The sequence below is a fragment of the Heterodontus francisci genome, chromosome 39 (genome assembly GCF_036365525.1).
Source record: "Heterodontus francisci isolate sHetFra1 chromosome 39, sHetFra1.hap1, whole genome shotgun sequence".
Lineage (NCBI taxonomy): Eukaryota > Metazoa > Chordata > Chondrichthyes > Heterodontiformes > Heterodontidae > Heterodontus > Heterodontus francisci.
Genome location: NC_090409.1, coordinates 37,427,965 through 37,498,918, shown reverse-complemented (window position 1 = coordinate 37,498,918; position 70,954 = coordinate 37,427,965). Strand labels below are relative to the sequence as shown.

Here is a 70,954-nt window from a genome sequence, read left to right as displayed (position 1 = left end):
ACCCTTGTTCAAAAAAGTATGTAAAGATAAGCCCAGCAACTACAGGCCTGTCAGTCAGTGGTAGGGAAACTTCTAGATAATTTGGAACTAAATTAATAGGCATATGGACAAATGCAGGTTAATTAAGGTATGGATTTGTTAAGGGAAATTTGTGTTTAACTAACTTGCTGGAGTTTTTGGAGGAGGTAACAGAGAAGGTTGATGAGGTCAATGCTGTTGATGTGGTGTACATGGACTTTCAAAAGACATTTGATGCAGTGCCACACAACAGACTTGTGAGCAAACAGATAGCTCATGGAATAAAAGGGACAGCAGCAACATGGATATGAAATTGGCTGAGTGACAGGAAACAGAGAGTAGTGGTTATTGGATGTTTTTCAGGCTGGAGGAAGGTTTGTAGTGGAGTTCCCCAGGGGTCATTGTTGGGACCCTTGTTTTTCCTGATATATATTAATAACCTAGACCTTGGTGTACAGGGCACAATTTCAGAGTTTGCAGATGATTCGAAACTTAGAAGCATTGTGAACTGTGAGGAGGATAGTGTAGAACTTCAAAAGGATGTAGACAAGTTGGTGGAATGGGCAGACAGGTGGCAGATGAAGTTTAATGCAGAGAAATGGGAAGTGATTCATTTTGGTAGGAAGAACATGGAGACACAATATAACAAAGGATACAATTCTAAAAGGGGTGCAGGAGCAGAGGGACCTGGGTGTATATGTGCATAAGTCATTGAAGGTGGCAGGACAGGTTGAGAGAACGGTGAATAAAGCATACAGTATCCTGGGCTTTATTAATAGGGGTATAGAGTACAAGAGCAAGAAAGTTATGTTGAACTTGTATAAGACACTAGTTCAGCCTCAGCTGGAGTATTACGTCCAGGTCTGGGCGCCTCACTTTAGGAAAGACGTGAGGGCATTGGAGAGAGTACAGAAAAGATTCACGAGAATTAATCCAGGGATGAGGAATTTCAGTTACGAGGATAGATTGGAGAAGTTAGGACTGTTTTCCTTGGAGAAGAGAAGGCTGAGAGGTGATTTGATCGAGGTGTTCAAAATCATGAGGGGTCTGGACAGAGTAAATGGAGAGAAACTGTTCCCACTGGTGAAAGGATCGAGAACGAGAGGGCACAGATTTAAAGTATTTGGTAAGAGAAGCAGAAGTGACATGAGGAAAAACTTTTTCACGCAGCGAGTGGTTAAGGTCTGGAATGCGCTGCCTGGGAACGTGGTGGAGGCAGGTTCAACTGAAGCATTCAGAAGGGAATTAGACACTTATATGAAAAGGAAGAATGTGCAGGATTACGGGGAGAAGGCAGGGGAATGGGACTGAGGGAATTGCTCTTGCCGAGAGCCGGTGCAGACACGATGGGCCGAATGGCCTCCTTCTGCGCTCTAACGATTCTGTGATTCTGTGAATTGGAGAGTGATAGATTTTCATTGGCGAAGGTTTATTAATGGATATGTAGCAAAGGCAGATCAGCCATGATCTTATCGAATGGCAGAACAGGCTTGAGGGGCCGAACGGCCTCCTCCTGTTGATGTGCTCCTGGTGGTTCATTACACTGCTAATCTCAGTTCAAGGTTTCTCTGTGTATTCTGACCCCAATCAATGCAAACGAACATTCAGCCAGAATCGAAGTGGAAAAATGTGAAGGGACATCTGTGTATGAAAGGGCCTTGTAAACATGCAGAGTAAGGCAGTGGCTTAATGATCAACTAGACTGGCTTCGATCTATAATCTGTAACCTTGTGCAAAAACTCCATCACCACTTCCAAAAGCATGGTCATAAAAATACACGGGGCACAAAGAGATGAAAAATTGAGTCAATGGGCAGTGTTGCGCAGAACTAGTGGTGACTAGCTTGACTTTCTCCTGGGTAGAGAGGCTCAGATGTTCTAAACATTCCCCCCCCCGAGGGTCACACTCCAGTAACTGGGCTTCCTGGTCGACGTGTTCTGCTTTCCTGCCTTAATGACAATTATTTAAAAGCTATTTCCCCCCTTTCAAAGAGTTAGAGGGGTTTCTGACCTCCGCTTTCCCCCCCTCACCGCTCCTCCCGTGCAGCCTCAGACCTTCAGGTAGTTATATCCCTTTAAATTTTCCTTAAAGGGCCAGATGTCCCACCTCACTCCATTGGTCCCACATGTCTTCATCAGCTCGCAAACCCGCGACTTCCACCACTGAGAAAGACAGCATGGGAGATGCATGGGAACACCACCACCTGCAAGGTCCCCCCCAAGTCACACACCATCCTGACTTGGAACTATATCGCCGTTCCTTCACTGTCGCTGGGTCAAAATCCTGGAACTCCCTTCCTAACAGCACTGTGGGTGTACCTACCCCACATGGACTGCAGCGGTTCAAGAAGGCAGCTCACCACCAGAGGGTCAGTACTGAGGGAGTGTTGCACTGTCAGAGGATCAGTACTGAGGGAGAGCCGCACTGTCAGAGGGTCAGTACTGAGGGAGTGCTGCATTGTCAGAGGGTCAGTACTGAGGGAGTGCCGCACCGTCGGAGGGTCAGTACTGAGGGAGTGCTGCACTGTCGGAGGTTCAGTACTGAAGGAGTGTTGCACTGTCAGAGGATCAGTACTGAGGGAGTGCTACACTGTCAGAGGGTCAGTACTGAGGGAGTGTTGCACTGTCGGAGGGTCAGTACTGAGGGAGTGCTGCACTGTCGGAGGTTCAGTACTGAAGGAGTGTTGCACTGTCAGAGGTTCAGTACTGAGGGAGTGTTGCACTGTCAGAGGATCAGTACTGAGGGAGTACTGCATTGTCGGAGGGTCAGTACATTTTTCCACATTCTGTTCCATCTGCCACGTTCTTTCCCACTCACTAAGTCTGTCCAAATCCCCTTGAAAGCACTTTGCATCAACCTCACAACACACATTCCCACTTTTTACTCCTTTTGCCAGGTCTTTGCGCACTCACTTAACCTATCTATATCCCTTTGCAGCCTCCTTATGTCCTCTTCACAAGTTACTTTCCTACCTATCTTTGTATCATCAGCCCCTTCATCTGAGTCATTGATATAAATTGTAAAAAGTTGAGGCCCCAGCACAGATCCCTGTATCACACTACTCGTTACATCTTGCCAACCAGAAAATGACCCATTTATGCCCACTCTCTGTTTCCTGTTAGCTAGCCAATCTTCTATCCATGCCAATATATTACCCCCTACACCATGAGCTTTTATTTTCTGCAGAAACCTTTGATGTGGCATCTTATCAAATGCCTTCTGGAAATCTAAGTACAATACACCCACCGGTTCCCCTTTATCCACAGCATATGTAACCCCCTCAAAGAACTCCAATAAATTGGTTAAACATGATTTCCTTTTCACAAAACCATGTTGAATCTGCCTGATTACCTTGAATTTTTCTATATGCTCTTGTATAAAGTCTTTAATAACAGCTTCAAACATTTTCCCTAAGACAGATGTTAAGCTAACTAACCTGTAGTTTCCTGTTTCTGTCTCCCTCCCTCCCTTTTTGAATAAAGGAGTTACATTCGCTATTTTCCAATCTAACAACACCTTACCCGAATCTGGGGAATTTTGGAAAATTAAAACTAACGCATCAACTGTCTCACTAGCCACTTCTTTTAAGACCCTAGGATGAAGTCCATCAGGACCCGGGGACTTGTCAGCCCGCAGCTCCAACAGTTTGTTCAGTACCACTTCCCTGGTGATTGTAATTTTCTTGAGTTCCTCCCTCCCTTCCATTTCCTGACTAACAGCTAATACTGGGATGTTACTTGTATCCTCTATAGTGAAAAACGATGCAAAATATCTGTTCATCTCCCATCTCCTTATTATCCTTTATTAATTCCCCAGACTCACATTCTGTAGGACCAACGTTCACTTTGTTAACTCTTTTCTTTTTAAGAGATCTATAGAAACTCTTACTATCTGTCTTTATATTTCTAGCTAGCTTTCTCTCGTACTCTAATTTTACCTTCCTATCAGTCTTTTAGTCATTCTTTGCTGCTTTTTATATTCTGTCCAATCTTCAGACTTGTGTCCTATCTTTGCGTATAGACTTTTTCTTTAAGTTTAATACTATCTTTAACTGTTTTGTGAACCACAGATTGCGGGTCCCAACCTTGGAATTTTTCTTTCTCATTGAAATGTATCTATTCTGTGCATTCTGAAATATCCCCTTAAATGTTTGCCACTGCATCTCGATTGACCTATCCCTCAACCTGTTTGCCAGTTCACTTTAGCTAGCTCTGATTTCATGCCCTCATAATTGCCCTTATTTATGTTTAAAATACTAGTCTTGGACTCACTCATCTCTGCCTCAAATTGAATGTAAAATTCAACCATATTATGATCGCTGCTACCAAGGGGCGCCTAAACTATGAGGTCATTAATTAATCCTATCTCGTTGCACAATACCAGGTCTAGTATAGCCTGCTCTCTGGTTGGCTCCAGAACGTATTGTTCCAATAAAACATTCTAGGTACTCCTCATCTAGGCTACCTCTGCCCATCTGATTTTTCCAGCCTATATGTGGGTTAAAATCCCCCATAATTGTCACTGTACCTTTCTGACAAGCTGCCATTATATCCTTTATATCCCGTCCGACAGTGTGGTTAACATTAGGTGGCCTGTACACCACTCCCACAAGTGACTTCTTGCCTTTATGATTTCTCATCTCTACTCAAACTGCTTCTACATCCTGGTTTCCTGAACTGAGGTCATCCCCCTCTATTGTGCTAATACCATCATTATTTAACAGAGCCACCCCTTCACCTTTTCCTAGCTTCCTGTCCTTCCAAAATGTCATGTACCCTTCAATATTCAGGTCCCAATCTGTGTCGTCCTGCAGCCATGTCTCTGTAATGGTTATCAGATCGTACTTATTTATTTCTATTTGCGCTCTCAGTTCATCTGTTTTGATTTGAATGCTACGTGCATTCAGATACAGAGCCTTTAGTTTTGTCCTTTTATCATTTTTATAACCTCTAGCCTTATCTGTTGGTTTACTGTTAGATTGGTACTCTCTGTCCCTTCCTGTCACGGTCTGTTTATCATTTCCTATATTAATGCCTTTCTCTCTTGCCTTGTCTCTACTCCTTGATTTACCATATCTTCCTAAATTTGATCCCTTGCCCCCACTATTCAGTTTAAAACCCTCTCTAATTCCCTAGTTATGTAGCTCGACCACAGCACGGTTCCAGTGTAGACCGTCCCAACGGTACAGCCATCCCTTTCCCCAGTACTGGTGCCAGTGCCCCACGAAGCGGAACCCACTTCTACCACACCAGTCTTTGAGACACGCATTCATTTCTCTAATCTTATTTGTCCTGTGCCAATTTGCACGTGGCTCAGGTAATAATCCAGAGATTATTACCTTTGAGGTTCTGCTTCTTAATTTGGCGCCTAGTTCCTCATACTGACTATGTAGAAACTCTTTTCTTGTCCTGCCTATGTCATTGGTACCTACATGGACCTCGACGACTGGATCCTCCCTCTCCCACTGTAAGTTCCTCTCCAGCCCTGAGCAGATGTCCCGAACCCTGGCACCGGGCAGGCAATACAGCCGTCTGGACTCTCGCTATTTGCTGCAGAGAATAGTGGCAATCCCTCTCACTATACTGTCCCCTACTACCATTGCATTCCTTTTCTCTCCCTCCACTTGAATGGCTTGAATGCTATCGAGAGGTGACATACATTCATACACAGCGACCACTGTACAAACTAAAGGAATATGTTTAAGCCTTTTATAAATTACCTGTAAACTTGGGGAGCCTATAATTCCCCACTGTTTTCTCCATGGCGACACCTCGGCCAATCAGGGTCAGTACTGAGGGAGTGCAGCATTGTCGGAGGCTCAGTACTGAGGGAGTGCTGCACTGTCAGAGGGTCAGTACTGAGGAAGTGCTGCACTGTCGGAGGGTCAGTACTGAGGGAGTGCTGCACTGTTCCAGGGTCAGTACTGAAGGAGTGCTGTACTGTCGGAGGTGCCGTCTTTCAGATGAGACATTAAACCAAGGCCCCCGTCTGCCCTCTCAGGTGGGTGTAAAAGATCCCACGGTCACTATTTGGAAGAAGAGCAGGCGGGGGGAGTTCTCCCCGGGGTCCTGGTGCCAATATTTATCCCTCAACCAACATCACTAAAAAAAAAACAGACGATCTGGGTCATTATCGCATTGCTGGGATCTTGCTGTGCGCAATTTGACTGCTGCATTTCCTGCATTACAAAAGTGGGACCCGTTCAAAAGGAGGATTTCATTGGCAGCGAAGCAGTTTGGGACGTTCTGAGGTGGTGACAGGATGGGGAAGTATTGCATTCTCCGTGGTGACCTACTTAGCAGAGTACGGGAAGAATTTCCCAGATTATTCTGTTTGAAAATGTTTGCATTTCCCTGTGCCTCTCCCGAGGGTTAGTATAACTTTGTGTGCGTGTGTGTATATGCACAATGGGTCACTCAGTCCCAAAGGCAAGGCTCTGACAATCTCTGCTCTCCCTTCTTTTCATGGTCTATTCCTCAATGGTGCTGTCCAGACCAGGCGCATTTCCTTGGAAACATGGGAAGATGACTTGGCTGCCGGAGCCAATGAGCCTGTTCGGAATAATTGATGCAGTGAGCGTTGTCTGGTCACTTTGGGCGTGACGTCCCTTTAAGAGCTTCGTATGCTAATGAGCTGAAGACCAGGATGTAGTCATGTGACTGCAAGCCAGAGTCACTCTGCAACTGTATCGCCCAGCCGAAGGTTCTGTACATAGTTTGCTCTGTACTTGTTCAGCTGCTAATAAACCTGTTTGAGAGCTTCGACTCCACGCATCCCATTCTGTCGAATAAGACAACATGAAGGACCCATTATCGTGAGAATGGCCAACTCTCCTGCTGGCGTCTATTAGCTTTAGTTTCCCACGGCAGGTCCTTTGAGTCAAGGATCAGTGGATTTGAACCCTGCACATCAAAGAATGATAGAATGGTTGCAGCACAGGAGGAGGCCATTCGGCCCGTCCTGTCTGTGCTGGCTCTCTGTCAGAGCAACTCAGTTAGTCCCACTGCCCCCCACCTTTCCCCCCCCCTAGCCCCCGCACAACTTTACTCTTCACATCATTATCCAATTCCCTTTTGAAAGCCGCCATTGAACGTGCCTCCACCACACTCTCAGGCAGCGCATTCCACATCCCAAAAACTCGCTGAGCAAAAAAGTTTCCCCCCTACCCCCCCATGCCGCCGTTGCTTCTTTTGGCAATCGCCTTAAACCGGTGTCCTCTGGCTTTCCATCCTTCCTCCAACGGGAACAGTTTCTCCCGATCGACTCTGTCCGGAGCCCTGGTGATTTCGAACACCTCGATCAAATCTGCTCTCGAAGGAGAACAGTCCCCGTTTCTCCAAATTCCGTTCACTTCATATTTAAACACCTTTCAGCTGATGAAAATGATTCCACGGGTTCTTGGCGAGTGCGGAGCAGCTCTGGGTGGGCACCCAGCCTGCGGAATGCTCTGGAAGCATTGCAGGACCAATTCTCGACCGGCCAAAAACCAGTGGGTTCCCTGGCCAGTTCGACTCTGGCCTGTGGCACGGAGGGCCCTGGGTTTGATCTGTATTTCAGAGAACGTAGCATGTAATACAGGCCGACACTGCAGGACTGTCTGACTTCTGGGGGTCGATGGGCTTGAGTGTTGATCCAGTCTGTGAGGTACTGTCCTTTTGCTAAGGTGCCATGTTTGTTTGTATCTATATTGAGGGGTGAGGGGAGGGGGAATGGTGGGTGGGAGAATGCATCTCTATAGCACCTTTGTGAACCTCAGGAAGGTACATTATTGAGTGTTGTTTTTGAAGTGTGGCCTGTCCATTTACAAGGCACAAGTCAGGAGTGTGATGGAATACTCTCCACTTGCCTGGATGGGTGCAGCTCCAACAACACTCAAGAAGCTCGACACCATCCAGGACAAAGCAGCCCGCTTGATTGGCATCCCATCCACAAACATTCACTCCCTCCACCACCGACGCACAGTGGCAGCAGTGTGTACCATCTACAAGATGCACTGCAGCAACTCACCAAGGCTCCTTCGACAGCACCTTCCAAACCCGCGACCTCTACCAACTAGAAGGACAAGGGCAGCAGATGCATGGGAACACCACCACCTGCAAGTTCCCCTCCAAGTCACACACCATCCTGACTTGGAACTATATCACCGTTCCTTCACTGTCGCTGGGTCAAAATCCTGGAACTCCCTTCCTAACAGCACTGTGGGTGTACCTACCCCACATGGACTGCAGCGGTTCAAGAAGGCAGCCCACCACCACCTTCTCAAGGGCAATTAGGGATGGGCGATAAATGCTGGCCTGGCCAGTGACGCCCACATCCCATGAATGAATAAAAAAGGTCACTGTTGTAATGTGGGAAATGAAGCAGCCACATTGTGTACAGCAAGATCCCACAAACAGCAATGTGATGTTGGTTGAGGGATAAATATTGTCCCCAGGACACCGGGGAGAACTCCCCCCCCTGCTCTTCTTCCAAATAGTGGCCGTGGGATCTTTTACACCCACCTGAGAGGGCAGACGGGGGCCTCGGTTTCATGTCTCATCTGAAAGTCAGCACCTCTGACAGTGCAGCACTCCCTCAGTACTGACCCTCTCACAGTGCAGCACTCCCTCAGAACTGACCCTCCAACAATACAGTACTCCCTCAGTACTGACCCTCCGACAGTGCAGCACTCCCTCAGCACTGACCCTCTGACAGTGCAGCACTCCCTCAGTACTGACCCTCTGACAGTGCAGCACACCCTCAGCACTGACCCTCTGACAGTGCAGCACTCCCTCAGTACTGACCCTCCGACAGTGCAGCACTCCCTCAGTACTGACCCTCCGACAGTGTAGCACTCCCTCAGTACTGACCCTCTGACAGTGTAGCATTCCCTTAGTACTGACCCTCTGACAGTGCAGCACTCCCTCAGTACTGACCCTCTGACAGTGTAGCACTCCCTTAGTACTGACCCTCCGACAGTGCAGCACTCCCTCAGTACTGACCCTCCGACAGTGCAGCACTCCCTCAGTACTGACCCTCTGACAGTGCAGCACTCCCTCAGTACTGACTCTCTGACAGTGCAGCTCTCCCTCAGTACTGACTCTCCGACAATGCAGCACTCCCTCAGTACTGATCCTCTGACAGTGCAGCACTCCCTCAGTATTGACCCTCTGACAGTGCAGCACTCCCTCAGCACTGACCCTCCGACAGTGCAGCACTCCCTCAGTACTGACCCTCCGACAGTGTAGCACTCCCTCAGTACTGACCCTCTGACAGTGCAGCACGCCCTCAATACTGACCCTCTGACAGTGCAGCACTCCCTCAGTACTGACCCTCTGACAGTGCAGCACTCCCTCAGTACTGACCCTCTGACAGTGTGGCACTCCCTGCGTTTTCCTGGATTTTATTGTCAGGTCTCTGCAGTGTTTTTGAAATGCATGACCTGCTACTTCAGAGGCGAGGCAAAGCCTGTTTTACCCAACTGAACCATGACTGACCCTGATGCAGGCAAATCTTTAAGATTTGTCTATTGAACAGTGAGTGGGCAAGCTGCTGTGATGTTATTGAAGAATGCAAGGTCTTTGCTGAATTTAATGACCCACATTAAACTCTCCCTCGATAACACACTCCTGTCGATTATATTTCCTGGGAAATGCTGCATCTGTTTGTCATTAGCACAGATTAATTATCGCTCTTTTCTGAAATGGTTCTTGCGTTTTTGGAAAGTTCACGCCAATTAGCCACGTGTTTACCTTGGCGTAAGCTGGTGGAGTTTCGAGGCCATTCAGCTGTCTATAAGTACTGGACCTGTTCTCAGCTCAGACTTGGAGTGAATGCATTCTGACCCAAGATGAAGGCTCTCATTTTCAGTCTGCTGCTGGGCGTTGCTGGTAAACCCCGCTTTAATGATTTCGGAGCCTCTCCTCCAAATCGCGGAGGGGTTTGTCCGAATTTCTCATTTGCTGTATGGGCGTCGTGGTGTTGCCACTTGCCCGCGGGGGCCGGAGTTCGGAGCCAAAGGTCAAAGGTTCAGTGACAGGGCAGGAAGTAGACGCATAAATTTGGGCATTGCAAAAATTAGCCGCTTTGCTAAGAGAAATGGGCGAGCAGTATATTTTTGAAAAGGTGAGCGACTCGGGAGCGCTGGGATTCAGAGGGATCTGTGTATCTTTTTATTTAGAGATACAGCACTGAAACAGGCCCTTCGGCCCACCGAGTCTGTGCCGACCAACAACCAGGCATTTATACTAATCCTACATTAATCCCAATTCCCCTACCTATACTCAGGGCAATTTACAATGGCCAATTTACCAATCAACCTGCAAGTCTTTGGCTGTGGGCGGAAACCGGAGCACCCGGCGGAAACCCACGCGGTCACAGGGAGAACTTGCAAACTCCGCACAGGCAGTGCCCAGAATTGAACCCGGGTCGCTGGAGCTGTGAGGCTGCGGTGCTAACCACTGTACCACTGTGCTGCATCTTTGTACATCAGTCATGAAAGTTAACATACAGGGACGAGCAAGCAATTAGGAAAGCAAATGTTATTCGGGTTATAGCGAAAGGAGATCTTGCTGCAGTTGTGCGGGGCTTTGGTGAGGCACGGTTTTGTCCTCTTTACTTAAGGAAGGATAGTCCGTGCCTGGGAGTAAGTGCAGTGACTGATTCCTGGAATGAGGGGATTGTCCGATGTGGAGAGATTAGGAAGACTGTGCCTGTATTCTGTCGAGTTTAGAAGAATGAGAGGTGATCTCATTGAAATGTATAAAATGCTGCGAGGGTTTGACAGGGTAGATGCTGAGAGGCTGTTTGCCCCCTGACTGGAGAGTCTAGAACTGGGTGGGGGGGTCCCAGTCTCAGGATAAAGGGGTTGGCCATTGGGGACTGAGATGAGGAGAAATGTCTTCACTCAGAGGGTTGTGAATCTCTGGAATTCTCTACCCCAGAGAGCTGTGGGTGCTCAGTCGTTGAGTATATTGAAGACCGAGATCGAGAGATTTTCTTGGGCGCTGAGGGAGATCGAGGGATAGGGCGGGAAAGTGGAGTTGAGGTAGAGGATCAGCCATGATCTTATTGAATGGGGTAGCAGGCTCGAGGGGCCGAATGGCCTCCTCCTCCTCCTGTTTTTTTATGTTCTCATGTTCAGAGAGTCTCCAATAAATCCAATGGGGAATTCCGGAGGAACCTCTTTCCCCAGAGAGTGGTGAGAATGTGGAACTCGCTCCCACAGGGAGTGGTTGAGGTGAATAGTATCGATGTGTTTAAGTTGGATAAACACAAATGAGGGAGAAAGGAAGAGAAGGATAGGGTTATAGGGTGAGAGGGAGGTGGGAGGAGGCTCGTGTGGAGCAGGAACACCAGCACAGAGTAGATGGGCCGAACGGCCTGTTTCTGTGCTACAGACATGACATAACTTCGTCAATGTATGAATCTCTCCCTGTTTCCTCTCCCTCTTGTAGGTTTAGCTCAACCAGTAGTGCTGGTGCCCCTGAGTTCTGAGGTTGTGGATCTGAGACGAACTCCGTGTCTGACAACTCTCTTGCCGTGTTTAATAATCGATAATGTGCCAGAATTATCTTCACAATTTTTTAAACCTGTCAGGATATCCTCTTATCTCCTTTCCCAAAGCTTCACCTTTTCTGGGTGGATCATCCCGAACTAGCAAAGGCCGAAGAGGAGACTAGAGAGCAGTAAATTAATAGAACAGAATATGAAAGTGGACTGGATGAGAACAGATGCTACTTGAAGTCGAGAGGTGGGCACAGGGGTGGTCCATGACTGGGTGTTGAAGTGGGTAAGGAACTGGATTATAACTGGGCATTCTGCTTGTTTATCGACATTGGCTCCCATTCCTGTAACACCTCGAGTTTAAAATTCACATTGTTGTTTTCATCCCCTCCCTATCTCTGTAACCTCCTCCAGCCCCTACAACCCTCCCTATCTCTGTAACCTCCTCCAGCCCCTACAACCCTCCCTATCTCTGTAACCTCCTCCAGCCCCGACAACCCTCCCTATCTCTGTAACCTCCTCCAGCCCCTACAACCCTCCCTAGCTCTGTAACCTCCTCCAGCCCCGACAACCCTCCCTATCTCTGTAACCTCCTCCAGCCCCTACAACCCTCCCTATCTCTGAAACCTCCTCCAGCCCCTACAACCCTCCCTATCTCTGAAACCTCCTCCAGCCCCTACAACCCTCCCTAGCTCTGTAACCTCCTCCAGCTCCTACAACCCTCCATATCTCTGAAACCTCCTCCAGCCACTACAACCCTCCTTATCTCTGTAACCTCCTCCAGCCCCTACAACCCTCCCTATCTCTGAAACCTCCTCCAGCCCCTACAACCCTCCTTAGCTCTGTAACCTCCTCCAGCTCCTACAACCCTCCATACCTCTGAAACCTCCTCAAGCCACTACAACCCTCCCTATCTCTGTAACCTCCTCCAGCCCCTACAACCCTCCATATCTCTGTAACCTCCTCCAGTCCCAACAACCTTCCTATTTCTGTAACCTCCTCCAGCCCCTCCAACCCTCCCTATCACTGTAACTTCCTCCAGCCCCTACAACCCTCCCTATCTCTGTAACCTCCTCCAGTCCCGACAACCCTCCCTACCTCTGTAACCTCCTCCAGCCCCTACAACCCTCCCTATCTCGGTAACCTCCTCCAGCCCCTACATTCCTCCGAGATCTCTATGCTCCTCCAATTCCGCCCTCTTGCCCATCCCCCGATTCCCATCGCTCCACCATTGGCGGCCGTGCCTTCAGCTGCCTGGGGGCCCTAAGCTCCGGAATTCCCTCCCTGAACCTCTCCGGCCTCTCTCTCTCTCTCCTCCTTTAAGACGCTCCTTAAAAAACCGACCTCTTTGACCGAGCTTTTGGTCGCCGGTCCCTGATATCTCCTGATGTGGCTCGGGGGTCAGATTTTCTCTGATAATCGCTCCTGTGAAAGGCCTCGGGATATTTTTACTCTGCTGAAGGTGACATGTAAATGCAAGATGTTGGGAATAATAAACACAGCTCTGGATGTGTTCAACTGAGACAGAGAGGCAATCGAGTCAGGCAATCTAACGCTGAGGTCTATAAGGAGATGTTGGTGGGCGGTGTGATGATCTGCAGAGTCACTGAGCGGTTTTTCCAAATACAGCTGCGTTCTCCGGAGAGGAGAAGATTGTCGGAGGTTATGAATGCCCAGTACACAGCATCCCGTGGCAGGCTTCGCTGAATATCGGGTATCACGCATGCGGAGCTTCTCTCATCAATGAACAATGGCTGGTGTCTGCAGGACACTGCTGGTATTAGTAAGTATACCTCCCTCCTTTCCATGGGACTCACATTGTGTTCACAGAGTGCTCTTTCCTTTATGTATTGCCCACAGCTCCGTGGTTTCCAGGTTACAAAATTCAAGGATATAGAATCACTGGAGAAAGTGCATTATTTAATGTCGGGCGCCAACTATTGACCTGCATTCCCTCCTCTGAGTCAGGATATTCTGGGATCGCACCCCACTGCAGCCAGTCCAGGAGCCTGAAACTCCGGTTTCGGAATTCCTCCTTCTGTGCCTGTCGAAACTGATCGATAAAGATTAATCACTAGGTTTAGTCAACGTTCTCACTCGATCAAGCAACTAAAATCTTTCTAAAATTGTACAGGGCTTTGGTGAGACCGCACCTGGAATACTGTGTGTAGTTTTGGTCTCCACATTTAAGAAAGGATATACTTGTACTGGAGGCGCAGCAGGCTCGATGGGCCGAATGGCCTACTCCTGCTCCTATCTCTTGTGTTCTTGACTCGAACATTAGCCTGGGCGCGGGATTACAAGTCTAGTGGCATGACCACGGCCCCACCACCTCCCCATCACTTCTCACCCGTCGCATCCTTATGTTTTTCGTTAATTCTGTTCTGCTGTTAATTCTTGGGGCCAAGTTAATCCTTTCACTGCATGGTTTACCCCCTTCCCCCCCTGCCTTCTACCCCCCGCAAAGCCCCAGCAGGATGGTGGTTGCCCTGGGAGACCAGGATTGGACAACGTTCGAGGGGTCTGAGCAGTTCATCTATGTTGACAACATCTTCTGGCACGAGAAGTTTGACGCCTACTCTCTGGACCATGACATCATACTGATAAAGCTTTCAGAGCCTTGCATCATCAACGACTACATAAAACCCATCGCTCTCCCAACGGACTGTGCAGCGGACGGGACCATGTGTGTGGTGTCTGGGTACGGCAACCTGGTCGGCTCCGGATGTAAGTGGACGGCTATTTTATTTCCCAGGCGGTTGTAACCTGCGGGGGGGGTGGGGGGGTGGGGGGGGCCGTAATCTCTTTGCAGGGCCTCGCGATCATGGCCGAAACTGCCCGATAACCGAGACCGCACAGCATGATCCCACGAACTGCAACGTGATCACAACCAGACAACCGGTCTGTCGTGGCTCAGTGGATAACCCGCTGAGCTCTGGGTCAGAAGGTTTTGGGTTTGAGCCCAACTCCTGGGACTTCAATCGATAATCTGTACAAACACTCACTAGGGGCAGTACTGAAGGAGTGCCGCACTGTTGGAGGGTTAATACTGAGGGAGTGCCACACTGTTGGAGGGTCAGTATTGAGGGAGTGCTGCACTGTCGGAGGGTCAGTACTGAGGGAGTGCTGTACTGTTGGAGGGTTAACACTGAGGGAATGCTGCACTGTCGGAGGGTCAGTACTGAGGGAGTGCTGTACTGTTGGAGGGTTAATACTGAGGGAGTACTGCACTGTCGGAGGGTCAGTACTGAGAGAATGCTGCACTGTCGGAGGGTCAGTACTGAGGGAGTGCTGCACTGTCGGAGGGTCAGTACTGAGGGAATGCTGCACTGTCGGAGGGTCAGTTTTGAGGGAGTGCTGTACTGTTGGAGGGTTAATACTGAGGGAGTGCTGCACTGTCGGAGGGTCAGTACTGAGGGAATGCTGCACTGTCGGAGGGTCAGTACTGAGGGAGTGCTGTACTGTTGCAGGGTTAATACTGAGGGAGCGCTGCACTGTCGGAGGGTCAGTATTGAGGGAGTGCTGCACTGTCGGAGGGTCAGTACTGAGGGAGTGCTGTACTGTTGGAGGGTTAACACTGAGGGAGTGCTGCACTGTCGGAGGGTCAGTACTGAGGGAGTGCTGTACTGTTGGAGGGTTAACACTGAGGGAGTGCTGCACTGTCAGAGGGTCAGTACTGAGGGAGTGCTGCACTGTCGGAGGGCCATTCACTATTGGGAGCAGAGTGGGAAGGCGCAGGGGTGGGTGGGTAAGGCCCCGCCTCTTGGGAAAAAGACTTATCCCTCAACCAACCTGTAAAAAGAAGCCGGTTTTGCGACCGTGGAGGCATCGTGAGTCGTGGGATCTTGCTGTGCGCATAGCTCCTACATTGCAGCCGTGATTACACCTTCAGGGTGAAAGCCCTGTGTTGGCAGGGGGAAGGGCTTTGGGCCGTCGGCAGGTGGTGAAAGGGGGAGGAGGGATGCAGGTTCCTTGTTTCTCTCCGTCATGATATGCCACTGTCTCTGTTTCAGCACAATACCCTGACAAACTGTATTGTGTCGATGTGCCACTCATGAGTCACGCAGACTGTGACGCTGCCTATCCTGGGCTCATCTCCAACACCATGTTCTGTGCTGGTTACATGGAGGGGGGCAAGGACGCTTGTCAGGTGAGTGTCATCTCCTGATTGGTCAGCCTAAAACATGGCCCCTCCCCTCCCTTCTCCTCCCCCCACCCCCCCCCCCCGTCTTCTTGTTTCTATATTTCTCTTTCTCCTTTCACTCTCTTTTTCGACCTAAATTTCCCTTTCTTTCTATATTTCTTTCTCTCCACACATAGTTCTCACTCTTTCTCTCTCTCCTTCGCTCCTTTGCTCTCTCTCTTTCGTTCTCTCTCTCTTTGTCTCTCTCTTTCTCCCACGGAGATGAGGGTGGGTGTGGAGGGCAACTGACTGCGAGATGGATGAGGAGGTCGGCGAGAGTGGACGGCCATCATGGTCGAATAGCGAGGTTTTGAGTTTGCTGAGAGGCACGGCCAAACGGGAGAGGCTGGACACAGAACTGCGTGGAGTCGACAGCACAGAAACAGGCCGCTCGGCCCATCTTCTCCGTGATGGTGTTTCTGCTCCGTGCGGTCCTCCTCCCATCTCACCCTGTCACCCTAACCTTCCATTCCTTTCTCCCACGTGTTTATCCAGCTTAAACACATCGATACTGTTCACCTCAACCGCTCCCAAAGGGAGTTCCACATTCTCACCACTCTCTGGGGAAAGAGGTTTCTCCGGAGTTCCCCCACTGGATTTATCAGTGACTGTCTGATATTGATGGCCCCTAGTTCTGGTATCCCCCCACACGTGGAAACATCTTCTCTACGTCTACCCGATCGAAACCCCCTTCATCATTTTCAAGACCTCAATCAGGTCACCCTCAGTCCTCTCTTTTCTTGAGAAAAGACCCCCAGCCTGTCCAGTCTTTCCTGATCGTTATAACCCCCTCAGTTCTGGGATCATTCCCTTCCCCAGTGCCTCTCTATCCTTTCTTCATTACGGCCAGAAGAACTGTGCACCGAGTTTCGAAGAGTCGGGGGCTGAGAGTGGAGAGAAGTCTCCCCCTTGCTCCCGAAATCCGAAACCAGTGGACGTGGCAAAGCGTTTAAAACCCCTCCGTGGAGTGAAGATTCACGGCTTGGCCGGCAGGGAATTCCGATCGTCACCAAGTTCGTGGCGGAAAGTCCCAGGAATTCTGGCTGTGCTGTTTGCCCGATGAAATTGACCCACTCGGAAGTGGCATTGATAATAATCAGGACCTGAACCCACTCCACTCTGTTACTTCGTGTGGGAGGGTTCGCCAAAGTGTCTGTTTTGGAGAGGAGGATTGAGTGGGTATGAAACCTCTGTGGGAGAGAGTGAGAGAGACAAAGAGAGAGAGAGAACAAAAGAGAGAGTGAAGGAGAGTAGGAAAGTGAAGGCGAGAAAGAGAGAGAGAAAGAGTGAGAAAGAAATATATACAGAGTGAAAGAAATAGAGAAAGAAAGGAGAAATATAAACAGAAAAAGTGAAAGAGAAAGAGAGATATAGAAATAGGAAGAGAGAGTGAAAAAGAGTCAGACAGTCATACAGTCCTAGAGTTATACAGCACAGAAACAGACCCTTCGGCCCATTGTGTCTGTGCCAGCCATCAAGCACCTAACTATTCTAATCCCATTTTCCGGCACTTGGCCCGTAGTCTTGTATGCTATGGCGTTTCAAGTGCTCATCTAACAACTTCTTAAATGTTGTGAGGGTTTCTGCCTCTCCCACCCCTTCAGGCAGTGTGTTCCAGATTCCAACCACCCTCTGGATGAAAACATTTTCCTCAAATCCCTTCAAAACCTTCTGCCCCTTACCTTAAATCCATGGCCCCTGGTTATTGACCCCTCCACTAAGGGAAAAAGTTTCTTCCTATCTAACCTATCAATGCCCCTCATAATTTTGTACACCTCAATCAGGTCCCCCCTCAGCCTTCTCTGCTCTAAGGAAAACAACCCGAGCCTATCCAGTCTCTCTTCATAGCTGAAATGCTCCAGCCCAGGCAACATCCTGGTGAATCTCCTCTGCACCCTCTCTAGTGCAATCACATCCTTCCTATAGTGTGGTGACTAGAACTGTACACAGTACTCCAGCTGTGGCCTAACCAGCATTTTATACAACTCCTTCATTACTTCCCTGCTCTTATATTCTATGCCTCGGCTAATAAAGGCAAGTATCCCATATGCCTTCCTAACCACCTTATTAATGTAAGAGAGTGAAGGAGAAAAAGAGAGAATGAGAGAGAACACGTATATATAGAAAGAAAGAGACAGAGAAATGGAGAGGGGGAAAGAGAGAGGCAGAAAAAGCATGGGTTAAAGTCAGAGCGAGATGGAAAGGGAGAGTAAAAGGAAGAGAAAAGGGAAAGAGAGAGAGAAAGAGAAAACAAGAAGGAGAGGCAGAAAGAGAGAGCTTAGCAGAGAAAGAGTGGGTCAAACTGAGAGAGAGATGGAGAGAGAGAAAAGAGAGAGGTAAAGAAAGAGAGCATGAAAAATGGGGAGGGAGAAAGAGAGATAGAAAGGGAGAGAGGGAAAGAGAGAAAGAGAGAAGGAAAAAGAGGGAGAGAAAGGGAGAGAAAAAGGGAGAGAGAGATAGATAGAGTAGGAGAGAGGTGGGCGGGCACAGTATTTAAGGAGGGAGAGCCAGAGAACAGGCTGAGATGGGAGAAAGCCATGTCAATGATGGCAGACTGTGTAGTCGGGGAAGGAGTGTGCAATGCAGGATCAGAGGTCACGGAAGTGAGGTGGGGTCTGGGGAGGATTGTGGACGATCGCAGAGGGAAGGGGGAGGGATTTTTTTAATGAACTGGGGAGGGGGAGAAGGGCCCAGGCTCCTAGCCCAGGTCAACAGGGAGCGAGCAGTTGGGAAAGCTTGGGACGGCCAATCACACTTGTTCTTTTGCTGACACAGGGAGACTCAGGCGGACCACTGGTGTGTGACGGGACCCTCCAGGGAATCGTGTCGTGGGGCTATGGGTGCGCCGAGCAGAACCACCCAGGAGTGTACACCAAAGTTTGCTCACTGCTGGACTGGATTCACGAAACCATCGCAAACAATTAAAAACCCAGCCAGATCCAGCCCTGATCTCCCTCAGTGATAAACTCGCAAAGTTTGCTGGAGTGATCTCATCTTGGTTGAAATAAAGAATTTAGATGGCACTTTGCTGCGTTGTGTTTTGTCACCTTTTGCCTTCCTTTGGACTCGGAATTTCCGAACCGTTTTCACTCACGAGGATTAGCGTCACTGGCGCGTCCAATGTAATGGCGCTTGAGAAGGTGGCGGTGCCAATTTACTAGGCCATTTCAGAGGGCAGTGAAGAGGGCATTTCTGCGGGTCGGGAGTCACATGTAGGCCAGACTGGGTAAACAAGGCAGATTTCCTTCCCCGCAAGGTGAACTAGTTAGGGGAAACCACAATTCAGTAGATTCATGTGTCATTGTGATAGATATGAGCATTCGAATCCCCGATCTGGTCAACTGACTGAGAACATACCCGGCTTATGAATCTCTGGGATCGCCCGTGTAGTAATGTTACAACAATGTGGCCACACAGTGCCCTGAGGCTCTGTTACTGGCTGGCAGTTTCTGAGCCGCTTGACTCAATGATTGATTTGGGAGACTGTTAACGTGCAGTGTATTAGAAGAGGCAATATGAATGACACAGAATAATACAGTGCAGAAGAGGCCCTTCGGCCCATCAAGTCTGCACCGATGCATTAAAGACACCTGACCTGTCTACCTAATCCAGCACTTGGCCCATAGCCTTGAATGTTATGACATGCCAAGTGCTCATTCAGGTACTTTTTAAAGGATGTGAGACAACCCACCTCTACCACCCTCCCAGGCAGGGCATTCCAGACCGTCACCACCCTCTGGGTAAAAATGTTCTTCCTCGAGTCCCCCTTAAACCTCCCACCCCTCACCTTAAACTTGTGACCCCTCGTAACTGACCCTCCAACTAAGTGGAGCAGCTGCTCCCTATCCACCCTGTCCATGCCCCTCATAATCTTGTACACCTCGATCAGGTCACCCCTCAGTCTTCTCTGCTCCAGCGAAAACAACCCAAGCCTATCCAACCTCTCTTCATAGCTTAAATGTTCCATCCCAGGCAACATCCTGGTGAATCGCCTCTGCACCCCCTCCAATGCAATCATTCCTATAATGTGGCTACCAGAATTGCACACAGTTCTCCAGCTGTTACCAAAGTTCTGTACAACTCCAACATGACCTCCCTGCTTTTGTAATCTATGCCTCAATTGATAAAGGCAAGTGTCCCATATGCCTTTTTCACCACCCTATTAACCTGCCCTTCTGCCTTCAGAGATCTATGGACAAACACACCAAGGTCCCTTTGTTCCTTGGAACTTCCCAGTGTCAGGCCATTCATTGAATACTTCCGTGTCACATTTCTCCTTCCAAAGTGCATCTCACCACTCGGCCAATCTTTGGTTCAACATACTGATCCTACCCCCCACATAGTCATCTATGTCATTTATATAAATGACAAACAATAGGGGACCCAGCACAGATCCCAGTGGTACGCCACTGGACACTGGCTTCCAGTCACTAAAACAGCCGTCTGACATCACTCTCTGTCTCCTACAGCTAAGCCAATTTTGAATCCACCTTATGAAGTTACCCTGTATCCCATGTGAATTTGCTTTCTTGGTAAGTCTCCCATGTGGGACCTTGTCAAAGGCTTTGCTGAAATCCATGTAAACTACATGAACTGCACGATGCCATTTTAAAGGGAGTGCAGGACTAGAGAGACCTGGGAGGGTGCTGTATGTGGGGTATGTTGAGAAGGCAGACTGGGATCCATGGCTTTGTAAATAGAGGTGTCGGGGACAAAAGCAAGGAAGTTACGATAAAGCTTTATAAACACTGGTTAGGCCCCAGTGTGATTATTGTGTCCCATTCTGGTTGCCGAACACTGTGGGAAGTATGTTAAGACCTTGGAGAGGGTGTGGCAGAGATTTGTAGAAATGTTACCAGGGATGAGGGACTTCAGTTAACGTGGGGAGGTTGGAAAACATTGGGATTGTTTCCCCCGGAACAGAGACGGTTAAGAATAAAACCAATGAGAGATTTAGATAGCGCAGATAGAGTAATTACCGCCTCCAGCAAAGAGTGTCAGTAGCTCAAGATCTTCGATTTAAAATCATTGGGAAAGGATTGAGAGGGGAGATAAGGAGAATTTTTTCACTCGGAATGTTGTCGGGATCAGGAATGCTTTGACCTGAAAAGACGCTGGAGGCTGATACTGTAAATACCTTTCATCAGGAGTTGGCCAGCAGCTTGAGAATCAGGAACTGACGTGACTAAGCACAACTGCTCCTTCAAAGGGCTGCCACAGGTACGGTGAGTTGAATCGTCTTCTCCTGTGCTGTAATATTCTCTGATTCCATGCACCTCAAGCAAGCATTTGACCGAGTCTGACATCAAGGAGCCCTAGCAAAATTGAAGTCAATGGGAATCAGGGGGAAAACTCTCCACTGGCTGGAGTCATACCCAGCGCAAAGGAGGATGGTTGTGGTTGTTGGAGGTCAATCATCTGAGCTCCAGGACATCACTGCAGAAGTGGGGATGTTCGCTGATGATTGCACAATGTTCAGCACCATTCGTGACTCCTCAGATACTGAAGCAGTCCATCTAGAAATGCAGCAAGACCTGGACAATATCCAGGCTTGAGCTGATAAGTGGCAAGTAACATTCGTACCACACAAGTGCCAGGCAATGACCACCTCCAACAAGAGAGAATCTAACAATCTCCCCTTGACATTCAATGGCATTACCATCACTGAATCCCCCACTGTCAACATCCTGGGGGTTACCATTGACCAGAAACTGAACTGGACCAGCCACATAAATACCGTGGCTACAAGAGCAGGTCAGAGGCTGGGAATCCTGCAGTGAGTAACTCACCTCCTGACTCCCCAAAGCCTGTCCACCATCTATAAGGCACAAGTCAGGAGTGTGATGGAATACTCTCCACTTGCCTGGATGGGTGCAGCTCCAACAACACTCAAGAAGCTCGACACCATCCAGGACAAAGCAGCCCACTTGACTGTCACCCCATCCACAAACATTCACCCCCTCCACCACCGACGCACAGTGTCAGCAGTGTGTACCATCTACAAGATACACTGCAGCAACTCACCAAGGCTCCTTCGTCGGCACAGTCCAAACCCGTGACCTCTACCAACTAGAAGGACAAGGGCAGCAGACACATGGGAACACCACCACCTGCAAATTCCCCTCCAAGTCACACACCATCCTGACTTGGAACTATATCGCCGTTCCTTCACTGTCGCTGGGTCAAAATCCTGGAACTCCCTTCCTAACAGCACTGTGGGTGTACCTACCCCACATGGACTGCATCGGTTCAAGAAGGCAGCTCACCACCACCTTCTCAAGGGCAAATAGGGATGGGCAATAAATGCTGGCCTAGCCAGCGATGCCCACATCCCATGAATAACTCAAAAAAATCAACAGGAAGTCAAGATCAAACCAGACAATGAATAGAGAGGGAGAGAGAGTGAGAGAGAGAGAGCACCATGAAAGGAAGCAGGAACAAATGCTTACATTTGAGAGTGCGAGGACAGAGTGAGGAGAGAGTGAGGAGAGAGTGAGGAGAGAGTAAGGAGAAAGTGAGGAGAGAGTGATGAGAGAGAGTGGAGGGAATCAGTAGGGAGTGAGAAGAGTGGGTGAGGAGTGAGTGAGTGAGGAGTGAGTGATGAGGAGTGAGTGAATGAGGAGTGAGTGGGTGAGGAGTGATTGAGGAGTGAGTGATTGAGGAGTGAGTGGGTGAGGAGTGAGTGGGTGAGGAGTGAGTGATTGAGGAGTGAGTGGGTGAGGAGTGAGTGGGTGCGCAATGAGTGGGTGAGGAGTGAGTGGGTGAGGAGTGAGTGGGTGAGAAGTGAGTGGGTGAGGAGTGAGTGATTGAGGAGTGAGTGGGTGACGAGTGAGTGATTAAGGTGTGAGTGGGTGAGGAGTGAGTGGGTGGGGAGTGAGTGATTGAGGACAGAGTGGGTGAGGAGTGAGTGAGTGAGGAGAGAGTGATTGAGGAGTGAGTGGGAGTAGAGTGAGTGATTGAGGAGTGAGTGGCTGCGGAGTGAGTGGGTGAGGAGTGAGTGATTGAGGAGTGAGTGGGTGAGAGTGAGTCATTGAGGAGTGAGTGGATGAGGAGTGAGTGGGTGGGGAGTGAGTGATTGAGGAGTGAGTGGCTGAGGAGTGAGTGATTGAGGAGTGAGTGGGTGAGGCGTGAGTGGGGGAGGAGGGATTGGGCGAGGAGTGAGTGATTTAGGAGTGAGTGGGTGAGGAGTGAGTGATTTAGGAGTGAGTGAATGAGGAGTGAGTGGGTGAGGAGTGAGTGGGTGAGGAGTGAGTGATTGAGGAGTGAGTGGGTGAGGAGTGAGTGATTGAGGAGTGAGTGGGTGAGGAGTGAGTGATTGTGGAGTGACTGGGAAAGGAGTGAGTGGGTGAGGAGCAAGTGGGTGAGGAGCGAGTGATTGAGGAGTGAGTGGATGAGGAGTGAGCTATTGAGGAGTGAGTGAGTGAGGAGTGAGTGGGTGGGGAGTGAGTGATTGGAGACTGAGTGGGTGAGGAGTGAGTGATTGAGGAGTGAGTGGGTGAGGAGTGATGAGTGAGGAGTGAGTGATTGAGGAGTGAGTGGGAGTAGAGTGAGTGATTGAGGAGTGAGTGGCTGCGGAGTGAGTGGGTGAGGAGTGTGTGGGTGCAGAATGAGCGATTGAGGAGTGAGTGGGTGAGGAGTGAGTGGTGAGGAGTGAGTGGGTGAGGAGGGAGCGATTGAGGAGTGAGTGGGTGAGGAATGTGTGGGTGAGGAGTGAGTGGGGGACGAGGGAATGTATGAGGAGTGTGTGGGTGAGGAGTGAGTGGGTGAGGAGTGAGTGGGTGAGGAGTTATTGAGGAGTGAGTGGGTGAGGAGTGTGTGGGTGAGGAGTGAGCGATTGAGGAGTGAGTGAGTGAGGAGTGAGTGGGAGAGAAGTGAGTGGGTGAGGAGTGAGTGGGTGAGGAGTAAGTGATTGAGGAGTGAGTGGGTGATCAGCGATTGGGTGAGGAGTGAGTGATTGAGGAGTGAGTGATTGAGGAGTGAGTGGGTGAGGAGTGAGTGATTGAGGAGTGAGTGATTGAGCAGTGAGTGATTGAGGAGTGAGTGATTGAGGAGTGAGTGGGTGAGGAGTGAGTGGGTGAGGAGTGAGTGGGTGAGGAGTGTGTGGGTGAGGAGTGAGCGATTGAGGAGTGAGTGGGTGAGGAGTGAGTGCATGAGGAGTGTGTGGGTGAGGAATGAGCGATTGAGGAGTGAGTAGGTGAGGAGTGAGTGGGTGAGGAGTGAGCGATTGAGGAGTGAGCGGTGAGGAGTGTGTGATTGATGAGTGAGTGGGTGAGCAGTGAGTGGGTGAGGAGTGAGTGATTGGGGAGTGAGTGAGTGAGGAGTGAGTGATTGAGGAGTGAGCGATTGAGGAGTGAGCGATTGAGGAGTGAATGGGTGAGGAGTGAGTGGTGAGGAGTGAGTGGGTGAGGAGGGAGTGATTGAGGAGTGAGCGATTGAGGAGTGAGTGATTGAGGAGTGAGTGGGTGAGCCGTGAGTGGGTGAGGAGTGAGTGATTGAGGAGTGAGTGATTGAGGAGTGAGTGGGTGAGGATTTATTGAGGAGTGAGTGGGTGAGGAGTGTGTGGGTGAGGAGTGAGCGATTGAGTAGTGAGTGGATGAGGAGTGAGTGATTGAGGAGTGAGTGGGTGAGGATTTATTGAGAAGTGAGTGGGTGAGGTGTGTGTGGGTGAGGAGTGAGCGATTGAGGTGTGAGTGGGTGAGGAGTGTGTGGGTGAGGAGTGAGTGGCAGAGAAGGGAATGGGCGAGGAGTGAATGGGTGAGGAGAGAGTGATTGATCAGTGAGTGGGTGACGGGTGAGTGGGTGAGGATTGTGTGGGTGAGGAATGAGCGATTGAGGAGTGAGTGATTGAGGAGTGAGTGAGGAGTGAATGGGTGAGGAGTGATTGGGTGAGGAGTGAGTGATTGAGGAGTGAGTGGGTGAGGAGTGAGTGGGTGAAGAGTGAGTGGGTGAGGAGTGAGTGATTGAGGAGTGAGTGGGTGAGGAGTGAGTGGGTGAGGAGTTGGTGGGTGAGTAGTGAGCGATTGAGGAGTGAGCGATTGAGGAGTGAGTGGGTGAGGAGTGAGTGGGTGAAGAGTGAGTGGGTGAGGAGTGAGTGATTGAGGAGTGAGTGGGTGAGGAGTGAGTGGGTGAGGAGTTGGTGGGTGAGTAGTGAGCGATTGAGGAGTGAGCGATTGAGGAGTGAGTGGGTGAGGAGGGAGTGATTGATGAGTGATAGGTTGGGAGTGAGTGGGTGAGGAGCGTGTGGGCTTGGAGTGAGCAATTGATGAGTGAGTAGGTGAGGAGTGATTGGGTGAGGAGTGAGTGGGTGAGGAGGGAGTGATTTAGGAGTGAGCGGGTGTGGAGTGAATGGGTGAGGAGGCAGTGGGTGAGGATTGAGTGGGTGAGGAGGGAGCGCTTGAGGAGTGAGAGGGTGAGGAGGGAGTGATTGAGGAGTGAGTGGGTGAGGAGTGTGTGGGTGAGGAGGGTGTTGAACAATGCATGAAGTCTGTTGCTGTTTGTGTGATTTCTGCGATGTGATTGGTGAACTGTGTAAATGTTACCGTTTTCCCGGAGTTATTCGTTTCAAGTTAATTTGTTGTCGTTTGTAACTCGCTTTGTGAAATCATTAATGATAAAATTCTCCAGTTTCAGGCTTTAGTTTCCCGTTGGCCCCTCGGTGAAGCGGCAGCTGTTGTAATGCGGGAAACGCGGCAGCCAGTCTCTGCACAGCAAGATCCCACAGTCAGCAATGCAATAGTGAGGAGAGAACCTGCTCTCGTGATGTCTGCTGAGGGTTAAATTTTGCCTGGAACACTGCAGAAGAAGCCCCGCCCACTGTACTTTAATCTGCGGGGTCCCCTGTATCTACCTTTAAGGCAGAAGAGGCCACAGTTTCAACGTCTCACCTGAAAAACTGCTTCTCTGACAGTGCAGCATCCCTGATGCAGAGCTAACGCCGTTCGGCTGGATTCTGGGCTGAAGCGGGATTTGGACCCAAGACCACTGGATCAAACCCATTGCATTCGAGCAGAGCTGCACGAATTGAATTGGAAAAGGAGTCTATCCTCTTTCGCAATTCACTTGTGAGACGCACAAGCCCTTCCCGAAATATTTTGACCAGTAAAGGATTCTTTCACCAGTGCTTTTGTTCAATGTTATTTTATTGTCTGTTCAATACAGAACATTAGGAAAACACGGGCTCTTGTGATTTCTAATTACTTCCCATGGTGCTCCGGATCCAGGAAATATAGTTGCAGACTTTAGTATAAACTCCAGGATAATTCCTCATGGCACAGCCAGCTCCCCAGGATACAATTCCTTCCAGCTTTTCACCGCAGACAACAGGTCCGCCTGAATCCCCCTGTGTGAGAGGAGATCAGCACTCAATAAGAATACAATAATATATTATATATATTATATATCACCTTTGACACAGTAAAGTATCGTTAACAAACACTGAGCCACGTCAAGTGATATTAGGGACCGGCGACCAAAAGCTCAGTCAAAGAGGTCGGTTTTTAAGGAGCGTCTTAAAGGAGGAGAGAGAGAGGCGGAGAGGTTTAGGGAGGGAATTCCAGAGCTTAGGGCCCCAGGCAGCTGAAGGCACGGCCGCCAATGGTGGAGCGATGGGAATCGGGGGATAAGCGAGAGGCCGGAATTGGAGGAGCGCAGAGATCTCGGAGGGTTTTAGGGACTGGAGGAGGTTACAGAGATAGGGAGGGTTGTAGGGGCTGGTGGAGGTTACAGAGATAGGGAGGGTTGTAGGGGCTGGAGGAGGTTATAGAGATAGGGAGGGTACTAGGGAATGGAGGGGGTTGCAGAGACAGGGAGTGTTGTTGGGGCTGGAGGAGGTTACAGAGATAGGGAGGGTTGCAGGGACTGGAGGAGGTTACAGAGATAGTGAGCGTTGTAGGGACTGGAGGAGGTTACAGGGATAGGGAGAGTTGTCGGGGCTGGAGGAGGTTATAGAGATAGGGAGGGTTGTAGGGACTGGAGGAGGTTACAGAGATAGGGAGGGTTCTAGGGACTGGAGGAGGTTACAGAGATAGGGAGGGTGATAGGGACTGGAGTGGGTTACAGAGATAGGGAGGGTTGTAGGGACTGGAGGAGGTTGCATAGATAGTGAAGGTTGTAGGGACTGGAGGAGGTTACAGAGATAGGGAGAGGTTTGTAGGGAGTGGAGGAGGTTGCAGAGATAGGGAGGGTTGTAGGGAGTGGAGGAGGTTACAGAGATGGGGAGGGTTGTAGGGAGTGGAGGAGGTTACAGAGATAGGGAGGGTTGTAGGGACTTGTGGAGAATACAGAGATAGTGAGGGTTGTAGTGACTGGAGGGGGTTACAGAGATAGGGAGGGTTGTATGGCCTGGAGTAGGTTACAAAGATAGGGAGGGTTGTAGGGGCTGGAGTAGGTTACAAAGATAGGGGGGGTTGTAGGGGTTGGAGGAGTTTACAGAGATAGGGAGGGGGTGTAGGACTGGAGGAGAATACAGAGATAGGGAGGGTTGTAGGGATTGGAGGAGGTTACAGGGATAGGGAGGGTAGTAGGGAATGGAGGAGGTTGCAGAGATGGGAGGGTGGTAGGGACTGGAGGAGTTTACAGCGATAGGGAGGGTTGTAGGGACTGGAGGAGGTTACAGAGATAGGGAGTGTTGTAGGGAGTGGAGGAGGTTACAGAGATAGGGCGGGTTGTAGGGAGTGGAGGAGGTTACAACGATAGGGAGGGTTGTAGGGAGTGGAGAAGGTTACAGAGATGGGGAGGGTTGTAGGGAATGGAGGAGGTTACAGAGATGGAGAGTGTTGTAGGGAGTGGAGGAGGTTACAGAAATAGGGAGGGTTGTAGTGACTGGAGGGGGTTACAAAGATAGGGAGGGTTGTATGGCCTGGAGGAGGTTACAGAGATAGGGAGGGTTGTAGGGAGTGGAGGAAGTTACAGAGATGGGGAGGGTTGTAGGGACTGGAGGAGGCTACAGAGATAGTGAGGGTTGTATGGCCTGGAGGAGGTTACAGAGATCGGGAGGGTTGTAGGGAGTGGAGGAGATTACAGAGATAGGGAGGGTTGTAGGGACTGGAGGAGGGCACAGAGATAGGGAGAGTTGTAGTTGGCTGGAGGAGGTTACACAGATAGGGAGGGTTGTAGGGACTGGAGGAGGGTACAGAGATAGAGGGGTTGTAGGGACTGGAGGAGGGTACAGAGATAGGGAGGGTTGTAGTGGCTGGAGGAGGTTACAGAGATAGGGAGGGTGGTAGGGACTGGAGGAGGTTACAGAGATAGGGGGGGTTGTAGGGACTGGAGTAGGTTACAGAGATAGGGAGGGTTGTAGGGACTGGAGGAGGTTACAGAGATAGGGAGGGTTGTAGGGACTGGAGGAGGGTACTGAGATAGAGGGGTTTTAGGGACTGGAGGAGGTTACAGAGATAGTGAGGGTTGTAGGGTCTGGAGGAGGTTACAGAGATAGGTAGGGTTGTAGGGACTGGAGGAGGGTACAGAGATAGAGGGGTTGTAGGGACTGGAGGAGGTTACAGAGATAGTGAGGGTTGTAGCATCTGGAGGAGGTTACAGAGATAGGGAGGGTTGTAGGGACTGGAGGAGGGTACGGAGATAGGGAGGGTTGTAGGGACTGAAGGAGGGTACAGAGATAGGGAGTGTTGTCGGGACTGGAGGAGGTTACAGAGATTGGGAGGGTTGTAGGGACTGGAGGTGGTTACAGAGATAGGGAGGGTTGTAGGGACTGAAGGAGGTTACAGAGATTGGGAGGGTTGTAGGGACTGGAGGAGGTTACAGAGATAGGGAGGGTTGTAGGGACTGGAGGAGGTTACAGAGATAGGGTGGGTTGTAGGGACTGGAGGTTACAGAGATAGGGAGGGTTGTAGGGAATGGAGGAGGTTACAGAGATAGGGCGGGTTGTAGGGAGTGGAGGAGGTTACAACGATAGGGAGTGTTGTAGGGAGTGGAGAAGGTTACAGAGATGGGGAGGGTTGTAGGGAATGGAGGAGGTTACAGAAATAGGGAGGGTTGTAGTGACTGGAGGGGGTTACAAAGATAGGGAGGGTTGTATGGCCTGGAGGAGGTTACAGAGATAGGGAGGGTTGTAGGGAGTGGAGGAAGTTACAGAGATGGGGAGGGTTGTAGGGACTGGAGGAGGCTACAGAGATAGTGAGGGTTGTATGGCCTGGAGGAGGTTACAGAGATAGGGAGGGTTGTAGGGAGTGGAGGAGATTACAGAGATAGGGAGGGTTGTAGGGACTGGAGGAGGGCACAGAGATAGGGAGAGTTGTAGTTGGCTGGAGGAGGTTACACAGATAGGGAGGGTTGTAGGGACTGGAGGAGGGTACAGAGATAGAGGGGTTGTAGGGACTGGAGGAGGGTACAGAGATAGGGAGGGTTGTAGTGGCTGGAGGAGGTTACAGAGATAGGGAGGGTGGTAGGGACTGGAGGAGGTTACAGAGATAGGGGGGGTTGTAGGGACTGGAGAAGGTTACAGAGATAGGGAGGGTTGTAGGGACTGGAGGAGGTTACAGAGATAGGGAGGGTTGTAGGGACTGGAGGAGGGTACTGAGATAGAGGGGTTTTAGGGACTGGAGGAGGTTACAGAGATAGTGAGGGTTGTAGGGTCTGGAGGAGGTTACAGAGATAGGTAGGGTTGTAGGGACTGGAGGAGGGTACAGAGATAGAGGGGTTGTAGGGACTGGAGGAGGTTACAGAGATAGTGAGGGTTGTAGCATCTGGAGGAGGTTACAGAGATAGGGAGGGTTGTAGGGACTGGAGGAGGGTACGGAGATAGGGAGGGTTGTAGGGACTGAAGGAGGGTACAGAGATAGGGAGGGTTGTCGGGACTGGAGGAGGTTACAGAGATTGGGAGGGTTGTAGGGACTGGAGGTGGTTACAGAGATAGGGAGGGTTGTAGGGACTGGAGGAGGTTACAGAGATTGGGAGGATTGTAGGGACTGGAGGAGGTTACAGAGATAGGGAGGGTTGTAGGGACTGGAGGAGGTTACAGAGATAGGGAGGGTTGTAGGGGCTGGTGGAGGTTACAGAGATAGGGAGGGTTGTAGGGGCTGGAGGAGGTTATAGAGATAGGGAGGGTACTAGGGAATGGAGGGGGTTGCAGAGACAGGGAGTGTTGTTGGGGCTGGAGGAGGTTACAGAGATAGGGAGGGTTGCAGGGACTGGAGGAGGTTACAGAGATAGTGAGCGTTGTAGGGACTGGAGGAGGTTACAGGGATAGGGAGAGTTGTCGGGGCTGGAGGAGGTTATAGAGATAGGGAGGGTTGTAGGGACTGGAGGAGGTTACAGAGATAGGGAGGGTTCTAGGGACTGGAGGAGGTTACAGAGATAGGGAGGGTGATAGGGACTGGAGTGGGTTACAGAGATAGGGAGGGTTGTAGGGACTGGAGGAGGTTGCATAGATAGTGAAGGTTGTAGGGACTGGAGGAGGTTACAGAGATAGGGAGAGGTTTGTAGGGAGTGGAGGAGGTTGCAGAGATAGGGAGGGTTGTAGGGAGTGGAGGAGGTTACAGAGATGGGGAGGGTTGTAGGGAGTGGAGGAGGTTACAGAGATAGGGAGGGTTGTAGGGACTTGTGGAGAATACAGAGATAGTGAGGGTTGTAGTGACTGGAGGGGGTTACAGAGATAGGGAGGGTTGTATGGCCTGGAGTAGGTTACAAAGATAGGGAGGGTTGTAGGGGCTGGAGTAGGTTACAAAGATAGGGGGGGTTGTAGGGGTTGGAGGAGTTTACAGAGATAGGGAGGGGGTGTAGGACTGGAGGAGAATACAGAGATAGGGAGGGTTGTAGGGATTGGAGGAGGTTACAGGGATAGGGAGGGTAGTAGGGAATGGAGGAGGTTGCAGAGATGGGAGGGTGGTAGGGACTGGAGGAGTTTACAGCGATAGGGAGGGTTGTAGGGACTGGAGGAGGTTACAGAGATAGGGAGTGTTGTAGGGAGTGGAGGAGGTTACAGAGATAGGGCGGGTTGTAGGGAGTGGAGGAGGTTACAACGATAGGGAGGGTTGTAGGGAGTGGAGAAGGTTACAGAGATGGGGAGGGTTGTAGGGAATGGAGGAGGTTACAGAGATGGAGAGTGTTGTAGGGAGTGGAGGAGGTTACAGAAATAGGGAGGGTTGTAGTGACTGGAGGGGGTTACAAAGATAGGGAGGGTTGTATGGCCTGGAGGAGGTTACAGAGATAGGGAGGGTTGTAGGGAGTGGAGGAAGTTACAGAGATGGGGAGGGTTGTAGGGACTGGAGGAGGCTACAGAGATAGTGAGGGTTGTATGGCCTGGAGGAGGTTACAGAGATCGGGAGGGTTGTAGGGAGTGGAGGAGATTACAGAGATAGGGAGGGTTGTAGGGACTGGAGGAGGGCACAGAGATAGGGAGAGTTGTAGTTGGCTGGAGGAGGTTACACAGATAGGGAGGGTTGTAGGGACTGGAGGAGGGTACAGAGATAGAGGGGTTGTAGGGACTGGAGGAGGGTACAGAGATAGGGAGGGTTGTAGTGGCTGGAGGAGGTTACAGAGATAGGGAGGGTGGTAGGGACTGGAGGAGGTTACAGAGATAGGGGGGGTTGTAGGGACTGGAGTAGGTTACAGAGATAGGGAGGGTTGTAGGGACTGGAGGAGGTTACAGAGATAGGGAGGGTTGTAGGGACTGGAGGAGGGTACTGAGATAGAGGGGTTTTAGGGACTGGAGGAGGTTACAGAGATAGTGAGGGTTGTAGGGTCTGGAGGAGGTTACAGAGATAGGTAGGGTTGTAGGGACTGGAGGAGGGTACAGAGATAGAGGGGTTGTAGGGACTGGAGGAGGTTACAGAGATAGTGAGGGTTGTAGCATCTGGAGGAGGTTACAGAGATAGGGAGGGTTGTAGGGACTGGAGGAGGGTACGGAGATAGGGAGGGTTGTAGGGACTGAAGGAGGGTACAGAGATAGGGAGTGTTGTCGGGACTGGAGGAGGTTACAGAGATTGGGAGGGTTGTAGGGACTGGAGGTGGTTACAGAGATAGGGAGGGTTGTAGGGACTGAAGGAGGTTACAGAGATTGGGAGGGTTGTAGGGACTGGAGGAGGTTACAGAGATAGGGAGGGTTGTAGGGACTGGAGGAGGTTACAGAGATAGGGTGGGTTGTAGGGACTGGAGGTTACAGAGATAGGGAGGGTTGTAGGGAATGGAGGAGGTTACAGAGATAGGGCGGGTTGTAGGGAGTGGAGGAGGTTACAACGATAGGGAGTGTTGTAGGGAGTGGAGAAGGTTACAGAGATGGGGAGGGTTGTAGGGAATGGAGGAGGTTACAGAAATAGGGAGGGTTGTAGTGACTGGAGGGGGTTACAAAGATAGGGAGGGTTGTATGGCCTGGAGGAGGTTACAGAGATAGGGAGGGTTGTAGGGAGTGGAGGAAGTTACAGAGATGGGGAGGGTTGTAGGGACTGGAGGAGGCTACAGAGATAGTGAGGGTTGTATGGCCTGGAGGAGGTTACAGAGATAGGGAGGGTTGTAGGGAGTGGAGGAGATTACAGAGATAGGGAGGGTTGTAGGGACTGGAGGAGGGCACAGAGATAGGGAGAGTTGTAGTTGGCTGGAGGAGGTTACACAGATAGGGAGGGTTGTAGGGACTGGAGGAGGGTACAGAGATAGAGGGGTTGTAGGGACTGGAGGAGGGTACAGAGATAGGGAGGGTTGTAGTGGCTGGAGGAGGTTACAGAGATAGGGAGGGTGGTAGGGACTGGAGGAGGTTACAGAGATAGGGGGGTTTGTAGGGACTGGAGGAGGTTACAGAGATAGGGAGGGTTGTAGGGACTGGAGGAGGTTACAGAGATAGGGAGGGTTGTAGGGACTGGAGGAGGGTACTGAGATAGAGGGGTTTTAGGGACTGGAGGAGGTTACAGAGATAGTGAGGGTTGTAGGGTCTGGAGGAGGTTACAGAGATAGGTAGGGTTGTAGGGACTGGAGGAGGGTACAGAGATAGAGGGGTTGTAGGGACTGGAGGAGGTTACAGAGATAGTGAGGGTTGTAGCATCTGGAGGAGGTTACAGAGATAGGGAGGGTTGTAGGGACTGGAGGAGGGTACGGAGATAGGGAGGGTTGTAGGGACTGAAGGAGGGTACAGAGATAGGGAGGGTTGTCGGGACTGGAGGAGGTTACAGAGATTGGGAGGGTTGTAGGGACTGGAGGTGGTTACAGAGATAGGGAGGGTTGTAGGGACTGGAGGAGGTTACAGAGATTGGGAGGGTTGTAGGGACTGGAGGAGGTTACAGAGATAGGGAGGGTTGTAGGGACTGGAGGAGGTTACAGAGATAGGGTGGGTTGTAGGGACTGGAGGTTACAGAGATAGGAAGGGTTGTAGGGACTGGAGGAGGTTACAGAGATAGGGAGGGTTGTAGGGACTGGAGGAGGTTACAGAGATAGGGAGGGTTGTAGGGACTGGAGGAGCTTACAGAGATAGTGAGGGTTCTAGAGACTGGAGGAAGTTACAGAGAAAGGGAGGGTTGTAGGGACTGGAGGAGGTTACAGAGATAGGGAGGTTTGTAGGGACTGGAGGAAGTTACAGAGAAAGGGAGGGTTGTAGGGACTGGAGGAGGTTACAGAGATAGGGTGGGTTGTAGGGACTGGAGGAGGTTACAGAGATAGGGAGGGTTGTAGGGACTGGAGGAGGTTACAGAGATAGGGAGGGTTGTAGGGACTGGAGGAGGTTACAGAGATAGGGAGGGTTGTAGGGACTGGAGGAGGTTACAGAGATAGGGAGGGTTGTAGGGACTGGAGGAAGTTACAGAGATAGGGAGGGTTGTAGGGACTGGAGGAAGTTACAGAGATAGGGAGGGGGCTATGGATGTATTTGATGATAAGGAACGGAGTTTAACATTTCTCATTGTTGAACTGGTCTTGGAACACATTAGTGAACGAAGAGAAGAGTTTTGAATGAGTTGAGGGTTACGGAGGGTGGAAGGTGAGAGGGTGCCCAGGAGTCACTGCCTTTTCTTGCCCCATCCCCACCCTGCCCCTGCGGGCCGATCTCCTGATCGTTTTGAGTCAGTGTTTTACGTGGCGGGATCCTTATATGCCCCGGGACCACAGTGGTCATTCACAGGGCTGGCTGCTCAGCAGCATCGCAGTGCCACCGGGGCGCGGTGGCCACTGCCAGTACTGCAAGAGTCCTCTGACCCAGGCCCAGCCCTGGGATCCCGGATCCGAGCTCAGTGTGGCGGGGTTGCCGGGGCCAATCTGGAAGGCCCCGGCGAGGGGGAGTCAGGAGGGGGGGCGGTGGGGGGGGAGAATTGTTCCCAGTGGGGGTCCTCCGTGGGCCACAAATTGCCCACGAAGGAGGGACGTCCTCCCCCCCACCTCCCCAAGCCTGCACGGAGAACACCTCGTTTTACAGGTCAGATCCCAGAGCTGGCGGGAAGAGGCCCTTAATTGAACCCTTTAATAGGCCACTTCAGGGCCTCAATTGACCCACCGTGCATATGCCCCATCTTTGAAAGAGCTAGCCAGTTCATCTCACTCCAAGTAACCTGAAAATATTTCATCTTCAATCCTCCGTTCCATTTTCTTTTGAAAGTTACTATTGAATCTGCTTCCACCGCCCTTTCAGGCAGCGCGTTCCAGATCACAACAACTCACTGCGTCAAAAAAATTCTCCTCCTCTCCCCCCTTCAGGTTCCTTTACCAATTTGCTTGATAAAATACACAGAGCTCTCTCCCTCTGAGTGTGCGGTTGGACCCTGCTACCTGAATCAGGACAAGACAATTGCAGTCCTGGAGGAACTGGGATCATTGTCGCCTTCTGAGTTTTTCTCCTTCCAGTGAAAATGAGGACGAGGAGCTGTGGAGGGACCGAACAGAACTGGGTCTGCAGGCATTCGCCGCTCTCCGTGTACCAGGTCATTTCCCCCTTACCTGACAGGCATCCTTTCCGCCCTCAATGAATCCAGCACAAAACATGTTTTTCGAGATCTGCCCAGGGTAAGATTGTTGACAGGTGTTGTCAGTCAACACAGGGATGTCGAGACACTGCAGCTTAGGAGGGTACTGAACTGAGAAGGGAACAGAATTCACAAAAGGGTATTCAATTGGAATTAGCTTCAATGCCATGGATATAGTCACACAGTGACATCACACACTGAAAATGGTGACCTCACACACTGCAAACAGTGACATCACACACTGCAAATGGTGACATCAGACACTGCAAATGGTGACATCGCATGCTTAAAATGTTGACGTCACACACTTCAAACTGTGACATTACATACTACAAACAGTGACATCACACACTGCAAGCTGTGACATCATACACTGCAAATGGTGACATCATACACAGCAAATGGTGATGTCCCACACTTAAAACAGTGACATCGCGTACTGCAAACAGTGACGTCACAGACATGCTCAGAGAGCTGGGAGTTCTCCCAATATCCTGGGCTAACATTGTTTTCTCAACTCGCACCAGCTAAAGAAAAGGACCTAAACACTTTATTACTACATTTATCTCACTGTTGCTTGTGGGATCTTGCTTTGTATAGAGTGGTTACAACGCTTGTAAAAGACATGAGAAAAACAAGTTTGCATTTATATAGCACCTTTCACATCCTCAGGGCACCCCAAAGCGCTTCACAGCCGATGAAGCACTTATGAAGTGTAATCACCGTTGAGATGTGGACAAACTAAGCTGCTGATTTTGCACAGCAAGATCCCACAAATAACCAGTGACTTTACTGCCCAGGTGATCTGTTTCAGGTTGGTTAACGGTGGAATGTTGGCCAGGATACTGGGAGGCTTTCTTAGAATTGTGCCCCGTGAACTTTAGTATCTTGTACCTCATTTACATGAAAGGTAAGTGTGAAGACGCGCCATTGCAGAAACATATGGATAACTATCAGGGATGGTTTGTGCGGGTCCACTCACCTCCTCCGTTGTTAAGGAGATTGCCCCATCCTGACACCAGGCATTGCAGCCCGGCGGTGGGACATACAGCAGAAGGTTCAATCGGTCCAACATAGTTATTGAACTGGACAGGTTTGGACAGTTTGACCAGCATGATGTCATTGTCGACAGTCCAAGCATCGTAAGCGGGGTGACTGATGACTTTGGAGGCCACTATGTGTTGCTCAGTACCCTCATCAACATCGGTGTTGTGTTCACCAATATGGGCCACGAGCGTGTCAGCTCTGCAAAAGAAATGGCATGCCACAGAGGCTTGCATTTATATAGCACCTTTCACAATGGGCTGGATGCCCCAAAATACTGTCCAACAATGATGTACCAAGTAATTGTACTTACAACAGATCACACGGAGTGACTGTACTTACAACTGACCGCATGGAGTGACTGTATTTACAACTGATTGCAGGGAGTGACTGTACTTACAACTGATTTCAGGGAGTGACTGTATTTACAACTGATTGCAGGGAGTGACTGTATTTACAACTGATTGCAGGGAGTGACTGTACTTACAACTGACCGCATGGAGTGACTGTACTTACAACTGATTTCAGGGATTGCGTGTACTTACAACTGACCGCATGGAGTGACTGTATTTACAACTGATTGCAGGGAGTGACTGTATTTACAACTGATTGCAGGGAGTGACTGTACTTACAACTGATTTCAGGGAGTGACTGTATTTACAACTGATTGCAGGGAGTGACTGTATTTACAACTGATTGCAGGGAGTGACTGTACTTACAACTGATTTCAGGGAGTGACTGTATTTACAACTGATTGCAGGGAGTGACTGTACTTACAACTGATTGCAGGGAGTGACTGTATTTACAACTGATTGCAGGGAGTGACTGTATTTACAACTGATTGCAGGGAGCGACTGTACTTACAACTGACCGCATGGAGTGACTGTATTTATAACTGATTGCAGGGAGTGACTGTATTTACAACTGATTGCAGGGAGTGACTGTACTTACAACTGATTGCAGGGAGTGACTGTATTTACAACTGATTGCAGGGAGTGACTGTATTTACAACTGATTGCAGGGAGTGACTGTACTTACAACTGATTTCAGGGAGTGACTGTATTTACAACTGATTGCAGGGAGTGACTGTACTTACAACTGATTGCAGGGAGTGACTGTACTTACAACTGATTGCAGGGAGTGACTGTATTTACAACTGATTGCAGGGAGTGACTGTACTTACAACTGATTGCAGGGATTGACTGTATTTACAACTGATTGCAGGGAGTGACTGTACTTACAACTGATTGCAGGGAGTGACTGTATTTACAACTGATTGCAGGGAGTGACTGTACTTACAACTGATTGCAGGGAGTGACTGTATTTACAACTGATTGCAGGGAGTGACTGTACTTACAACTGATTGCAGGGAGTGACTGTACTTACAACTGATTGCAGGGAGTGACTGTATTTACAACTGATTGCAGGGAGTGACTGTACTTACAACTGATTTCAGGGAGTGACTGTATTTACAACTGATTGCAGGGAGTGACTGTACTTACAACTGATTGCAGGGAGTGACTGTATTTACAACTGATTGAAGGGAGTGACTGTACTTACAACTGATTGCAGGGAGTGACTGTACTTACAACTGATTGCAGGGAGTGACTGTATTTACAACTGATTGCAGGGAGTGACTGTACTTACAACTGATTGCAGGGAGTGACTGTATTTACAACTGATTGCAGGGAGTGACTGTATTTACAACTGATTGCAGGGAGTGACTGTACTTATAACTGATCGCAGGGTGTGATGACTTACAACTGACTGCAGGGAGTGACTGTACTTACAACTGATTGCAGGGAGTGACTGTATTTACAACTGATTGCAGGGAGTGACTGTACTTACAACTGATTGCAGGGAGTGACTGTATTTACAACTGATTGCAGGGAGTGACTGTATTTACAACTGATTGCAGGGAGTGACTGTACTTACAACTGATTGCAGGGAGTGACTGTATTTACAACTGATTGCAGGGAGTGACTGTACTTACAACTGATTGCAGGGAGTGACTGTATTTACAACTGATTGCAGGGAGTGACTGTACTTACAACTCATTGCAGGGAGTGACTGTACTTACAACTGATTGCAGGGAGTGACTGTATTTACAACTGATTGCAGGGAGTGACTGTACTTACAACTGATTTCAGGGAGTGACTGTATTTACAACTGATTGCAGGGAGTGACTGTACTTACAACTGATTGCAGGGAGTGACTGTATTTACAACTGATTGCAGGGAGTGACTGTACTTACAACTGATTGCAGGGAGTGACTGTATTTACAACTGATTGCAGGGAGTGACTGTACTTACAACTGATTGCAGGGAGTGACTGTATTTACAACTGATTGCAGGGAGTGACTGTATTTACAACTGATTGCAGGGAGTGACTGTACTTATAACTGATCGCAGGGTGTGATGACTTACAACTGACTGCAGGGAGTGACTGTACTTACAACTGATTGCAGGGAGTGACTGTATTTACAACTGATTGCAGGGAGTGACTGTACTTACAACTGATTGCAGGGAGTGACTGTATTTACAACTGATTGCAGGGAGTGACTGTGCTTACAACTGATTGCAGGGAGTGACTGTATTTACAAATGATTGCAGGGAGTGACGTACTTACAACTGATTGCAGGGAGTGACTGTATTTACAACTGATTGCAGGGAGTGACTGTACTTACAACTGATTTCAGGGAGTGACTGTATTTACAACTGATTGCAGGGAGTGACTGTACTTACAACTGATTGCAGGGAGTGACTGTATTTACAACTGATTGCAGGGAGTGATTGTACTTACAACTGATTGCAGGGAGTGACTGTATTTACAACTGATTGCAGGGAGTGACTGTACTTACAACTGATTGCAGGGAGTGACTGTATTTACAACTGATTGCAGGGAGTGACTGTACTTATAACTGATCGCAGGGTGTGATGACTTACAACTGACTGCAGGGATTGACTGTACTTACAACTGATTGCAGGGCGTGACTGTACTTACAACTGATTGCTGGTAGTAACTGTACTTACAACTGATTCCAGGGAGTGACTGTACTTATAACTGATTGCAGGGTGTGACGACTTACAACTGACTGCAGGGATTGACTGTACTTACAACTGATTGCAGGGAGTGACTGTACTTACAACTGATTGCAGGTAGTAACCCTACTCACAACTGATTGCAGGGAGTGACTGTACTTACAACTGATTGCAGGAAGTGACGGTACTTACAACTGATTGCAGGGAGTGACTGTACTTATAACTGATTGCAGGGATTCACTGTACTTACAACTGACCGCAGGGTGTGACTGTACTTACAACTGATCGCATGGAGTGACTGTACATACAACTGATTGCAGGGAGTGACTGTATTAACAACTGATTGCAGGGAGTGACTGTACTTACAACTGATTGTAAGGAGTGACAGTACTTATAACTGATTGCAGGGATTGACTGTACTTACAACTGATTGCAGGGAGTGACTGTACTTACAACTGATTGCAGGAAGTAACTATACTTACAACTGATTGCAGGGACTGTCTGCACTTACAACTGATTGCATGGAGTGACTGTACTTACAACTGATTGCAGGGATTGACTGTACTTACAAATGATTGCAGGGAGTGACTGTACTTACAACTGATTGCAGGAAGTGACTATACTTACAACTGATTGCAGGGAGTGACTGTACTTACAACTGATTGCACGGAGTGACTGTACTTACAACTGATTGCACGGAGTGACTGTTCTTACAACTGATTGCACGGAGTGACTGTACTTACAACTGATTGCACGGAGTGACTGTACTTACAATTGATTGCAGGGAGTGACTGTACTTACAACTGATTGCAGGGATTGACTGTACTTACAGCTGATTGCATGGAGTGACTGTTCTTACAACTGATTGCAGGGATTGACTGTACTTACAACTGATTGCAGGGATTGACTGTACTTACAGCTGATTGCATGGAGTGACTGTTCTTACAACTGATTGCAGGGAGTGACTGTACTTACAACTGATTGCAGGGATTGACTGTACTTACAACTGCTTACATGGAGTGACTGTTCTTATAACTGATTGCTGGGATTGACTGTACTTACAACTGACCACAGGGAGTGACTGTACTTACAACTGACCGCAGCGATTGACTGTACTTACAACTGATTGCAGGGAGGGACTGTACGTACAACTGATCGCAGGGTGTGACTGCACTTACAACTGATCGCAGGGTGTGACTGCACTTATAACTGATCGCAGGGTGTGACTACTTACAACTGACCGCTGGGATTGAATGTACTTACAACTGATTGCATGGAGTGATTGTACTTACAACTGATTGCTGGGATTGACTGTACTTACCACTGACCACAGGGAGTGACTGTACTTACAACTAACCGCAGCGATTGACTGTACTTACAACTGATTGCAGGGAGGGACTGTACGTACAACTGATTGCAGGAAGTGACTGTACTTACAACTGACCGCAGGAAGTGACTGTACTTACAACTGATTGCAGGGAGTGACTGTACTTACAACTGATTGCAGGCAGTGACAGTACTTACAACTGACCACAGGAAGTGACTGTACTTACAACTGATTGCAGGGAGTGACTGTACTTATAACTGATTGCAGGAAGTGACTGTACTTACAACTGATCGCAGGGTGTGACTATACTTACAACTGATTGCATGGAGTGACTGTACTTACAACTGATATCAGGGATTGACTGTACTTACAACTGATTGCATGGAGTGACTGTACCTACAACTGATTTCAGGGATTGACTGTACATACAACTGATTGCAGGTATTGACTGTACTTACAACTGATTGCATGGAGTGACTGTACTTACAACTGATTGCAGGGAGCGACTGTAATTCCAACTGATTGCAGGGAGGGACTGTACGTACAACTGATTGCAGGAAGTGACTGTACTTACAACTGACCGCAGGAAGTGACTGTACTTACAACTGATTGCAGGGAGTGACTGTACTTACAACTGATTGCAGGCAGTGACAGTACTTACAACTGACCACAGGAAATGACTGTACTTACAATTGATTGCAGGGAGTGACTGTACTTATAACTGATTGCAGGAAGTGACTGTACTTACAACTGATCGCAGGGTGTGACTATACTTACAACTGATTTCAGGGATTGACTGTACATACAACTGATTGCAGGGATTGACTGTACTTACAACTGATTGCATGGAGTGACTGTACTTACAACTGATTGCAGGGAGCGACTGTACTTACAACTGATTGCAGGGATTGACTGTACTTACAACTGATTGCAGGGAGTGAGTGTACTTACAACTGATTACAGGAAGTGACTGTACTTACAACTGATTGCAGGGAGTGACTGTACTTACAACTGACCGCAGGGAGTGACTGTACTGACAACTGACCGCAGGGACTGACTGTACTTACAACTGACCGCAGGGAGTGACTGTACTTACAATTGATTGCAGGGAGTGACTGTACTTACAACTGATCGCAGGGTGAGACTATACTTACAACTGATTGCATGGAGTGGCTGTACTTACAACTGATTGCATGGAGTGACTGTACTTACAACTGATTGCACGGAGTGACTGTTCTTACAACTGATTGCATGGAGTGACTGTACTTACAACTGATTGCAGGGATTGACTGTACTTACAACTGATTGCAGAGAGTGACTGTACTTACAACTGATTGCAGGGATTGACTGTACTTACAACTGATTGCATGGAGTGACCGTTCTTACAACTGATTGCAGGGATTGACTGTACTTACAACTGATTGCAAGGATTGACTGTACTTACAACTGATTGCAGGGAGTGACTGTACTTACAACTGATTGCAGGGATTGACTGTACTTACAACTGATTGCATGGAGTGACTGTTCTTACAACTGATTGCAGGGATTGACTGTACTTACAACTGATTGCAGGGAGTGACTGTACTTACAACTGATTGCAGGGATTGACTGTACTTACAACTGCTTACATGGGGTGACTGTTCTTACAACTGATTGCTGGGATTGACTGTACTTACAACTGACCACAGGGAGTGACTGAACTTACAACTGACCGCAGCGATTGACTGTACTTACAACTGATTGCAGGGAGGGACTGTACGTACAACTGATCGCAGGGTGTGACTGCACTTACAACTGATCGCAGGGTGTGACTGCACTTATAACTGATCGCAGGGTGTGACTACTTACAACTGACCGCTGGGATTGAATGTACTTACAACTGATTGCATGGAGTGATTGTACTTACAACTGATTGCTGGGATTGACTGTACTTACAACTGACCACAGGGAGTGACTGTACTTACAACTGACCGCAGCGATTGACTGTACTTACAACTGATTGCAGGGAGGGACTGTACGTACAACTGATTGCAGGAAGTGACTGTACTTGCAACTGACCGCAGGAAGTGACTGTACTTACAACTGATTGCAGGGAGTGACTGTACTTACAACTGATTGCAGGCAGTGACAGTACTTACAACTGACCACAGGAAGTGACTGTACTTACAATTGATTGCAGGGAGTGACTGTACTTATAACTGATTGCAGGAAGTGACTGTACTTACAACTGATCGCAGGGTGTGACTATACTTACAACTGATTGCATGGAGTTACTGTACTTACAACTGATATCAGGGATTGACTGTACTTACAACTGATTGCATGGAGTGACTGTACCTACAACTGATTTCAGGGATTGACTGTACATACAACTGATTGCAGGGATTGACTGTACTTACAACTGATTGCATGGAGTGACTGTACTTACAACTGATTGCAGGGAGCGACTGTACTTACAACTGATTGCAGGGATTGACTGTACTTACAACTGATTGCAGGGAGTGAGTGTACTTACAACTGATTACAGGAAGTATCTGTACTTACAACTGATTGCAGGGAGTGACTGTACTTACAACTGACCGCAGGGAGTGACTGTACTGACAACTGACCGCAGGGACTGACTGTACTTACAACTGACCGCAGGGAGTGACTGTACTTACAATTGATTGCAGGGAGTGACTGTACTTACAACTGATCGCAGGGTGAGACTATACTTACAACTGACCGCGGGGATTGACTGTACTTACAACTGATTGCAGGGAGTGACTGTACTTACAACTGATTGCAGGGAGTGACTGTACTTACAACTGATTTCAGGGATTGACTGTACATACAACTGATTGCATGGAGTGACTGTACTTACAACTGATTTCAGGGATTGACTGTACTTACAACTGATTTCAGGGATTGACTGTACATACAACTGATTGCAGGGAGTGACTGTACTTACAACTGATTTCAGGGAGTGACTGTACTTACAACTGATTTCAGGGATTGACTGTACATACAACTGATTGCAGGGAGTGACTGTACTTACAACTGATTGCAGGGAGCGACTGTACTTACAACTGATTTCAGGGATTGACTGTACTTACAACTGATTGCAGGGAGCGACTGTACTTACAACTGATTGCAGGGAGTGACTGTACTTACAAATGATTGCAGGGAGCGACTGTACTTACAACTGATTTCAGGGATTGACTGTACTTACAACTGATTGCAGGGAGTGACTGTACTTACAACTGATTGCAGGGAGCGACTGTACTTACAACTGATTTCAGGGATTGACTGTACTTACAACTGATTTCAGGGATTGAGTGTACTTACAACTGACCGCAGGGGTTGACTGTACTGACAACTGATCGCAAGGTGTGACTACTTACAACTGACCACAGGGATTGACTGTACTTACAACTGATTGCAGGGAGTAACTGTACTTACAACAGGTGGCAAAGAGGAATTATACTTACGGCTGCTCGCAGTGGGCTGCAGACAGCACCCACCATTCATTGATTACGGAGCCTCCACACCAGCGATAACCGTTGGTGGTGAAATAGACTTGCCAAGGCTGGGAATGCGGTTGGCACTCATAACCATTGATGATCTTGTCATCGTCCACGGCCACTGTATAATCGAAGAAGGAATGTTACAGAGGGATCTGGATCTGTGGAGCAGGAATGTTACAGAGGGATCCCGGCCTGTTGAGAAGGAATGTTACAGAGGGATCCGGGCCAGTTGAGAAGGAATGTTACAGATGGATCTGGGTCTGTGGAGCAGGAAAGTTACAGAGGGATCCGGGCCTGTTGAGAAGGAATGTTACAGAGGGATCCCGGCCTGTTGAGAAGGAATGTTACAGAGGGATCCGGGCCTGTTGAGCAGGAATGTTACAGAGGGATCCGGGCCTGTTGAGAAGGAATGTTACAGAGGGATCCGGACCTGTTGAGAAGGAATGTTATAGAGGGATCCGGGTCTGTGGAGCAGGAATGTTACAGAGGGATCAGGGCCATTTGAGAAGGAATGTTACAGAGGGATCCGGGCCTGTTGAGAAGGAATGTTACAGAAGGATCTGGGTCTGTGGAGCAGGAATGTTACAGAGGGATCCGGGCCTGTTGAGAAGGAATGTTACAGAGGGATCTGGATCTGTGGAGCAGGAATGTTACAGAGGGATCTGGGTCTGTGGAGCAGGAATGTTACAGAGGGATCTGGGTCTGTGGAGCAGGAATGTTACAGAGGGATCTGGGTCTATTGAGAAGGAATGTTACAGAAGGATCTGGGTCTGTGGAGCAGGAAAGTTACAGAGGGAACCGGGCCTGTTGAGAAGGAATGTTACAGAGGGATCAGGGTTTGTTGAGAAAGAATGTTGCAGAAGGATCTGGGTCTGTGGAGCAGGAATGTTACAGAGGGATCCCGGCCTGTTGAGCAGGAATGTTACAGAGGGATCCGGGCCTGTTGAGAAGGAATGTTACAGAGGGATCAGGGCCTGTTGAGAAGGAATGTTACAGAGGGATCCGGGCCTGTTGAGAAGGAATGTTACAGAGGGATCAGGGTCTGTTGAGAAGGAATGTTACAGAGGGATCCCAGCCTGTTGAGAAGGAATGTCACAGAGGGATCAGGGCCTGTTGAGAAGGAATGTTACAGAGTGATCAGGGCCTGTTGAGAAGGAATGTTACACAGGGATCCCAGCCTGTTGAGAAGGAATGTTACAGAGGGATCAGGGCCTGTTGAGAAGGAATGTTATAGAGGGATCCGGGCCTGTTGAGAAGGAATGTTACACAGGGATCAGGGCATGTTGAGAAGGAATGTTACAGAGGGATCCCAGCCTGTTGAGCAGGAATGTTACAGAGAGATCCGGGTCTGTTGAGAAGCAATGTTACAGAGGGATCAGGGCCTGTTGAGAAGGAATGTTACAGAGGGATCCGGGCCTGTTGAGAAGGAATGTTACAGAGGGATCAGGGTCTGTTGAGAAGGAATGTTACAGAGGGATCCCAGCCTGTTGAGAAGGAATGTCACAGAGGGATCAGGGCCTGTTGAGAAGGAATGTTACAGAGTGATCAGGGCCTGTTGAGAAGGAATGTTACACAGGGATCCCAGCCTGTTGAGAAGGAATGTTACAGAGGGATCAGGGCCTGTTGAGAAGGAATGTTATAGAGGGATCCGGGCCTGTTGAGAAGGAATGTTACACAGGGATCAGGGCATGTTGAGAAGGAATGTTACAGAGGGATCCCAGCCTGTTGAGCAGGAATGTTACAGAGGGATCAGGGCCTGTTGAGAAGGAATGTTACAGAGGGATCCCAGCCTGTTGAGAAGGAATGTTACAGAGGGATCAGGGCCTGTTGAGAAGGAATGTTACAGAGGGATCCGGGCCTGTTGAGAAGGAATGTTACAGAGGGATCCCAGCCTGTTGAGCAGGAATGTTACAGAGGGATCAGGGCCTGTTGAGAAGGAATGTTACAGAGGGATCCCAGCCTGTTGAGAAGGAATGTTACAGAGGGATCCGGGCCTGTTGAGAAGGAATGTTATAGAGGGATCCGGGCCTGTTGAGAAGGAATGTTACACAGGGATCAGGGCCTGTTGAGAAGGAATGTTACAGAGGGATCAGGGCCTGTTGAGAAGGAATGTTACAGAGGGATCAGGGCGAGTTGAGAAGGAATGTTACAGAGGGATCTGGGCGAGTTGAGAAGGAAAGTTACAGAGGGATCCCGGCCTGTTGAGAAGGAATGTTACAGAGGGATCCGGGCCTGTTGAGAAGGAATGTTACAGAGGGATCTGGGCCAGTTGAGAAGGAATGTTACAGAGGGATCTGGGCGAGTTGAGAAGGAATGTTACAGAGGGATCCCAGCCTGTTGAGCAGGAATGTTACAGAGGGATCAGGGCCTGTTGAGAAGGAATGTTACAGAGGGATCTGGGCCTGTTGAGAAGGAATGTTACAGAGGGATCTGGGCGAGTTGAGAAGGAATGTTACAGAGGGATCCCAGCCTGTTGAGCAGGAATGTTACAGAGGGATCAGGGCCTGTTGTGAAGGAATGTTACAGAGGGATCTGGGCCAGTTGAGAAGGAATGTTACAGAGGGATCTGGGCGAGTTGAGAAGGAATGTTACAGAGGGATCCCAGCCTGTTGAGCAGGAATGTTACAGAGGGATCAGGGCCTGTTGAGAAGGAATGTTACACAGGGATCCCAGCCTGTTGAGAAGGAATGTTACAGAGGGATCCGGGCCTGTTGAGAAGGAATGTTACACAGGGATCAGGGCCTGTTGAGAAGGAATGTTACAGAGGGATCCCAGCCTGTTGAGCAGGAATGTTACAGAGGGATCAGGGCCTGTTGAGAAGGAATGTTACAGAGGGATCCCAGACTGTTGAGAAGGAATGTTACAGAGGGATCAGGGACTGTTGAGAAGGAAAGTTAAAGAGGGATCCCGGCCTGTTGAGAAGGAATGTTACAGAGGGATCAGGGCCTGTTGAGAAGGAATGTTACAGAGAGATCTGGGCCTGTTGAGAAGGAATGTTACAGAGGGATCTGGGCGAGTTGAGAAGGAATGTTACAGAGGGATCCCAGCCTGTTGAGAAGGAATGTTACAGAGGGATCTGGGCCTGTTGAGAAGGAATGTTACAGAGGGATCTGGGCGAGTTGAGAAGGAATGTTACAGAGGGATCCCAGCCTGTTGAGCAGGAATGTTACAGAGGGATCAGGGCCTGTTGAGAAGGAATGTTACAGAGGGATCTGGGCCAGTTGAGAAGGAATGTTACAGAGGGATCTGGGCGAGTTGAGAAGGAATGTTACAGAGGGATCCCAGCCTGTTGAGCAGGAATGTTACAGAGGGATCAGGGCCTGTTGAGAAGGAATGTTACACAGGGATCCCAGCCTGTTGAGAAGGAATGTTACAGAGGGATCCGGGCCTGTTGAGAAGGAATGTTACACAGGGATCAGGGCCTGTTGAGAAGGAATGTTACAGAGGGATCCCAGCCTGTTGAGCAGGAATGTTACAGAGGGATCAGGGCCTGTTGAGAAGGAATGTTACAGAGGGATCCCAGACTGTTGAGAAGGAATGTTGCAGAGGGATCAGGGACTGTTGAGAAGGAAAGTTAAAGAGGGATCCCGGCCTGTTGAGAAGGAATGTTACAGAGGGATCAGGGCCTGTTGAGAAGGAATGTTACAGAGGGATCCCGGCCTGTTGAGAAGGAATGTTACAGAGGGATCCGGGCCTGTTGAGAAGGAATGTTACAGAGGGATCAGGGCCTGTTGAGAAGGAAAGTTAAAGAGGGATCCCGGCCTGTTGAGAAGGAATGTTACAGAGGGATCCGGGCCTGTTGAGAAGGAATGTTACAGAGGGATCCGGTCCTGTTGAGAAGGAATGTTACAGAGGGATCCGGGCCTGTTGAGAAGGAATGTTACAGAGGGATCCGGGTCTGTTGAGAAGGAATGTTACAGAGGGATCCCAGCCTGTTGAGCAGGAATGTTACAGAGGGATCCCGGCCTGTTGAGAAGGAATGTTACAGAGGGATCCTGGCCTGTTGAGAAGGAATGTTACAGAGGGATCTGGGCCTGTTGAGAAGGAATGTTACAGAGGGATCTGGGCCTGTTGAGAAGGAATGTTACAGAGGGATCTGGGCCTGTTGAGAAGGAATGTTACAGAGGGATCCTGGCCTGTTGAGAAGGAATGTTACAGAGGGATCCGGGTCTGTTGAGAAGGAATGTTACAGAGGGATCTGGGCCTGTTGAGAAGGAATGTTACAGAGGGATCCCAGCCTGTTGAGAAGGAATGTTACAGAGAGATCTGGGCCTGTTGAGAAGGAATGTTACAGAGGGATCCGGGCCTGTTGAGAAGGAATGTAACAGAGGGATCCCGGCCTGTTGAGAAGGAATGTTACAGAGGGATCCGGGTCTGTTGAGAAGGAATGTTACAGAGGGATCCCGGCCTGTTGAGAAGGAATGTTACAGAGGGATCTGGGCCTGTTGAGAAGGAATGTTACAGAGGGATCCGGGTCTGTTGAGAAGGAATGTTACAGAGGGATCCCGGCCTGTTGAGAAGGAACGTTACAGAGGGATCTGGGCCTGTTGAGAAGGAATGTTACAGAGGGATCCAGGCCTGTTGAGAAGGAATTTTACAGAGGGATCAGGGCCTGTTGAGAAGGAATGTTACAGAGGGATCCGGGCCTGTTGAGAAGGAATGTTACAGAGGGATCTCGGCCTGTTGAGAAGGAATGTTACAGAGGGATCTCGGCCTGTTGAGAAGGAATGTTACAGAGGGATCCGGGTCTGTTGAGAAGGAATGTTACAGAGGGATCAGGGTCTGTTGAGAAGGAATGTTACAGAGGGATCTGGGTTTGTTGAGAAGGAATGTTGCAGAGAGATCCGAGTCTGTTGAGAAGGAATGTTACAGAGAGATCAGGGCCTGTTGAGAAGGAATGTTACAGAGAGATCCGGGTCTGTTGAGAAGGAATGTTACAGTGAGATCCGAGTCTGTTGAGAAGGAATGTTACAGAGAGATCAGGGCCTGTTGAGAAGGAATGTTACAGAGAGATCCGGGTCTGTTGAGAAGGAATGTTGCAGAGAGATCTGGGTTTGTTGAGAAGGAATGTTACAGAGAGATCTGGGTTTGTTGAGAAGGAATGTTACAGAGGGATCCGGGTCTGTTGAGAAGGAATGTTGCAGAGAGATCTGGGTTTGTTGAGAAGGAATGTTGCAGAGAGATCTGGGTTTGTTGAGAAGGAATGTTACAGAGGGATCTGGGTCTGTTGAGAAGGAATGTGACAGAGGGATCCCAGCCTGTTGAGAAGGAATGTTACAGAGAGATCCGGGTCTGTTGAGAAGGAATGTTGCAGAGAGATCTGGGTTTGTTGAGAAGGAATGTTACAGAGAGATCTGGGTCTGTTGAGAAGGAATGTTACAGAGGGATCCGGGCCTGTTGAGAAGGAATGTTACAGAGGGATACCAGCCTGTTGAGCAGGAATGTTACAGAGGGATCCCGGACTGTTGAGAAGGAATGTTACAGAGGGATCCTGGCCTGTTGAGAAGGAATGTTACAGAGGGATCTGGGCCTGTTGAGAAGGAATGTTACAGAGGGATCCGGGCCTGTTGAGAAGGAATGTAATAGAGGAATCCCGGCCTGTTGAGAAGGAATGTTACAGAGGGATCCGGGTCTGTTGAGAAGGAATGTTACAGAGGGATCCCGGCCTGTTGAGAAGGAATGTTACAGAGGGATCCCGGCCTGTTGAGAAGGAATGTTACAGAGGGATCTGGGTTTGTTGAGAAGGAATGTTACAGAGGGATTCCGGCCTGTTGAGAAGGAATGTTACAGAGGGATCTGGGTTTGTTGAGAAGGAATGTTACAGAGAGATCAGGGCCTGTTGAGAAGGAATGTTACAGAGGGATCTCGGCCTGGTGAGAAGGAATGTTACAGAGGGATCTTGGCCTGTTAAGAAGGAATGTTACAGAGGGATCCGGGTCTGTCGAGAAGGAATGTTACAGAGGGATCAGGGTCTGTTGAGAAGGAATGTTACAGAGGGATCCGGGTCTGTCGAGAAGGAATGTTACAGAGGGATCAGGGTCTGTTGAGAAGGAATGTTACAGAGGGATCTGGGTTTGTTGAGAAGGAATGTTACAGAGAGATCTGGGTCTGTTGAGAAGGAATGTTACAGAGGGATCCGGGTCTGTCGAGAAGGAATGTTACAGAGGGATCTGGGTCTGTTGAGATGGAATGTTAGAGAGAGATCAGGGCCTGTTGAGAAGGAATGTTACAGAGAGATCCGGGTCTGTTGAGAAGGAATGTTACAGAGAGATCTGGGTCTGTTGAGAAGGAATGTTACAGAGAGATCCCGGCCTGTTGAGAAGGAATGTTACAGAGAGATCCGGGTCTGTTGAGAAGGAATGTTACAGAGGGATCTGGGTTTGTTGAGAAGGAATGTTAGAGAGAGATCAGGGCCTGTTGAGAAGGAATGTTACAGAGAGATCTGGGTCTGTTGAGAAGGAATGTTACAGAGAGATCTGGGTTTGTTGAGAAGGAATGTTACAGGGAGATCCGGGTTTGTTGAGAAGGAATGTTACAGAGGGATCCGGGCCTGTTGAGAAGGAATGTTACAGAGGGATCCAGACCTGTTGAGAAGGAATGTTATAGAGGGATCCGGGTCTGTGGAGCAGGAATGTTACAGAGGGATCAGGGCCATTTGAGAAGGAATGTTACAGAGGGATCAGGGTTTGTTGAGAAAGAATGTTGCAGAAGGATCTGGGTCTGTGGAGCAGGAATGTTACAGAGGGATCCGGGCCTGTTGAGAAGGAATGTTACAGAGGGATCTGGATCTGTGGAGCAGGAATGTTACAGAGGGATCTGGGTCTGTGGAGCAGGAATGTTACAGAGGGATCTGGGTCTGTGGAGCAGGAATGTTACAGAGGGATCTGGGTCTATTGAGAAGGAATGTTACAGAAGGATCTGGGTCTGTGGAGCAGGAAAGTTACAGAGGGATCCGGGCCTGTTGAGCAGGAATGTTACAGAGGGATCCGGGCCTGTTGAGAAGCAATGTTACAGAAGGATCTGGGTCTGTGGAGCAGGAATGTTACAGAGGGATCAGGGTCTGTTGAGAAGGAATGTTACAGAGGGATCCGGGCCTGTTGAGAAGGAATGTTACAGAAGGATCTGGGTCTGTGGAGCAGGAAAGTTACAGAGGGATCCGGGCCTGTTGAGCAGGAATGTTACAGAGAGATCCGGGTCTGTTGAGAAGCAATGTTACAGAGGGATCCCGGCCTGTTGAGAAGGAATGTTACAGAGGGATCTGGGTTTGTTGAGAAGGAATGTTACAGAGGGATCCGGGTCTGTTGAGACGGAATGTTACAGAGGGATCCCGGCCTGTTGAGAAGGAATGTTACAGAGGGATCAGGGCCTGTTGAGAAGGAATGTTACAGAGGGATCCGGGCCTGTTGAGAAGGAATGTTACAGAGGGATCAGGGTCTGTTGAGAAGGAATGTTACAGAGGGATCCCAGCCTGTTGAGAAGGAATGTCACAGAGGGATCAGGGCCTGTTGAGAAGGAATGTTACACAGGGATCCCAGCCTGTTGAGCAGGAATGTTACAGAGGGATCAGGGCCTGTTGAGAAGGAATGTTACAGAGGGATCCCAGCCTGTTGAGAAGGAATGTTACAGAGGGATCAGGGCCTGTTGAGAAGGATTGTTACAGAGGGATCCCAGCCTGTTGAGCAGGAATGTTACAGAGAGATCTGGGTCTGTTGAGAAGGAATGTTACAGAGGGATCAGGGCCTGTTGAGAAGGAATGTTACAGAGGGATCAGGGCCTGTTGAGAAGGAATGTTACAGAGGGATCTGGGCGAGTTGAGAAGGAAAGTTACAGAGGGATCCCGGCCTGTTGAGAAGGAATGTTACAGAGGGATCCGGGCCTGTTGAGAAGGAATGTTACAGAGGGATCCCGGCCTGTTGAGAAGGAATGTTACAGAGGGATCAGGGCCTGTTGAGAAGGAATGTTACAGAGGGATCCGGGCCTGTTGAGAAGGAATGTTACAGAGGGATCCCGGCCTGTTGAGAAGGAATGTTACAGAGGGATCCGGGCCTGTTGAGAAGGAATGTTACAGAGGGATCCGGGCCTGTTGAGAAGGAATGTTACAGAGGGATCTGGGCCAGTTGAGAAGGAATGTTACAGAGGGATCCGGGCCTGTTGAGAAGGAATGTTACAGAGGGATCCGGGTCTGTTGAGAAGGAATGTTACAGAGGGATCCGGGCCTGTTGAGCAGGAATGTTACAGAGGGATCAGGGCCTGTTGAGAAGGAATGTTACAGAGGGATCCGGTCCTGTTGAGAAGGAATGTTACAGAGGGATCCCGGCCTGTTGAGAAGGAATGTTACAGAGGGATCCGGGCCTGTTGAGAAGGAATGTTACACAGGGATCCCAGCCTGTTGAGAAGGAATGTTACAGAGGGATCAGGGCCTGTTGAGAAGGAATGTTACAGAGGGATCCGGGCCTGTTGAGAAGGAATGTTACAGAGGGATCAGGGCCTGTTGAGAAGTAATGTTACAGAGGGATCAGGGCCTGTTGAGAAGGAATGTTACAGAGGGATCCGGGCCTGTTGAGAAGGAATGTTACAGAGGGATCAGGGCCTGTTGAGAAGGAATGTTACAGAGGGATCAGGGCCTGTTGAGAAGGAATGTTACAGAGGGATCCGGGCCTGTTGAGAAGGAATGTTACAGAGGGATCAGGGCCTGTTGAGAAGGAATGTTACAGAGGGATCAGGGCCTGTTGAGAAGGAATGTTACAGAGGGATCCGGGCCTGTTGAGAAGGAATGTTACAGAGGGATCCGGGCCTGTTGAGAAGGAATGTTACAGAGGGATCAGGGCCTGTTGAGAAGGAATGTTACAGAGGGATCAGGGCCTGTTGAGAAGGAATGTTACAGAGGGATCCGGGCCTGTTGAGAAGGAATGTTACACAGGGATCAGGGCCTGTTGAGAAGGAATGTTACAGAGGGATCCGGGCCTGTTGAGAAGGAATGTTACAGAGGGATCAGGGCCTGTTGAGAAGGAATGTTACAGAGGGATCCGGGCCTGTTGAGAAGGAATGTTACAGAGGGATCAGGGCCTGTTGAGAAGGAATGTTACAGAGGGATCAGGGCCTGTTGAGAAGGAATGTTACAGAGGGATCCGGGCCTGTTGAGAAGGAATGTTACACAGGGATCAGGGCCTGTTGAGAAGGAATGTTACAGAGGGATCCCAGCCTGTTGAGCAGGAATGTTACACAGGGATCAGGGCCTGTTGAGAAGGAATGTTACAGAGGGATCCCAGCCTGTTGAGAAGGAATGTTACAGAGGGATCTGGGTTTGTTGAGAAGGAATGTTACAGAGGGATCCGGGCCTGTTGAGCAGGAATGTTACACAGGGATCAGGGCCTGTTGAGAAGGATTGTTACAGAGGGATCCCAGCCTGTTGAGCAGGAATGTTACAGAGGGATCAGGGCCTGTTGAGAAGGAATGTTACAGAGGGATCCCAGACTGTTGAGAAGGAATGTTACAGAGGGATCAGGGCCTGTTGAGAAGGAATGTTACAGAGGGATCTGGGCGAGTTGAGAAGGAAAGTTAAAGAGGGATCCCGGCCTGTTGAGAAGGAATGTTACAGAGGGATCTGGGCCAGTTGAGAAGGAATGTTACAGAGGGATCAGGGCCTGTTGAGAAGGAATGTTACAGAGGGATCCGGGCCTGTTGAGCAGGAATGTTACAGAGGGATCAGGGCCTGTTGAGAAGGAATGTTGCAGAGGGATCCGGGCCTGTTGAGAAGGAATGTTACAGAGGGATCCGGTCCTGTTGAGAAGGAATGTTACAGAGGGATCCGGGCCTGTTGAGCAGGAATGTTACAGAGGGATCCGGGCCTGTTGAGAAGGAATGTTACAGAGGGATCTCGGCCTGTTGAGAAGGAATGTTACAGAGGGATCCCAGCCTGTTGAGCAGGAATGTTACAGAGGGATCCCGGCCTGTTGAGAAGGAATGTTGCAGAGGGATCCGGGCCTGTTGAGAAGGAATGTTACAGAGGGATCCGGGCCTGTTGAGAAGGAATGTTACAGAGGGATCCCAGCCTGTTGAGCAGGAATGTTACAGAGGGATCCCGGCCTGTTGAGAAGGAATGTTACAGAGGGATCCTGGCCTGTTGAGAAGGAATGTTACAGAGGGATCTGGGCCTGTTGAGAAGGAATGTTACAGAGGGATCCGGGCCTGTTGAGAAGGAATGTAACAGAGGGATCCCGGCCTGTTGAGAAGGAATGTTACAGAGGGATCCGGGTCTGTTGAGAAGGAATGTTACAGAGGGATCCCGGCCTGTTGAGAAGGAATGTTACAGAGGGATCTGGGCCTGTTGAGAAGGAATGTTACAGAGGGATCCCGGCCTGTTGAGAAGGAATGTTACAGAGGGATCCGGGCCTGTTGAGAAGGAATGTTACAGAGGGATCCCGGCCTGTTGAGAAGGAACGTTACAGAGGGATCTGGGCCTGTTGAGAAGGAATGTTACAGAGGGATCCGGGCCTGTTGAGAAGGAATGTTACAGAGGGATCTCGGCCTGTTGAGAAGGAATGTTACAGAGGGATCTCGGCCTGTTGAGAAGGAATGTTACAGAGGGATCCGGGTCTGTTGAGAAGGAATGTTACAGAGGGATCAGGGTCTGTTGAGAAGGAATGTTACAGAGGGATCTGGGTTTGTTGAGAAGGAATGTTACAGAGAGATCTGGGTCTGTTGAGAAGGAATGTGACAGAGGGATCCCAGCCTGTTGAGAAGGAATGTTACAGTGAGATCCGGGTCTGTTGAGAAGGAATGTTACAGAGGGATCCGGGCCTGTTGAGAAGGAATGTTACAGAGGGATACCAGCCTGTTGAGCAGGAATGTTACAGAGGGATCCCGGACTGTTGAGAAGGAATGTTACAGAGGGATCCTGGCCTGTTGAGAAGGAATGTTACAGAGGGATCCGGGCCTGTTGAGAAGGAATGTAACAGAGGAATCCCGGCCTGTTGAGAAGGAATGTTACAGAGGGATCCGGGTCTGTTGAGAAGGAATGTTACAGAGGGATCCCGGCCTGTTGAGAAGGAATGTTACAGAGGGATCCCGGCCTGTTGAGAAGGAATGTTACAGAGGGATCTGGGTTTGTTGAGAAGGAATGTTACAGAGAGATCAGGGCCTGTTGAGAAGGAATGTTACAGAGGGATCTCGGCCTGTTGAGAAGGAATGTTACAGAGGGATCTTGGCCTGTTAAGAAGGAATGTTACAGAGGGATCAGGGTCTGTTGAGAAGGAATGTTACAGAGGGATCTGTGTTTGTTGAGAAGGAATGTTACAGAGGGATCTGGGTCTGTTGAGAAGGAATGTTACAGAGGGATCTGGGCGAGTTGAGAAGGAATGTTACAGAGAGATCCGGGTCTGTTGAGAAGGAATGTTACAGAGAGATCTGGGTTTGTTGAGAAGGAATGTTACAGAGATATCTGGGTCTGTTGAGAAGGAATGTTACAGAGAGATCTGGGTTTGTTGAGAAGGAATGTTACAGAGATATCTGGGTCTGTTGAGAAGGAATGTTACAGAGGGATCTGGGCGAGTTGAGAAGGAATGTTACAGAGAGATCCGGGTCTGTTGAGAAGGAATGTTACAGAGGGATCTGGGTTTGTTGAGAAGGAATGTTAGAGAGAGATCAGGGCCTGTTGAGAAGGAATGTTACAGAGAGATCAGGGCCTGTTGAGAAGGAATGTTACAGAGGGATCTCGGCCTGTTGAGAAGGAATGTTACAGAGGGATCTTGGCCTGTTAAGAAGGAATGTTACAGAGGGATCAGGGTCTGTTGAGAAGGAATGTTACAGAGGGATCTGGGTTTGTTGAGAAGGAATGTTACAGAGAGATCAGGGCCTGTTGAGAAGGAATGTTACAGAGAGATCCGGGTCTGTTGAGAAGGAATGTTACAGAGAGATCTGGGTCTGTTGAGAAGGAATGTTACAGAGGGATCCGGGCCTGTTGAGAAGGAATGTTACAGAGGGATCCGGGTTTGTTGAGAAGGAATGTTACAGAGGGATCCGGGTCTGTTGAGAAGGAATGTTACAGAGAGATCTGGGTCTGTTGAGAAGGAATGTTACAGAGGGATCCGGGCCTGTTGAGAAGGAATGTTACAGAGGGATCCGGGTTTGTTGAGAAGGAATGTTACAGAGAGATCTGGGTCTGTTGAGAAGGAATGTTACAGAGGGATATGGGCCTGTTGAGAAGGAATGTTACAGAGGGATCCGGACCTGTTGAGAAGGAATGTTACAGAGAGATCTGGGTCTGTTGAGAAGGAATGTTACAGAGGAATCCCGGCCTGTTGAGAAGGAATGTTACAGAGGGATCCGGGTCTGTTGAGAAGGAATGTTATAGAGGGATCCGGGTCTGTTGAGAAGGAATGTTACAGAGGGATCAGGGCCTGTTGAGAAGGAATGTTACAGAGAGATCTGGGTTTGTTGAGAAGGAATGTTACAGAGAGATCAGGGCCTGTTGAGAAGGAATGTTACAGAGGGATCAGGGCCTGTTGAGAAGGAATGTTACAGAGGGATCCGGGCCTGTTGAGAAGGAATGTTACAGAGGGATCCGGACCTGTTGAGAAGGAATGTTACAGAGGGATCCGGGCCTGTTGAGAAGGAATGTTACAGAGGGATCCGGGCCTGTGGAGCAGGAATGTTACAGAGAGATCAGGGCCATTTGAGAAGGAATGTTACAGAAGGATCTGGGTCTGTGGAGCAGGAATGTTACAGAGGGATCTGGGCCAGTTGAGAAGGAATGTTACAGAGAGATCAGGGCCATTTGAGAAGGAATGTTACAGAAGGATCTGGATCTGTGGAGCAGGAATGTTACAGAGGGATCTGGGTCTGTGGAGCAGGAAAGTTACAGAGGGATCCGGGCCTGTTGAGAAGGAATGTTACAGAAGGATCTGGATCTGTGGAGCAGGAATGTTACAGAGGGATCTGGGTCTGTGGAGCAGGAATGTTACAGAGGGATCTGGGTCTGTGGAGCAGGAATGTTACAGAGGGATCTGGGTCTGTGGAGCAGGAATGTTACAGAGGGATCTGGGTCTGTGGAGCAGGAATGTTACAGAGGGATCTGGGTCTGTGGAGCAGGAATGTTACAGAGGGATCTGGGTCTGTGGAGCAGGAATGTTACAGAGGGATCAGGGCCTGTTGAGAAGGAATGTTACAGAGGGATCTGGGTCTGTGGAGCAGGAATGTTACAGAGGGATCTGGGTCTGTGGAGCAGGAATGTTACAGAGGGATCAGGGCCTGTTGAGAAGCAATGTTACAGAGGGATCTGGGTCTGTGGAGCAGGAAAGTTACAGAGGGATCCGGGCCTGTTGAGAAGGAATGTTACAGAGGGATCCGGGCCTGTTGAGAAGCAATGTTACAGAGGGATCAGGGCCTGTTGAGAAGGAATGTTACAGAGAGCTCCGGGCCTGTTGAGCAGGAATGTTACAGAAGGATCTGGGTCTGTGGAGCAGAAATGTTACAGAGGGATCAGGGCCTGTTGAGCAGGAATGTTACAGAGGGATCAGGGCCTGTTGAGAAGCAATGTTACAGAGAGCTCCGGGCCTGTTGAGCAGGAATGTTACAGAAGGATCTGGGTCTGTGGAGCAGAAATGTTACAGAGGGATCAGGGCCTGTTGAGCAGGAATGTTACAGAGGGATCAGGGCCTGTTGAGAAGCAATGTTACAGAAGGATCTGGGTCTGTGGAGCAGGAATGTTACAGAGGGATCAGGGCCTGTTGAGAAGGAATGTTACAGAGGGATCAGGGCCTGTTGAGAAGGAATGTTACAGAGAGCTCCGGGCCTGTTGAGCAGGAATGTTACAGAAGGATCTGGGTCTGTGGAGCAGAAATGTTACAGAGGGATCAGGGCCTGTTGAGCAGGAATGTTACAGAGGGATCAGGGCCTGTTGAGAAGCAATGTTACAGAAGGATCTGGGTCTGTGGAGCAGGAATGTTACAGAGGGATCAGGGCCTGTTGAGAAGGAATGTTACAGAGGGATCCGGGCCTGTTGAGAAGGAATGTTACAGAGGGATCAGGGCCTGTTGAGAAGGAATATTACAGAGAGATCCTGGTCTGTTGAGAAGGAATGTTACAGAGGGATCCCGGCCTGTTGAGAAGGAATGTTACAGAGAGATCAGGGCCTGTTGAGAAGGAATGTTACAGAGAGATCAGGGCCTGTTGAGAAGGAATGTTACAGGGAGATCCAGGTCTGTTGAGAAGGAATGTTACAGAGGGATCCCAGCCTGTTGAGCAGGAATGTTACAGAGGGATCAGGGCCTGTTGAGAAGGAATGTTACAGAGGGATCCCAGCCTGTTGAGCAGGAATGTTACAGAGGGATCAGGGCCTGTTGAGAAGGAATGTTACAGAGGGATCCCAGACTGTTGAGAAGGAATGTTACAGAGGGATCCGGGTTTGTTGAGAAGGAATGTTACAGAGGGATCTCGGCCTGTTGAGAAGGAATGTTACAGAGGGATCTGGGTTTGTTGAGAAGGAATGTTACAGAGGGATCTGGGTTTGTTGAGAAGGAATGTTAGAGAGAGATCAGGGCCTGTTGAGAAGGAATGTTACAGAGAGATCCGGGTCTGTTGAGAAGGAATGTTACAGAGAGATCTGGGTTTGTTGAGAAGGAATGTTACAGAGAGATCCGGGTTTGTTGAGAAGGAATGTTACAGAGAGATCTGGGTCTGTTGAGAAGGAATGTTACAGAGGGATCAGGGCCTGTTGAGAAGGAATGTTACAGAGAGATCTGGGTTTGTTGAGAAGGAATGTTACAGTGAGATCTGGGTCTGTGAGAAGGAATGTTCCAGAGAGATCAGGGCCTGTTGAGAAGGAATGTTACAGTGAGATCCGAGTCTGTTGAGAAGGAATGTTGCAGAGGGATCAGGGCCTGTTGAGAAGGAATGTTACAGAGAGATCTGGGTCTGTTGAGAAGGAATGTTACAGAGAGATCAGGGCCTGTTGAGAAGGAATGTTACAGTGAGATCCGAGTCTGTTGAGAAGGAATGTTGCAGAGGGATCAGGGCCTGTTGAGAAGGAATGTTACAGAGAGATCTGGGTCTGTTGAGAACGAATGTTACAGAGAGATCCGGGTTTGTTGAGAAGGAATGTTACAGAGAGATCAGGGCCCGTTGAGAAGGAATGTTACAGGGAGATCCGGGTCTGTTGAGAAGGAATGTTACAGAGGGATCAGGGCCTGTTGAGAAGGAATGTTACAGAGAGATCCGGGTCTGTTGAGAAGGAATGTTACAGAGAGATCCAGGTCTGTTGAGAAGGAATGTTACAGAGGGATCAGGGTCTGTTGAGACGGAATGTTACAGAGAGATCCGGGTCTTTTGGAAGGAATGTTACAGAGGGATCCGGGCCTGTTGAGAAGGAATGTTACAGAGGGATCAGGGCCTGTTGAGCAGGAATGTTACAGAGGGATCAGGCCCTGTTGAGAAGGAATGTTACAGAGAGATCCGGGTTTGTTGAGAAGGAATGTTACAGAGGGATCAGGGCCTGTTGAGCAGGAATGTTACAGAGGGATCCCAGCCTGTTGAGAAGGAATGTTACAGAGAGATCCGGGTCTGTTGAGAAGGAATGTTACAGAGGGATTAGGGCCTGTTGAGCAGGAATGTTACAGAGGGATCTGGGTTTGTTGAGAAGGAATGTTACAGAGGGATTAGGGCCTGTTGAGCAGGAATGTTACAGAGGGATCAGGGCCTGTTGAGAAGGAATGTTACAGAGAGATCCGGGTTTGTTGAGAAGGAAAGTTACAGAGGGATCAGGGCCTGTTGAGAAGGAATGTTACAGGGAGATCCAGGTCTGTTGAGAAGGAATATTACAGAGAGATCCGGGTCTGTTGAGAAGGAATGTTACAGAGGGATCAGGGCCTGTTGAGAAGGAATGTTACAGGGAGATCCAGGTCTGTTGAGAAGGAATATTACAGAGGGATCAGGGCCTGTTGAGAAGGAATGTTACAGAGGGATCCGGGTCTGTTGAGAAGGAATGTTACAGAGAGATCAGGGCCTGTTGAGAAGGAATGTTACAGAGAGATCCTGGTCTGTTGAGAAGGAATGTTACAGAGAGATCAGGGCCTGTTGAGAAGGAATGTTACAGAGAGATCAGGGCCTGTTGAGAAGGAATGTTACAGAGAGATCCTGGTCTGTTGAGAAGGAATGTTACAGAGGGATCTGGGCCTGTTGAGAAGGAATGTTACAGAGGGATCCGGGTCTGTTGAGAAGGAATATTACAGAGGGATCAGGGCCTGTTGAGCAGGAATGTTACAGAGGGATCCGGGTCTGTTGAGAAGGAATGTTACAGAGGGATCCGGGCCTGTTGAGAAGGAATGTTACAGAGGGATCCGGGTTTGTTGAGAAGGAATGTTACAGAGGGATCAGGGCCTGTTGAGAAGGAATGTTACAGAGGGATCCCAGCCTGTTGAGCAGGAATGTTACAGAGGGATCAGGGCCTGTTGAGAAGGAATGTTACAGAGGGATCCCAGCCTGTTGAGAAGGAATGTTACAGAGGGATCAGGGTCTGTTGAGAAGGAATGTTACAGAGGGATCTGGGTCTGTTGAGAAGGAATGTTACAGAGGGATCCGGGCCTGTTGAGAAGGAATGTTACAGAGGGATCAGGGCCTGTTGAGAAGGAATGTTACAGAGGGATCCGGGCCTGTTGAGAAGGAATGTTACAGAGGGATCAGGGCCTGTTGAGCAGGAATGTTACAGAGGGATCCGGGCCTGTTGAGAAGGAATGTTACAGAGGGATCAGGGCCTGTTGAGCAGGAATGTTACAGAGGGATCTGGGTTTGTTGAGAAGGAATGTTACAGAGGGATCCGGGCCTGTTGAGCAGGAATGTTACAGAGGGATCAGGGCCTGTTGAGAAGGAATGTTACAGAGAGATCCGGGTTTGTTGAGAAGGAATGTTACAGAGGGATCAGGGCCTGTTGAGCAGGAATGTTACAGAGGGATCCGGGTCTGTTGAGAAAGAATGTTACAGAGGGATCTGGGTTTGTTGAGAAGGAATGTTACAGAGGGATTAGGGCCTGTTGAGCAGGAATGTTACAGAGGGATCAGGGCCTGTTGAGAAGGAATGTTACAGAGAGATCCGGGTTTGTTGAGAAGGAAAGTTACAGAGGGATCAGGGCCTGTTGAGAAGGAATGTTACAGAGAGATCCGGGTCTGTTGAGAAGGAATGTTACAGAGGGATCCCGGCCTGTTGAGAAGGAATGTTACAGAGGGATCCTGGCCTGTTGAGAAGGAATGTTACAGAGAGATCAGGGCCTGTTGAGAAGGAATGTTACAGTGAGATCCGAGTCTGTTGAGAAGGAATGTTGCAGAGGGATCAGGGCCTGTTGAGAAGGAATGTTACAGAGAGATCTGGGTCTGTTGAGAACGAATGTTACAGAGAGATCCGGGTTTGTTGAGAAGGAATGTTACAGAGAGATCAGGGCCCGTTGAGAAGGAATGTTACAGGGAGATCCGGGTCTGTTGAGAAGGAATGTTACAGAGGGATCAGGGCCTGTTGAGAAGGAATGTTACAGAGAGATCCGGGTCTGTTGAGAAGGAATGTTACAGAGAGATCCAGGTCTGTTGAGAAGGAATGTTACAGAGGGATCAGGGTCTGTTGAGACGGAATGTTACAGAGAGATCCGGGTCTTTTGGAAGGAATGTTACAGAGGGATCCGGGCCTGTTGAGAAGGAATGTTACAGAGGGATCAGGGCCTGTTGAGCAGGAATGTTACAGAGGGATCAGGCCCTGTTGAGAAGGAATGTTACAGAGAGATCCGGGTTTGTTGAGAAGGAATGTTACAGAGGGATCAGGGCCTGTTGAGCAGGAATGTTACAGAGGGATCCCAGCCTGTTGAGAAGGAATGTTACAGAGAGATCCGGGTCTGTTGAGAAGGAATGTTACAGAGGGATTAGGGCCTGTTGAGCAGGAATGTTACAGAGGGATCTGGGTTTGTTGAGAAGGAATGTTACAGAGGGATTAGGGCCTGTTGAGCAGGAATGTTACAGAGGGATCAGGGCCTGTTGAGAAGGAATGTTACAGAGAGATCCGGGTTTGTTGGGAAGGAAAGTTACAGAGGGATCAGGGCCTGTTGAGAAGGAATGTTACAGGGAGATCCAGGTCTGTTGAGAAGGAATATTACAGAGAGATCCGGGTCTGTTGAGAAGGAATGTTACAGAGGGATCAGGGCCTGTTGAGAAGGAATGTTACAGGGAGATCCAGGTCTGTTGAGAAGGAATATTACAGAGGGATCAGGGCCTGTTGAGAAGGAATGTTACAGAGGGATCCGGGTCTGTTGAGAAGGAATGTTACAGAGAGATCAGGGCCTGTTGAGAAGGAATGTTACAGAGAGATCCTGGTCTGTTGAGAAGGAATGTTACAGAGAGATCAGGGCCTGTTGAGAAGGAATGTTACAGAGAGATCAGGGCCTGTTGAGAAGGAATGTTACAGAGAGATCCTGGTCTGTTGAGAAGGAATGTTACAGAGGGATCTGGGCCTGTTGAGAAGGAATGTTACAGAGGGATCCGGGTCTGTTGAGAAGGAATATTACAGAGGGATCAGGGCCTGTTGAGCAGGAATGTTACAGAGGGATCCGGGTCTGTTGAGAAGGAATGTTACAGAGGGATCCGGGCCTGTTGAGAAGGAATGTTACAGAGGGATCCGGGTTTGTTGAGAAGGAATGTTACAGAGGGATCAGGGCCTGTTGAGAAGGAATGTTACAGAGGGATCCCAGCCTGTTGAGCAGGAATGTTACAGAGGGATCAGGGCCTGTTGAGAAGGAATGTTACAGAGGGATCCCAGCCTGTTGAGAAGGAATGTTACAGAGGGATCAGGGTCTGTTGAGAAGGAATGTTACAGAGGGATCTGGGTCTGTTGAGAAGGAATGTTACAGAGGGATCCGGGCCTGTTGAGAAGGAATGTTACAGAGGGATCAGGGCCTGTTGAGAAGGAATGTTACAGAGGGATCCGGGCCTGTTGAGAAGGAATGTTACAGAGGGATCAGGGCCTGTTGAGCAGGAATGTTACAGAGGGATCCGGGCCTGTTGAGAAGGAATGTTACAGAGGGATCAGGGCCTGTTGAGCAGGAATGTTACAGAGGGATCTGGGTTTGTTGAGAAGGAATGTTACAGAGGGATCCGGGCCTGTTGAGCAGGAATGTTACAGAGGGATCAGGGCCTGTTGAGAAGGAATGTTACAGAGAGATCCGGGTTTGTTGAGAAGGAATGTTACAGAGGGATCAGGGCCTGTTGAGCAGGAATGTTACAGAGGGATCCGGGTCTGTTGAGAAAGAATGTTACAGAGGGATCTGGGTTTGTTGAGAAGGAATGTTACAGAGGGATTAGGGCCTGTTGAGCAGGAATGTTACAGAGGGATCAGGGCCTGTTGAGAAGGAATGTTACAGAGAGATCCGGGTTTGTTGAGAAGGAAAGTTACAGAGGGATCAGGGCCTGTTGAGAAGGAATGTTACAGAGAGATCCGGGTCTGTTGAGAAGGAATGTTACAGAGAGATCCGGGTCTGTTGAGAAGGAATGTTACAGAGAGATCAGGGCCTGTTGAGAAGGAATGTTACAGAGAGATCTGGGCCTGTTGAGAAGGAATGTTACAGAGGGATCCGGGTCTGTTGAGATGGAATGTTACAGAGGGATCCGGGCCTGTTGAGAAGGAATGTTACAGAGGGATCCGGGTCTGTTGAGATGGAATGTTACAGAGGGATCCGGGTCTGTTGAGATGGAATGTTACAGAGGGATCCGGGCCTGTTGAGAAGGAATGTTACAGAGGGATCCGGGTTTGTTGAGAAGGAATGTTACAGAGGGATCAGGGCCTGTTGAGAAGGAATGTTACAGAGGGATCAGGGCCTGTTGAGAAGGAATGTTACAGAGGGATCAGGGCCTGTTGAGAAGGAATGTTACAGAGGGATCCGGGTCTGTTGAGAAGGAATGTTACAGAAGGATCTGGGTCTGTGGAGCAGGAATGTTACAGAGGGATCAGGGCCTGTTGAGAAGGAATGTTACAGAGGGATCAGGGTCTATTGAGAAGGAATGTTACAGAGGGATCTGGGTGTGTTGAGAAGGAATGTTACAGAGGGATCCGGGCCTGTTGAGAAGGAATGTTACAGAGGGATCCGGGCCTGTTGAGAAGGAATGTTACAGAGAGATCAGGGCCTGTAGAGAAGGAATGTTACAGAGGGATCCCTGCCTGTTGAGCAGGAATGTTACAGAGGGATCCGGGGCTGTTGAGAAGGAATGTTACAGAGGGATCCGGGCCTGTTGAGAAGGAATGTTACAGAGGGATCCGGGTCTGTTGTGAAGGAATGTTACAGACGGATCCGGGCCTGTTGAGAAGGAATGTTACAGAGGGATCTGGGCCTGTTGAGCAGGAATGTTACAGAGGGATCCGGGCCTGTTGAGAAGGAATGTTACAGAGGGATCAGGGCCTGTTGAGAAGGAATGTTACAGAGGGATCTGGGTCTGTTGAGAAGGAATGTTACAGAGGGATCAGGGCCTGTTGAGAAGGAATGTTACAGAGGGATCCGGGCCTGTTGAGAAGGAATGTTACAGAGGGATCCCAGCCTGTTGAGCAGGAATGTTACAGAGGGATCAGGGCCTGTTGAGAAGGAATGTTACAGAGGGATCAGGGCCTGTTGAGAAGGAATGTTACAGAGGGATCCCGGCCTGTTGAGAAGGAATGTTACAGAGGGATCCCAGCCTGTTGAGCAGGAATGTTACAGAGGGATCCCAGCCTTTTGAGCAGGAATGTTACAGAGGGATCCGGGCCTGTTGAGAAGGAATGTTACAGAGGGATCCGGGCCTGTTGAGAAGGAATGTTACAGAGGGATCCGGGCCTGTTGAGAAGGAAAAGTTACAGAGGGATCAGGGCCTGTTGAGAAGGAATGTTACAGAGGGATCCCAGCTTGTTGAGAAGGAATGTTACAGAGGGATCCGGGCCTGTAGAGAAGGAATGTTACAGAGGGATCCCGGCCTGTTGAGAAGGAATGTTACAGAGGGATCCGGGGCTGTTGAGAAGGAATGTTACAGAGGGATCCGGGCCTGTTGAGAAGGAATGTTACAGAGGGATCCGGGTCTGTTGTGAAGGAATGTTACAGACGGATCCGGGCCTGTTGAGAAGGAATGTTACAGAGGGATCTGGGCCTGTTGAGAAGGAATGTTACAGAGGGATCCCAGCCTGTTGAGCAGGAATGTAACAGAGGGATCCGGGCCTGTTGAGCAGGAATGTTACAGAGGGATCTGGGCCAGTTGAGAAGGAAAGTTACAGAGGGATCCCGGCCTGTTGAGAAGGAATGTTACAGAGGGATCCGGGCCTGTTGAGCAGGAATGTTACAGAGGGATCCGGGCCTGTTGAGAAGGAATGTTACAGAGGGATCTGGGCCTGTTGAGAAGGAATGTTACAGGGGGATCCCAGCCTGTTGAGCAGGAATGTTACAGAGGGATCCGGGCCTGTTGAGCAGGAATGTTACAGAGGGATCTGGGCCAGTTGAGAAGGAAAGTTACAGAGGGATCCGGGCCTGTTGAGAAGGAATGTTACAGAGGGATCCGGGCCTGTTGAGCAGGAATGTTACAGATGGATCCAGGCCTGTTGAGCAGGAATGTTACAGAGGGATCCGGGTCTGTTGAGCAGGAATGTTACAGAGGGATCAGGGCCTGTTGAGCAGGAATGTTACAGAGGGATCCGGGCCTGTTGAGCAGGAATGTTACAGAGGGATCCGGGCCTGTTGAGCAGGAATGTTACAGAGGGATCCGGGTCTGTTGAGCAGGAATGTTACGGAGGGATCTGGGCCTGTTGAGCAGGAATGTTACAGAGGGATCCCGGCCTGTTGAGCAGGAATGTTACAGAGGGTTCTGGGTCTGTTTTCTCACATTTAGCGATAACAACATAAACCTGTTGGCACATGTTTACCAGGGGATCATGTCCACCACATGTGTCTCTCACCCCATGGCATCATGCCGGATTGATGGTTTTATTCCTATCTTGCCCATTGTCTTGTCTATCAGTCTTCCATAGCTAGCTGGCACTGTGCCATTGCAGACACATCGTGCAGTGGCACAGTAGGTTTGGCTCTCCCTCTCGTATCTGAACTCCAAGGTTGGAGGCTCGAAATCCACTCCCGAAGCTCAAACTTGCAATCGGAGCTGATTCACCGCCTCAGTACTGAGGCAGTGCTGCACCGTCGAGAGTCTCACAGTTTGGGAGTGAAGAAACTTTGCCTTATGGTATGGGGGAGCGTGAGTGGGCCAGCTGGGCGTGGGGGGGGGGGGGGTGCGGGGGTGGAATTTACAGCTGAGGAGGGATGAGAGAGCAATGTTAGGAAGGGCAGTGATAAGAGGGGCGTATAAGAGAGGGAGAGACAGGAAGTATCACATTGAAGAGAGAGAGAGAAGGAGACTGTGGATAGAGGAATGATAAAGTGTCAGACAATGACTGAGTTCTCCCAGATTGTGCGAGAGAGGTTTGAGAAATCTCCTCAATCTGGGAGCGGGGTTGGAAAGAGAGTTATTAAGAAAAGTAAGAGTTGACTATCATAGCACAATAACATAGCATACTACCTGCAACCCCCAAAAGCAGAACCAGTAGAAATAGTTTCATTTCTATCTCCTTCCTTAAGCACAACAGCTCACGTTATAAACCTGTCACATTTCGACCTTATATAATACTGTGAGCTTCCTAAATATAGCCACGTTTAACTGGGCCAATCAGATAAACGACCCCAACTCAGACTAGGGAACAGAGCCACTCGTGAGCGTGACACCAGCTCCATTGCTCACGGAATTGGCCAAACATTAGACGCTGAGTTTGTGGGAACGTTACACCTCAGCCCCTCCCTGTGAGAGACACAAATGAACCAGGGCTTGTCCTGTGATCTCCATCGATTAACCTTTCGATTTGTGTGAGACACACACAGGTGTAAATTGGAGCTCCGCTCAGTGCTCTCTGTTTGACTCCTGTTGCTAGGTGTCCTTGTGGGCATCACTAATCAGTCCCCTTATCGAAGGTGAAAGTGGGAAATGTGGAGATCACCCAGAAGTTGCAGGAGTGATACCAGCCTTAACTCCTTCAGGTCAATAAGAAAGAAAGAAGGAAGTCGGTTTTATATAGTGCTTTTCACAACTTCGGGACGTCTCAAATTACCTTCCCCCGCTTGCTGCCTATTTGCGACATCGTAAACACAGCAGGAAAATTTCCCTACTCGCTGAGTGTTAACAACATAATAAAAACAGCGGGATGATTTCCCCACTCGCTGCGTGTTAACAACATTGTAAACACGGTGGGAAGATTTCCCCACTCGCTGAGTGTTAACAACATTGTAAACACGGTGGGAAGATTTCCCCACTCGCTGAGTGTTAACAACATTGTAAACACGTTGGGAAGATTTCCCCCACTCACTGAGTGTTAACAACATTGTAAACACGGTGGGAAGATTTCCCCCACTCGCTGAGTGTTAACAACATTGTAAACACGGTGGGAAGATTTCCCCACTCGCTGAGTGTTAACAACATTGTAAACACAGTGGGAAGATTTCCCCACTCGCTGAGTGTTAACAACATTGTAAACACAGTGGGAAGATTTCCCCACTCGCTGAGTGTTAACAACATTGTAAACAGGGTGGGAAGATTTCCCCACTCGCTGTGTGTTAACAACATTGTAAACAGGGTGGGAAGATTTCCCCACTCGCTGAGTGTTAACAACATTGTAAACATGACGGGAGGATGTCAGAACAGCAGCAGATGTAAATTAATAGGCCATTTGTAATCATTGGTGCGATTCCTGTGAAGCGAACACTGTTATCGGCCAAACACAGTCTTTGATACGAGAGTCGCATTAATCACTTTCGGCCAAGGTCAGGTGCAAACATTAGCAGAGTGTTAACTGTGGAAAGTTTCCCACGAAACCTGTTGACCTGGTGAATGGCACAGGAACACGTGGACTGTACACAGACAGCTCACGCTTTCTCACAGAATTGTGACCTTGTGGATTCTGAAAAAGTTGTTTCCTGGAAAACTTGCAGATTTGAAAGGTGCTGGCTGTATATTCATTGAATTACAACACAGAACCACACGCTGCGTAAAAAAAAAACCTTTTCCTCATTTGCCATTGCCTTTAAATCGATGCTTCCCTCGTTCTTGATCCTCCCACTATGGGGAACAGTTTCTCCCAGCTACTCTTTCCAGACCTCTCATGATTTTTGAACACCTCGATCAAATCACCTCTCAACCTTCTCCAAGGAAAACAGCCCCAACTTCCCCAATCTATCCAGTAACTAAAGTTCCTCAACCCTGGAACCATTCTCATGAATCTTTTCCGCACTCTCTCGAAAGCCTTCACATCTTTCCTGAAGTGCGGAGCCCAGAATTGGACACAGTTCTCCAGTTGGGACTGAACCAGTGTTTTATAAAGGTTTATCATAACTTCCTTGCTTTTGTACTCTCTGCCCATTTCACCAGTCTCTCCTCCTGAATCCTGTCACTATCTTCCTCACACTCTCCCCTGGTAAGGACACTCCCACCCACTTTACCGAAACCCAGAGAGCATGGCCAAGAGTTGGCAGGACAAAAAGTCAGCAACCCGCTCGCAGGTGGGCAGTTATTGTTGGGGTGTATGAGGATGGCTTAGAGTTACAGTGAAGCCGCTGCCTGGATACCGGATTAGCAAGAGACCCCTGCACTCTGACCCATTGGCAACTGCTAACATTACACAGGAATACAGGGCTTTCTGGAGAGAAAATAGACAAACATTCAAGACCCACTGCAGGATCCAGGCTGGCACACCCAGTGTCAGTACTGAGGGAGTGCTGCACTGTCAGAGGACCAGTACTGAGGGAGTGCTACACTGTCGGAGGATCAGTACTGAGGGAGTGCTACACTGTCGGAGGATCAGTACTGAGGGACTGCTGCATTGTCAGAGGGTCAGTACTGAGGGAGTGCTGCACTGTCGGAGGATCAGTACTGAGGGAGTACTGCACTGTCGGAGGGTCAGCACTGAGGGAGTGCTGCACTGTTGGAGGAATCTGACAAAATATCAGTAGAATCAGAGAGTGGAGGCAATGGATGGGATAAACATTGAGAGGGGGGGTGGTACTAAAAAGGTTGGCTATGTTTAGGGCAGATAAGTCACCTGGTTCAGATGGCTTGAATCCCAGGTTGCTAAAGGAAGTGGGATTGGAGATAGTGAAGGGCCTGCCACAATCTTCCAATCTTCCCTAGATATGGGGGAGCTTTTAGAGGATGGGAAAGTGGCAAATGCGACACTTATTTCTGAAAGGGTGTAAGGACAGTCCTAGTAACTACAGGCCAGTTAGTTTAACACGAGTGGTGGGTAAGGTTTTAGAAACTATAATCAGGGAAAATATCACTTCGAGAGGTTTGAGTTAATTAAGGAGAGTCGGCACAGATTTGTAAAAGGCAGATCGTGCTTGACTAATCTAATAAAAATTTTTGATGAAGTAACAGCGAAGGTTGATGAAGGGAATGCAGTGGATGTTGTTTATATTGATTTTAAGAAAGTGATAAAGAAACACACTAAACGCTGGTTCACAAATTGAGACACATGGAGTAGAAGGGCCAGTGTCCAATTGGATAAAAATTGACTTATTGATAGAAAAAAGTGAATTATATTAAATAGTTGTTTTTCAGACTGGAGGATGGCAGACAGTGATGTTTCCCAATGGTCAGTGCTGGGACCACTGCTTTTTTACTATATATAAATGACTTGGATCTTGGAATATAGAGGAGAATCTCAAAATTTGCCCCTTAACATTCAATGGCATTACCATCGTTGAATCCCCCACTATCAATATCCTAGGGGCTACCATTGACCAGAAACTGAACTGGAGTAGTCATATAAATACCGTGGCTACAAGAGCAGGTCACAGACTGGGAATCCTGCGGCGAGTAACTCACCTCCTGACTCCCCAAAGCCTGTCCACCATCTACAAGGCACAAGTCAGGAGTGTGATGGAATACTCTCCACTTGCCTGGATGGGTGCAGCTCCAACAATACTCAAGAAGCTCGACACCATCCAGGACAAAGCAGCCCACTTGATTGGCACCCCATCCACAAACATTCACTCCCTCCACCACCGACGCACAGTGGCAGCAGTGTGTACCATCTACAAGATGCACTGCGGCAACGCACCAAGGCACCTTAGACAGCACCTTCCAAACCCGCGATCTCTACCAACTAGAAGGACAAGGGCAGCAGATGCATGGGAACACCACCACCTGCAAGTTCCCCTCCAAGTAACACACCACCCTGACTTGGAACTATATCACCGTTCCTTCACTGTCGCTGGGTCAAAATCCTGGAACTCCCTTCCTAACAGCACTGTGGGTGTACCTACCTCACATGGACTGCAGCGGTTCAAGAAGACAGCTCACCACCACCTTCTCAAGGGCAGTTAGGGATGGGCAATAAATGCTGGCCTGGCCAGCAATGCCCATGAATGAATTTTTAAAAATTGCCGAAGACACCAAACGTGGAGATGTGGCAAACAGTGAGGATGATGTGAACGGCCTGCAACAGGACATAGATAGGCTAGAGGAGTGGGCAGAGAGGTGGCAGATGGAGTTTAATACTGACAAATGTGAGGTGATGCATTTTGACAGAAGGAATGGAGAAAGGCAATATGTACTTAATGGCACAGTTCCAAAGAGTGAGCAGGAACAGAGGGAGCTGGGGGTGCATGTTCATCGATCTTTGAAGGTGGCAGGAGATATCGAGAGAGTGGTTAGTAAAGCGTATGGGATCTTGGGCTTTATAAATAGAGGCATTGAGTACAAAAGCAGGGAGGTTATGCTGAACCGTTATAAAGCTCTGGTTAGGCCCCCAACTGGAGTATTGTGTCCAGTTCTGGTCACCACACGTCAGGAAGGATGTGAGGGTCCTTGAGAGGGTGCAGAGGAGATTTACCAGTGTGGTTCCGGGGGATGGGGGATTTTAGTTACAAGGTTAGATTGGAAAAGCTGGGGTTGTTCTCCTTAGAATAAATAAGATTGAGGGGAGATTTAATAGAAGGTTACAAGATTTTGACAGGCTTAGATGAGTTAGACAAGGAAAACCTGTTCCCATTAACAAATCATACAAGGACTAGGGGACAGAGATTTAAAGCTTTGCGTAGAAAATACAGGGCAGAACTGGTTTACACAGTGAGTGGTAATGACTTGGAACCCGCTGCCTACGAGGGTGATGGAAGCAGAGAGGATGAACGTTTTCAAGAGGAAATTGGCTGGGCACTTGAAGGAAATAAACCCTGCAGGGCTACGGGGATAGAGTGGGGCAGTGGGTACTCACTGGACTTCTCCACAGAGAGCGGGAACGATCTCGATGGGCCGAGTGGCCTCCTTCTAGTGCCGTAAATGAGGCTTCGACTCTGTGACGCTGCTGTTTGTGGGATCTTGCTGTGCCAGGATTGGCAGCCGTGCTTCCTACATCGCAGCAGTCACTGGACTTCCAAAAGTACTTCA

General features: G+C 49.2%; 2 protein-coding genes across 2 annotated transcripts; one reads left to right on the top strand and one right to left on the bottom strand.

The window, feature by feature from the left end:
- The first annotated feature begins 9,831 nt into the window (after positions 1 to 9,831).
- On the top strand, positions 9,832 to 18,690 carry LOC137352735 (trypsin-2-like). The gene is made up of 5 exons (XM_068018491.1): positions 9,832 to 9,887; positions 13,132 to 13,285; positions 13,970 to 14,229; positions 15,516 to 15,652; positions 18,461 to 18,690. Exons 1-5 carry the CDS (start codon positions 9,848 to 9,850, stop codon positions 18,608 to 18,610), a joined length of 741 nt encoding a protein of 246 aa, XP_067874592.1. The 5' UTR covers positions 9,832 to 9,847; the 3' UTR covers positions 18,611 to 18,690.
- Positions 18,691 to 25,868: 7,178 nt separating this feature from the next.
- On the bottom strand, positions 25,869 to 66,099 carry LOC137352734 (trypsin-3-like). Its single transcript, XM_068018490.1, has 5 exons — positions 66,041 to 66,099; positions 43,458 to 43,611; positions 35,558 to 35,820; positions 34,550 to 34,686; positions 25,869 to 26,024 (listed from the first exon to the last, which is right to left on the bottom strand). Exons 1-5 carry the CDS (start codon positions 66,078 to 66,080, stop codon positions 25,875 to 25,877), a joined length of 744 nt encoding a protein of 247 aa, XP_067874591.1. The 5' UTR covers positions 66,081 to 66,099; the 3' UTR covers positions 25,869 to 25,874.
- Between the last annotated feature and the right edge of the window lie 4,855 nt (positions 66,100 to 70,954).

Excerpts from the sequence above, each read along its gene's own strand:
- LOC137352734 (XM_068018490.1), bottom strand. The coding sequence starts at position 66,080 with ATGAAACTATTTCTACTGGTTCTGCTTTTGGGGGTTGCAG. Across the intron at positions 35,821-43,457 it reads GCAGCCCACTGCGAGCAGCC|AGCTGACACGCTCGTGGCCC; the intron begins GTAAGTATAATT and ends TTTCTTTTGCAG. Across the intron at positions 34,687-35,557 it reads TCTCCTTAACAACGGAGGAG|TTCAGTACCCTCCTAAGCTG; the intron begins GTGAGTGGACCC and ends TTCCCTTCTCAG.
- LOC137352735 (XM_068018491.1), top strand. The coding sequence starts at position 9,848 with ATGAAGGCTCTCATTTTCAGTCTGCTGCTGGGCGTTGCTG. Across the intron at positions 13,286-13,969 it reads GCAGGACACTGCTGGTATTA|CCCCAGCAGGATGGTGGTTG; the intron begins GTAAGTATACCT and ends CCCCCCGCAAAG. Across the intron at positions 14,230-15,515 it reads CAACCTGGTCGGCTCCGGAT|CACAATACCCTGACAAACTG; the intron begins GTAAGTGGACGG and ends TCTCTGTTTCAG.